The sequence below is a fragment of the Nicotiana sylvestris genome, chromosome 12 (assembly GCF_000393655.2).
Source record: "Nicotiana sylvestris chromosome 12, ASM39365v2, whole genome shotgun sequence".
Taxonomy (NCBI): Eukaryota; Viridiplantae; Streptophyta; class Magnoliopsida; order Solanales; family Solanaceae; genus Nicotiana; species Nicotiana sylvestris.
The window spans coordinates 102923443-102995531 of NC_091068.1; the positions used below are offsets into that span (position 1 = coordinate 102923443).

At 38.3% G+C, this 72089-nt stretch overlaps 5 protein-coding genes across 5 annotated transcripts; 3 read left to right on the plus strand and 2 right to left on the minus strand.

Moving 5' to 3' along the window:
- Positions 1 to 11306: 11306 nt before the first annotated feature.
- On the minus strand, positions 11307 to 13663 carry LOC138883475 (uncharacterized). Its single transcript, XM_070164164.1, has 2 exons — positions 13479 to 13663; positions 11307 to 11946 (listed from the first exon to the last, which is right to left on the minus strand). The coding sequence occupies exons 1-2, from the start codon at positions 13661 to 13663 to the stop codon at positions 11307 to 11309; spliced, it is 825 nt and encodes a 274-aa protein (XP_070020265.1).
- A 4325-nt stretch (positions 13664 to 17988) lies between these two features.
- On the plus strand, positions 17989 to 18435 carry LOC138883476 (uncharacterized). The gene is made up of 2 exons (XM_070164165.1): positions 17989 to 18260; positions 18354 to 18435. The coding sequence occupies exons 1-2, from the start codon at positions 17989 to 17991 to the stop codon at positions 18433 to 18435; spliced, it is 354 nt and encodes a 117-aa protein (XP_070020266.1).
- Positions 18436 to 34471: 16036 nt separating this feature from the next.
- LOC138883477 (uncharacterized) lies at positions 34472 to 35936 on the plus strand. The gene is made up of 4 exons (XM_070164166.1): positions 34472 to 34730; positions 35191 to 35264; positions 35344 to 35718; positions 35760 to 35936. The coding sequence occupies exons 1-4, from the start codon at positions 34472 to 34474 to the stop codon at positions 35934 to 35936; spliced, it is 885 nt and encodes a 294-aa protein (XP_070020267.1).
- A 9664-nt stretch (positions 35937 to 45600) lies between these two features.
- On the plus strand, positions 45601 to 45912 carry LOC138883478 (uncharacterized). The gene has a single exon (XM_070164167.1). It carries the CDS (start codon positions 45601 to 45603, stop codon positions 45910 to 45912), a length of 312 nt encoding a protein of 103 aa, XP_070020268.1.
- An 11889-nt stretch (positions 45913 to 57801) lies between these two features.
- On the minus strand, positions 57802 to 64666 carry LOC104239396 (serine/threonine-protein kinase Nek6-like). The gene is made up of 14 exons (XM_009794024.2): positions 64480 to 64666; positions 64289 to 64387; positions 63817 to 63883; positions 61399 to 61464; positions 61239 to 61285; positions 60597 to 60642; positions 60413 to 60493; positions 60294 to 60336; positions 60163 to 60212; positions 59765 to 59846; positions 59632 to 59681; positions 59422 to 59495; positions 59243 to 59294; positions 57802 to 59158 (listed from the first exon to the last, which is right to left on the minus strand). The coding sequence occupies exons 2-14, from the start codon at positions 64384 to 64386 to the stop codon at positions 58016 to 58018; spliced, it is 1899 nt and encodes a 632-aa protein (XP_009792326.1). The 5' UTR covers position 64387; positions 64480 to 64666; the 3' UTR covers positions 57802 to 58015.
- Between the last annotated feature and the right edge of the window lie 7423 nt (positions 64667 to 72089).

The window sequence follows — 72089 nt, forward strand, 5'->3', positions numbered from 1 at the left end:
ATTCTGCTAATATTTCTTCATATCCCTTTTCTTGTGAAAACTTCAATACGACATTCTTTCACTTTTAGATTTCCTTTGCTCCATCCAGTGGCTCTTCAAGTTGCTTAACGTTTTTGCTTTACTAGGGACGCGAGCCACACTAAGGTAATATTTATCCCTTCAAGGCTTATAGTGCAAGTCTTTGTAGTATTCATATCTGGCTGCACTACTTTAGAGTGCACCATCTAGGTGTCTCATAAAGAGATCTATTAGCATATTTGCAATATCCTACGGAAATTTCAACTGACGCAATCAATTCATCCATCATATCTTCTTATACTAATTTTGTTAACCCCTATAGGACATATCTAGAAAGGGTGTGACCAATTGTATATACCTCTGTTACTATTAAATATAACTCAAGAAGCTTATGTTCCTCTGCCTCAACTATAAACGTTGTTAACCTTCGTTAACTAGGTACCTCGTACCCTTTTTCACCTTGCTCCTTTTACTTGACGAAACTTGTACTTATCTTCTTAATCTCTCATTGTCCTTAACCATAAAGATGGATAGGCATTTTTGCCTTAAGGCTTCTTATCAGGAAGCTTACCCATTTCAGTACACCCATGATCTGCTAAAGACCTCATATTTACTTATCGTAGGCATCATACAAAATTCAATTCCTCTGAATCAATTCTTCCACAACTATCTCTCTTTCCAACCTTCTTTCGGGAAGTAGGCATCGTCTTATTACGAATAAAATAGAATTTCAGAACTTGGATTCTTATAAGTGAGCTCTACCACACAATCTAGAGTAAGAAGAAAGATTGACAATCCTAAATGCCCTGTAGCCTCCTGCTTATAAGTGTGGTGCACGATACACCCATAAACAAGACTCTACTAGACACGGTTTGTAGACTCCCTAGGACAGAACTGCTCTGATACCACTTTTGTCATGCCCCGAACTTGGGGGAGCGAGACCGACACCCAGTGCCTACCTATCCTTGCGTACCAACTTGCAACTAAGGGACTCTGAACATATGATGTCATACTTTTGGCCATGGGCTACATTGCAAGACGATAACGAATGCTGACTAATATGAATATAAAGCTTGGCCAACTTGGCCGTCATATTTATTATAACTGACAAACCAACCAAATATACATACAAGGCCTGAAAGACCAATATACTGCACTAACTGACAAGATATGTCTACAAGCCTCTACTAATGGATATATTGTGATCGGAATGGCAATCCAACCTACTCATGACATATATACGTATATATACAAGATATACATGAGGCTCTAGACCCGGAAACTCTGAAAGGCATGGAGCTTACCGATCAAGCTGAGCTCGGGCAACACTTATTGAAGAGGCCTACTCGTCTGTCTGTCTGACCTGCACGCATGAAATGCAGCGCCCCCAAAAAAGGGACGTCAGTACGAAATAATATACTGAGTATGTAAGGCAATATACTGAAAGCTGAAACTGAAATGATAATATAATAACTGCAAGTAGTTGGAAGTCAAAGAATCTGAAGACATGCTTACCTGCTGATACTGACTCAATTCTCTCAATATAATAAGTAAAATAATTGTCCGGCCTTATAGGGCTCGGTATACATATATATATACTCTGCCGTAGTAGGCTTGCTTATAAGCGCTCGGCCATACTAGGCTCTGTATCTCGACCAACTGGGCTCGCTAATAAGCGCTCGGCCACAGTAGGCTTGGTATATATATAACTGCTCTGCCGTAATAGGCTCGCTCATAAGCACTTGGCCATACTAGACTCTGTATCTCGACCAATTAGGCTCGCTTATAAGCGCTCAGCCACAGTAGACTCGGTATATAACTTACCATCTGATCAGAGGTTGCCCAATAGGGGCCTGCCCATCGATTATAGCTTGATGGTAATGAAAATACTTTTAATACTGTATATATGTAACTTCTCTACTCTCTTGACTGGAAGAAGAAAATACTCAACTGAATATGAATTCCCCATAAGGAGAATATTGTAATTTACAAAACTAGAAAAATATACGTAACTTGCGAGACTAGCAAAATATACATAAATTGCGGGATGTGAATTTTTCTCTATGGCTTGTTACCAAACTTGTGTAATGACGAGATCATACCAAAATGAAAGAAGAGCTTAGCCTTAACATACCTGAGTCGATTCACTTGACAATCTCTCATTTGTAAGAAATGAGTGTACTGGTAACATCAAGCGTGATGCAGCGTAACTTTGTTAACATAGACATTGTAAACGATTGGACATCAAACTCTAACCCTGTGATTACTATATCTTGTACTTCAAAAGCTTCATGAATCAAAAGATATAAGCTTAAAGAGGTATTTCACAGTCCAGCCATTGACACTTCTTTTTTTTTACTATGCAAATTCCCAAACATATGTCAACTCCTACTAATAACGCATCCATTTCCGAAAGTAATCTTATTAGGACACAAATTGTAGTGAGCGAGAAGAGCTCTTCTGAAACTAAAATTATACTTCAGTGTCATTCAATATTTCAATTGAAACTAAACAACAATTGTCAAACTTAAAACTAGTTATCATTAGAATGTTCAGGGAAGGGTATACTATTTATGAGACCCAAGATAATAAGCACAACCTTCACCTCTGAGAAAATGTAATTATCGTGCATATCAGATGAGCTTAAAGTGATGAGTTGGAAGAGTAATAAATGTATATTTCATGGTAACAAAGCTATAAGCATGAGGTTGTGGCATAGGTGTTACATGTTAGTCACACGTAAGTTTTTTTTTTTTGGAAGGAGGGCCTGCCACGTTAAAGTTTGATTAATCTTATCTGATAATTAACTAATTAGGTAATATTCCGCTACCCAGTAATTAACCATATACCCGCGTAATTAAAAATTATCTCAACTTACTTAAAATATTACTCTCTTTTAACATACCTTGTACACCTTAATAGCGTGGTCATGTAGTACCTTTTATGGCACTAGTCCATAAATATCGAGTATTAACGCTCGGCCTGTATTTTATCCCAAAATGCCAAACTTTGACAAAATTCGTTTTCTTCGATTTTACTTACCCTTTTACCTTCACGAATTTACTCATCAATTATGATCCTTATAATCCCCAAATAGTCTTTTTCTTGGACTAATGTCAATTACCTTATGACAAATTCAACGTACAAAACTACAGGGTGCAACACTATCGTAACTTATTACTGCGAAGCGTAACATCTCCGTAATGTAATACTGCAGGATGTAACATTATCGTAATATATTACTGCAGAGCGTAACATTGATGTAATATAATACTGGGGAGCGTAATATCGACATAATATTGTGGGGTGTAACACAAGCTTAATAATGGGGGACTACAATAGTATTCTGTCTATAGAGGATAGAGTGCAGGGGAATCCAGTTCAAGAAGTGGAGGTAAAAGACTTTAAATATTTCATGATTGATGCTGGACTAGATGAGCTCAGAACAATGGGAAGAAAGTACACCTGGACAAACAATCATGTTCATAGTAGAATTGATAGAATACAAGTCAATGCAAAGTGGATACAAAAATGGCCTACCCTGGAGGAGATCATTATGAATCCAGGATTTTCATACTATTGTCCTCTAAAAGCAACTATTGTTGATACTGTTATGGAGGGAAAGCGACCTTTCAAATTTGTCAACTATTTAGCAGCACATCATGGCTTTGATGATATAGTCAATCAATGCTAGAGAATGAGGCAAAGGGGATCTGCAATGCTGAGTGTGTGGAATAAGCTCAAAAAGTTGAAATGTGATCTAACGCAACTAAACAGTCAAGAGTATAGCAGTGTTGGTCACAAGATTCAAGCAGCAAGGAACAAACTTGAGAACATTCAAATAGGAATGACACTTCCAGGAAATGATAATGAAGGGATAGTACAAGAGAAGGAGGCTAAATTTGAATTAGAAAAATGGTTGAAAGTGGAGGAAAGTATTGTGAAACAGAAGTCAAGAATCAACTGGCTCAAGCTAGGGGATTCTAACACAGCATACTTTCATGCTTGTGTGAAAAACATGCAAGCAAGGAACCATATAGGCAGATTGATGGACAGTGCAGGGCAAATTCTACAAAGTAACTCTGAAGTAGAAGAAGAGATCCTAAGATTCTACAAAAAACTACTTGGTACAGCAACTCCATAATTACCGGTAGTTGATCCAGAAATTATGCAGAATGGATACACCCTGAACAGGCAACAACAACGACAGTTAATCAAGCTAATCACTAAAGAGAAAATGAAGAAAGCTTTACATGGCATTGATGATAGCAAGGCACCAGGATGTGATGGATATAATTCATATTTTTTCAAGAGGACATGGAACACAATTGGGAAGGATGTTACTATAACAGTAATGGAATTCTTTGAAACTACTGAAATGTGCAAAACCATCAATTGTACCACTATTACCCTGATACCTAAAGTAAAGAACCCAACCACTATCAAGGAGTTCAGGCCTATCTCTTGTTGCACAGTGTTATATAAGATAATATCAAAAATCTTAACAGCAAGACTATAGGAAGTTATGATAAATCTCATAGACAAGTGCCAAACAGCTTTTGTACCTGGTAGATTGATTACTGACAACATTATTATGAGTCATGAATTGGTCAAAGGGTATGGGAGGAAGAATATATCACCAAGATGTATGTTTAAAATTGATATGCAAAAAGTATATGACTCTGTGAAATGGGTATACATTGAGCAAGTGATGGAGCTATTGGGGTTCCCTGAGAAATTTGTAAAATGGATAATGATGTGCATTAGTATAGTGGCCTATTTAGTTATAATCAATGGGCAACCAGCAAAGCCTTTTAAGGCAAGAAAAGGGCTTAAGCATGGAGATCCTCTTTCTCCAATACTATTTATGATGGCAATGAAATATCTGAGAGGTTGCTGAAGCCATTGAAGGAGAACAAAGAATTCAAATTCCATCCAAAGTGTGCCAAAGTCAGTCTAGTGCACTTTGGATTTGCTGATGATATATTACTTTTTTGCAGAGGGGACATACATTCAGTAAGGGTGTTGCACCAACAATTCCAAGCTTTCACTACAGCTTCAGGGTTAATTGCAAATCCAAACAAAAGTTGCATTTACTTTGGAGGAGTGGATATCATGCCTCAAAAGCAAATTATGAATATGATGGGCTATAATAAGGGAGAATTACCCTTCAGATATTTAGGAGTACCCTTGAGCACAAAGAGGATATCAGCTATTCAATGTGAGCCATTAATTGATCGAATGCTGAGTAGGATATAATGCTGGACAACAAAATTCTTATCATATGCAGGCAATCAAAAGTGTGTTGGTTGCAATTCAAACATTCTGGGCTCAGATTTTCATTCTGCCTAAGAAGATCATTAAGTTCATAGAGATAATTTGCAGAATATTCTTATGGTTAGGAAATGCTGAACCTACCAAAAAGGCACTGATTGCATGGAAAACGCTATGCTCTCCAAAAGTAGCAGGTCTAAATTTTATCAATGTGGAGCTGTGGAATAAAGCAGTTATATGCAAACTTCTGTGAAGCATATGTAAAAAGAAGGAAAATCTTTGGGTTCAATGGGTTCATGCATACTACATAAAGGAGAATACTGTATGGAACACAGAACCAAGAAATGCATCGTGGGTCATCCAACAGATCCTCAAGGCAAGAAACTACTTTGAAGCTACTGGATATACAGGAGATGAGGTGAATAGGATGGACAAATTCTCTATAAGACACATATACAAAGCTATGCAAGGGGAGTTTCAAAAGGTCTCATGGAGGAAACTAGTCTGCAATAATCATGGATTACCAAAATGGATCTTTATTATGAGATTGGCAATACATAAGAGACTAGACACAAAAGCAATGCTAGCAAGATGGGGGATAAATATAGGCACCACACGCTCACTATGTCAAAAAGAGAATGAAACAGTATAACATATGTTCTTTGAATGTGAAATGGCAGTAACTATATGGTAGCAACTCTTAAAATGGCAAGGCATTCAAAGACTAAAGCTTGACTGGAAGGAAGAGTTGATGTGGATAGAAAGAAGAGCTAAAGGCAGAAGTGGAGGGGCAGCAATATGCAGAATGTCAATAGCAGCAACAATATACCATATTTGGCAGGAGAGGAACCATGCTATTTTCCTGCAGAAGAGAAGAAATGTTAAAGCCATGTTTAGATTAATCATTCAGGAAATACAGGTTAGAGCTAATATGTTTCCTAGTCTAGATAGAGTCATGAATAAGTTAAACTGGTATCCTAATATACTGTAATTGAGAAGAGGTGTAGATAAGGATGAGCAGAAAGGATAGGAAGATCCTAGCTGGGCCTTTATGTCCAGCAGGAGCAAAGGTAGAAGACATGCTCAGATTTGTTTAGACTTTAAATACTTATATTTGGTAAATAAAATCATTTAATTACCAAAAAAAATAATCTTTATCTCAAGTTGAACAAAGATACTGTCGAAATAATCCAGCCTAGTCTAATTTTAGGATTATTTCTTTTGTTTTGGAACTTCTCCATCTCACATTTGAATGCCTCTAAGTTGGCGTTTAGACATAAGAATTGTGAAATTCTAAAAAAGTGAAAAAAATTCAAGTGAAAATGATATTTAAAAATTAGAGTTGTATTTGGATATTGAAATAATACAATAAAAGTAGAAGAATAATATTGCAGAGAAAAGTAGGGAGAGAGAATTCTTATTGATTTTGGGATGATTTACAATAGGGTAAGACCCCTCTATTTATAGGAGAAAAATGACTTAGACACAAAGTAAAACTCTCTACAAGATAGACATCCACTCTAAATAGAATTCTATTCATAACACTCCCCCTTGAATGTCTACTCGATAAGTAATGTGCCTCATTAAAATCTTAACTAAAATAAAACCCAATGGGAAAAAAATTCTAGAAAAGGAAAAGGAGTACATATATCTAACAATACACCTTTTGATTGCCTCGTTAAAAACCTTGCAAGAAAAACTCACTAGGACAAAACCTTGTAAGGGAAAAAGAGTGCAACACCTATTAAACTCTCCCTGATGAGAGCATCATTTCACATCCTTGAGCCTTCGCATCCTAATCTTATGTACTAGCTTCTTGAAGGTTGATGTCGGTAGAGATTTTGTGAACAAATCAGCCATATTATCACTTGAACGAATATGTTGCACATTGATATCACCATCTCTTTGAAGATCATGTGTGAAAAATAACTTTGGTGAAATGTGTTTTGTTCTATCTCCTTTTATGAATCCTCCCATCAATTGGGTTATGCATGATGCATTATCTTCATACAAAATCGTGGATAGTTTGTCACACTTCAAACCATATTTGTCTCAAATAAGATGTATTATAGACCTCAACCACACACATTCTCGACTTGCTTCATGAATAGCAATTATCTCAGCATAATTAGATGAAGTAGCCACAATTGATTGCTTAGTCGATCGCCAAGATATGGCAGTGCCTCCATATGTAAACACATAACCTGTTTTAGATCGAGGCTTGTGTGGATCAGATAAATACCCATCATCGACATAACCAACAAGATCAGGACTGCAATTATTGCCATAAAATAAGCCCATATCGGTAGTTCCTTTTAGATACTGCAATATGTGTTTGATTCCATTCCAATGTCTCCTGTGGGAGCAGAGCTATATCTTGCTAAGACGTTGACTGAAAAGGTTATGTCAGGCCTTGTAGTATTAGCAAGATACATTAGTGCACCAATTGCACTAAGATATGGTACTTCAGGACCAAGTAACTCTTCATTCTCTTCTTGAGGTCGGAATGGATCCTTATTCACATCAAGTGATCGAACAACCATCGGAGTACTTAATGGATATGCTCCATCCATGTAAAACCGTTTCAATACCTTTTCTATGTAGGCAGATTGATGAACAAAAATTCCATTTGCCAAATGTTCAATTTGCAAACCAAGACATAATTTTGTCATTCCGAGATCTTTCATCTCGAATTTCTTCTTTAAATAATCAATTTCCTTTTGGAGTTCTATAGGAGTTCCAATAAGGTTTATGTCATCAACATATATAGCAAGTACAACAAATTTCGATGTTGTTTTCTTTATAAAAACACATGGGTAAATGGAATCATTTATATAGCTTTCCTTTAATAAATACTCACTAAGACGATTATAGCACATTCGTCCTGATTGATTTAGACCATACAAAGATCTTTGCAATTTGATTGAAAACATTTCTCGGGACTTTGAATTATGTGTGTTAGGCATTTTAAATCCCTCGGGAATTTTCATGTATGTCTCATTATCAAGTGAGCCATAATGGTAGGCGGTAACCACATCCATTAAATGCATGTCAAGCTTTTCATGGACAGCAAAACTAATGAGATAACGGAAAGTTACAGCATCCATAACTCGTGAATATGTCTCTTCATAATCGACACCAGGTCATTGTGAAAATCCTTGTGCAATAAGGTGTGCCTTATATCTTTGTACCTCATTTTTCTCATTCCTCTTGCGTACAAAGACTCATTTATAGCCAATAGGATTAACACCATTAGGTGTTTGGACTATAGGCCCAAAAGCTTCACGTTTTGCAAGTGAATTCAACTCTTATTGGATTGCTTCTTGTCATTTTGGCCAATCACACCTTTGTTGACATTCTCCAACATATTTAGGTTCAAGATCCTCACTATCTTGCATAATGCTACATGCAACATTATATGCACCACTATATCCAATCAATTCAAATTTGTCTCAATATCGATTAGATTTATTGATAGTTCCTTATTTTCTTGAGTCTCGGGCTCAGTGGATTCCTCATGAATCTCAAAATTTATTAAATCTTGGATTTCTTCATGAGATTCTTTCGTAGTGTCATTTGTTTTCTTTTTTCTAGGATATCGATCTTTGGAACCTAATGGTTTGCCACGTTTTAGGCGTGTTTTTGACTCATTAGCTATGACACTAGAAGATTGTCCAACAGGGACATCAATAAGGATTGGAACATTCTCTGCAGGGATATGTGATTTTGTTATCCTTTTCAAATCTGTAAATGCGTCTGGCATTTGATTTTCTATTCTCTGCAAATGGATAATCTTTTGCACCTCTTTTTTACAAATAGAGGCACGTGGATCAAGATGAGATAATGATGGATTTTTCAACAAAATTTTCCATTTGGTTTCACCAACTTCTCCCCCTAATTTTGGGAAAAGTGTCTCATCGAATCGACAGTCTGCAAATCGTGCAATAAACAAATCCCCCGTCAATGTTTCGAGGTAGCGAATAATGGAGGGATTCAAACCCAACATATATTCCTAACCTTCTTTGCGGACCCATTTTGGTGTGATATGGCGGTGCTACAGGCACATATACTGTACATCCAAAAATTCTTAAATGGGATATATTAGGTTCATGACCCAAAACTAATTGCAACGGGGAATATTTATGATAATTTGTCGGTCTGAGATGAACTAGCATTGCTGCATGCAAAATGGCGTGACCCCAAACAGAAATGGGTAACCTCATTTTCATGAGTAACGGTCTTGCTATAAATTGCACACGTTTAATTAAAGACTCTGCAAGGCCATTTTGAGTGTGAACATGAGCTACAAGATGTTTCACTTTTATCCCAATTGATAAGCAATAATCATTAAATGCTTGGGATGAAAACTCAGCAGCATTATCAAGTCTAATAGACTTAATTGGATTATCGAAGAATTGCGCCCGTAATCGAATTATTTGTGCCATTAATTTTGCAAACACGAGGTTGTGTGATAACAATAGGCACACATGAGACCATCTAGAAGATGCATCTATTAAGACCATGAAATATCTAAACGACCTACTAGGTGGGTGAATAGGTCCACAAATGTCCCCTTGTATACGTTCCAAAAACGCAGGGGACTCAATTCCAACCTTTATTGGTGATGGTCTAATAATTAACTTGCCTTGATAACAAGAAGTGCAAGAAAATTCATTGTTTAAAAGATTCTTTAAATTCTTTAATGAATGCCCATTTGAGTTTTCTATAATTCGTCTCATCATAATTGATCCAGGGTGTCCCAATCGATCATGCCAAAGTACAAAAGTATTGGAATCAGTAACTTTTTGGTTTACAGTAGAATATGCCTCAATTGCACTAATTCTTGTTCAATACAGGCCACGAGATAAAGATGGGAACTTCTCAATAACCCTCTTTTGGCCAGAGACATTCTTTGTAATGATGAGATATTCAAGATTATTCTCATCTATTGTTTCAATATGATATCCATTTCGACGGATATCTTTAAAACTCAACAAGTTCCTCTTGGACTTGGAGGAGAACATTGCATTTTCTATGATAAGTATTGTTCCCTTAGGCAGAATTATAGTAGCTCTTCCAGAGCCTTCAATTAATTTACTACTACCAGAAATTGTAGTAACATCTGTCTAAACATACTTAAATGAGAGAAATATTTCTTCTCTTTGAATATTGTATGCGTTGTACTTGAATCAATTAAACAAATATTTTTACAATTGAACTTTAATCCAAGTTTGTTTTGTGAGATATCCATATTTGCTTCCCATAATTTGACATACAAAAGAAATATACGAATAAATATTAGTATTTTCATAAATAAAGGAAAAGAGACAAAGTGAAGTCAATAACTCAATAATGACTTATAATGCAATTTTGAGCAAACTTTGTTTATGATACAAACAATTCCTGTTAATAGATTGTGGCTGAAAATTGCAAAATTTAATAATTTTCAAAAGAAGACGTGTATTTTCGTGGGTGTGTCACACTTCACCGGTGTCACTTTTCCCGTCCCGTTAATAATTCTCAATTCTTAACATTTCAATTTCTCTTCAAAACTTACAAAAGAACTAAAAGTCAGTAAGGCATAATCTTGGTTTGTTCTTTCTTTCACAGTAACCAATAAATTTCCTATTCTGGATTCTCATTCTTTGTAATTCTCTAGCTGATACTACTTCTTGCTATTATTAGTAAGCATAAAGAGGCCAAAAGAAAATAAAATGACAAAGTTTCACGAGATATCACTGGAATTATAATCACATATAACTAATTACCCACATGTGCAATGCAATTAGAGAAAGGTGACAACATGTTATGCACCAAAACATGAACTATTATTTTTGATTTCTTTAAAACAAATACTAGAACTATATTTAATCAAAACGAACTAACAGTATTTCATAAACCAAATAATACTAACTGATATTAATGACTACTACTCATGTAAAGAACTATAATTACATGATGTTCATTCACTAACTACAATGAATAGCCAAAATAAAAATAAAAAATTGAACTACTCAATCATCTTTAACCACGGATCCATCACCGATCAAGTGGTCTATTTTTTCATCAGGGCTCTCAAAGAAGTCTGCCACATCCAAGTGGGTGATATCAAAATCATTGTCAGAGACAAAATTGACTTGAGGGCCTTTATTCTTTAGAGATGCTTGATAAAGCTCAACCAAATGTTTTGGTACACGATAAATATTTGTCCAATGCTCTTTTCCATCGCAACGATAACATTCGATTTCTGAACCATTTGCCTTTGGCTTCTCATATTTCCCTTTCCACTTTTGGTGGTTATTTTTCTTTGGGGGGTGATTAACACCAGGAAAATTTCTTCCTTGTCTAAGGCCACGACCACAACCACGAATAGAGTCACGGCCTTTTCCATGCTTAGCATAATGGGAGTACACCTCATCCACTTCAGGCAATGGTGTAGACCCAGTGGGTCGATTTTCGTGATTTCTCATGAGCAAGTCATTGTTTCGCTCAACCACAAGGAGAAGAGAAATCAGCTCATAGTACTTCTTGAAACTTTTCTCTCTGTACTGTTGTTGCAGGACCATATTGGAGGCATGAAACGTTGTAAACGTTTTTTCAAGCATATCATAGTCAGTGATAGTATCTCCACAGAGTTTCAATTTAGAAGTAATTCTGAACATCGCAGAATTATATTCAAAAACAGACTTAAAGTCTTGGAGCCTCAGATGAGCCTAATCATATCGTGCTTGTGGAAGAGTGACCAACTTTAAGTTGTCATATCTTTCCTTTAAGCTATTCCACAAAACAAGTGGATCTTTGACGATGAGATATTTTATTTTCAGCCCTTCATCAATGTGATGGCGCAAGAAAATCAAGGTCTTATCAAAGTCTTGGGTGGATGCTTTAGTTTTGTCTTTAATGGCGTCTCCAAGACCCATTGCATCTAAATGGATTTCAGCATCTAACACTCATGTCATATAGTTCTTGCCCGAATTTCAAGGGCAACGAACTTTCTTTTCATAGTGTCAGTCATAGTTAAAAAGAGGAGAAAAGTTATACCTTAATATTCTCAAAGAGTTTCTTGAGACGGTAGAGTTTCGTGCTGATAACGTGAAATAAAACAATAAAAGTAGAAGTATAACATTGCAGAGAAAAGTAGGGAGAGAAAATTCTTATTGATTTTGGGATGATTTACAATGGGGTAAGATACCTCTATTTATAGGGGAAAAATGACTTAGCCACAAAGTAAAACTATCTACAAGATAGACATTCACTCTAAATAGAATTCTATTCATAACAGATATGAATATAATTTATAGTTATTTTTGAATTTTTGTGAGTAATTCGCAATGAATATTTTGAAAAATAGCATTTTGAAGTTTTTCAAATTTTTGAAAAATTCCTAAATTCAAATTCTAAGTGAAATTTGAAATTTATGTCGCCAAACATGATTCCGAAAAAAATGAAAATTTCCGAAAAAGTAAATAAGAAAAAATTATGGCCAAACGGTAAAAAGAGAAATCTGAATTTCCTTGTTCTTATTTCCTTAGAATATTCAATAAAAATACTTACTACTATAAGTTACAAAACCAATCAAGTAAAACTAAAATTACCATTAAGTGAAAAATTACAAACTAAAAAATTAGCCATAAAGAACAAAAGCTGCTTTCATGAGTCATGATCAATTTAATATTTTGACCATTCAAATGCAAATGTTTAAAATTCATTTTCCCAACGAATGAAGCTTTGACGAAATGAGCATTAGCTTTCTCTCTTGTTCTTGAGAAAGAAATTGTCAGCTCAAAATCCTAATATTTGCTTCTCCACTGATTCGATTAATTATAACTGTAATTTTTGGGCATAATCATACTCCATTTATTTAAGTAAACAATTACCACACCCTTCTAGAACAGTAATGTTACTGAATTAACACCAGAGACACATGAGGAAGAAATATGGACATTGCAACAATGAATCAAACTTTAATTATAAACTGTAATTTTATTATATATATATATATATATATATATATATATATATATATATATATATATATATACTGGAAAAAGAATAATATCAATACATATCGAAGCCGATAATAAATAAAGTTCCTAAATCACTAACAAATCAATCACTCTGTCTCTCTATATAATAAATCTCGCAAAATCGACGAACATAATCATAAATAGATCAACATTTAGTGCCTCAAGAGAGCAGCAATGGAGACAAGGAGAGAAGTAGCCACCAAAGCACCGGATTGCGGCAGAGAGAATGCCGCTCCGGCATCAGGTGACGGTGCTGGAGCCAACTCCTGAGCCGATGCCGCCGCAGAGAAAACAACAACAACGAATGCAACGAAGAAAGCCTTGAGAATGCTGCTTTGTGCCATTGCTGCTAGATTTGAAAGAAGAACTTGAAGGTAGAAAGAACTTAATTTGCTTCAGAAATGGAGAATGAGAAAGGTAGGGTTTTTTGTGATGGGAAATTGATGGTTAGGAGCTGTGAATTTATAGAAGTTTGTACGCGTGAAGGAGACAGCTGGCGACAGAGTTTTGATTGATGTAGGTAACCGAACAGGAGGGAGAGAGAGAGAGAGAGAGAGAGAGAGAGAGAGAGCGCGCGACATGTGAAAGAACGAAAGTTCGTAGTTGGTGCTGCGGCGGTAGAAAAAGCTGGACACGTTGCACGTAGCTACTGGAATGACCTGCTATGCTAAACGTTAGACTACTCCATGTGCCCGGTCTTAGTTTACTTTAACTTTTAAGAAAAAAAATAAAAAGAATTCTTTTAGAATTTTTCTTCTTCTTTTCATTTACGTAGCTGTTTTTTCTAGGTGATGTAGACTTGTGATTAGTGTGTCTTCGAACTTGACACCGCAAATGTGTTCTCACGAGATATAGTTTATTGGGAAAAGGGCCAAATATACCCCCTTATTCTTGAGTATTGTCTATATTTAATTTTTATTATATTATTCTATCAAATTTATCGTTACTATTATAATATCTGGCCAAATGTACCCTTATTATTAGTAAACATTTAAAAATTACCCCTTTATCGGTTAAGTAATTCAAAATCTCCCAAATTTCTTTTAATTAAATCATTTATTGTTCTTCTTGCCATTATTTGCAGGAATTACTATTAATGTGAATTCTAAAGTTACTAGACTATACAAATTATTCATAAATATTTTTAATTACAATGCACCAACTTCTCTTCTTGTAATAATGAGTTTGGAGTTGGTTTAAAATTTCATTTATTTTTCAACCATATACACACTGTAGAATTCAGTGGGTCTATTTATTGTGTATTATATGCAGCTGATCATCATGTACGTACATATATATTAAAATATATTTTATATCGTCTGGTTAGTATAGAGTTTGATCGACTAATTTAAGAGTGCACAATGTGCATGCATTGATTAAAGCAAAGTTGAATTCGACAATGTAAAGTCTCCGATAAACTTTAACTTCAATCACCAATACTTGCAAAGTCTCCATATATTTGGTGCAACGAATTCATTAAAATTGGGATGGTATAAATACTTTTAGAATTTCGACAAGCTACCTAATTTAGATTTTTTAATTTACTATACTTTGTTTATTAACGATTGTATTGTTTAATATTTTTTTCTCTTATTTTTTTTCCAATTCAGAAAGCAGATAAATGCCAATCATTTCAAAATAATGGACCAAGAAGAAGAATCAGTAACTTAACTAAAATGATTTGGAAGATTCTAGGTCACCTGACAGAATGAGGGGTAATTTTTTAAACTTTGATGATTGTAGAGATAAATTTGGCCCGATAGTATAACGGTAAGGGTAAATGTGTCTCGATAGTATAACGAAGATTAAATATAGACAGTATCTGAAAGTAGAGGGATATATTTGGCCCTTTTCCCTAGTTTATTTTCTCCATCCGCCCTATTAGAAGCTTCTATACCTTTTGATTCAATATAAAATTTAAAAGAAATACAAATTTTTAAATTTTATGATTTTAAATATATTAAAATGTTTACGTTGTAAATTTTTTATTGAGATTAAAGTAAAAAGTTCAAGTTAAATTATTTTTAAAGTTAAAAATATGTTATTCTTTTCCGAACGAATTACTAAGAAAACAATATGTTTTTTTGTAACTAGAGGTTAAAGGTATTCTTCTTGAGAATGCAACATTGTGAGGATAGAAAGATTGTTTCCAATCGATAGCTTGTCATTTGATAGAGGGGAAAATGCATGTAAATTTCTTCTTCTTTTTTTCATTTTTGATCTCTCTTTATTGGAGTTATTGCTCATTTGATGACTCAAACCCACGACCGTAAGATTTGTAGGTGAAAGGTGTTGACCATCTGAGCAACTTCCTCTTGTCAATTAACTTAAGCCCTTGTCTTTGAAGTAGTGATAGAAGCATGATTTTCATCAAAGAGATTCAAAATATAAAAAATGCGAAAATACTAAAGGAATTCAACATCTAATATATATATATATACTCGAGGAGGGAGAAGTCGTTTTAATTGGTGTATGGAACCTTTTCCCATATATATAAAATCCTCTGAAATATATGGAAAAAGGTTCCATACACCAATTAAAACGACTTCTCCCTCCTCGACGACGTATGTAGGAAGACATACAAATGAGTCGTACAATTAGATGATGCTAATTGTTGATGCTCGAAATGGTCAGCTGATCCTTACAATGTATTGGAGTCCGGAACCTAAATATTATTTTTTTGGACTCAAATTACCTTAATAAGTGTTTAAAAAAATACATTTCTATATATAGCTTGCAAAAACAAGACGCTACACATTAACGGTAACGTCTACCGTTAAGGTATAGCGTCTTTTATTCATACGCTATACATATAACGCCCAAAAAAACGATATACCCTGAATATGGACCCACTAATAAGTGAACTGACAACACAATAATTTAAATGTGTATAGCGTTTATTTAAAGAACGCTATACGATAAAAAATTTCCATATCCCGGGCTAGCCATTTCCTATATAAAGTGGTTAGGATTTTAGGAAAATTCGTTCACATAAAATTCTAACTCCCGTTTAATTTTTTCTTGTTGTTAAATTCTGAAGCATTTTTTCATAATGTCTGAAGAGCGTAGAATAAGAGTTTCATTATATTGGGGAGTGAGGTTGTGATGGAGAATAACTCTGTGAGGTATAGTTTATCTCCACAGGGTCATGTTAAATTACCACTTACATTAGAGTACGATAAATTGATATCGTTGTTATGCAAAAAAATGGGTGTGAGAAAACGTTCAATGTTACTTAAAATAACCGGAAGATATCCGTATTCCGTCACTCCGCAAGGGGCTGCTTTTTACTCGGAGTTAAACATCTACGATGATAAAACTTTGAGGGATTTTCTGAGGACTCCGGATGAATACCGGGAATATCTTGTAATAAATATGTTGGATATGTACGTCAAGGTCGAAGACATTCCAAACAATGAGGTTGCCGGACAGGTTCCGGATAACCCCCAGTCGTTGGGTGGCTATTTTGGAGGAGTTTTTTCCGGACAGGTTCCGGATGAAAGAGTTTTCCTTGATTTAAACTTATCCCCGCCTGCTTTACATAATTCATAAGATGAGTGGTAAGCTTCAATTTTCCTTTGTGTTACGATGTACATTTTTGTTGTATTGAATTTGTATTAACGCTCATATATTTAACAGGGGGTACAGGCCGGATATGAATTTTATAAATTTTGAACCCAAGCATAGTTTTGGTGTGTTAGATCATGGTGGTCCATCCGGGAGCCATCACCTAAATGAAAATGTCCATCATGGAATTTCATCACATTACGACTTATAAGTGAAGTGATACAACTATATGGAAAGTATTTATTAAATTCAGCATCTTATTATTTTGTTGATTGTGCAGTGAAAACGAGCAAGTTGAACCAAATATACTCACTCAATTGCCCGAAGACGACGTATTAAATCGGGATCTAGCAGATGCACAGAGTGAGGAAGAGAACAGTGATTACGACAACAATGCTGATGAATCTGGAGATGAGACACCCTTTCTTCGTGAGGATGGTGATGAGGAGGATGAGAAGGAAGGGCATGATTTGACGAGAGAGTATTCTCCACCCCTCTAGACGAAGAGTGTACGAGTCCCAAGTGTCGTTTCATTCAAAGGAGATTTTTTACCTTGATAACTTGCCAAGCATACCGGATGTGGAAGCTCTCACAAGGAATTTTGATGAAATTCGGACAGTAATGTGGGATGAGTCTAGACCAACGGTGCTAGCAAAGGGCATGCTTTTTCCTGATAAAGCACGCCTAAGTAGGGCTTGAAAAATGCACAAGGTAAAAGAGTGTCGTGAGATGACCGTATAGGAGTCAAGTATGGTTATATACAAGGTTGTTTGTTGCAGATGGTTTTGGCCATGTCATTGGATGTTGCGTGCGAGCAAGAAGAAGACAGGTCTGTGGAAAGTGGGTAAATACATTCTCACCCACACATGCAAAATGGACACATTCAACGGGAATCACTTCAACTTAGATATTGACTTGATTTCTATTGTTCTTATTCCACACATCGAAGCGTCCATAAGGTATAAAATCAAAGAGTGCATTACAGCAGTCCACCAGGAACATGGCTACCATTACTAAAAGAAAGGCATATCTCGGGTACAAACGAGCGTTTGAAATAGTCTATGGTAACTAGGATAAGTCATTTGCAGATCTGCCTAGGTACATGGATGCACTGCAGCAGTTTAACCCCGGGAAGGTTGTTGAATGGAAGCTTAAGCAGATTCCAGGTAAACCAGAATATACATTCAATTATGTGTTCAGGGCGTTTAAACCAGCAATTGATGGTTTTTCGCATTGTCGGCCCGTAATATTCATAGACGACACTCATGTCTATAGAAAGTACGATATCAAGTTGTTGATAGCTGTGGCAGTAGATGCTAATGGACAAATATTTTCTCTAGCTTTTGCTATTTGTGCCACTGAAAGCCAAGAGACGTGGACGCTATTTTTGAACCACTTGAAAGAGCACGTTGTCAAACAGCGTTCCGGTATTTGTCTAATATCTGATTGACACGGTGGTATATTAAGTTCTGTGGAGAACTTGCCTACATGGCAAGAACCTTATGCCTACCATCGTTACTGTGTTAGGTACCTTAAAGCCAATTTCTAGAAGGCATATCCCAATAAGGATCTACATGATTTGATGTGGATGACAGCAACAGACCACCAACAACATAAATTCCGGAGGCATATGGAATATATCAGGCAAAAAGACGAGGTAGCCTATCGTTGGTTAATGCGATATGACCCTGAAAAGTGGACTTTGCATGCGGATGGTGGCAGACGATGGGGAACTCTGACTACAAATGTGTCAGAGTCTTTCAACGGGTTATTAAAGTCGGCAAGAGGATTACCTGTCACAGCCATGGTGCGAATGTCGTTTAAGCAGATGGCGGAGAGGTTTGTTGAAAGGTCTACAGCTGCAACGTCATTGATGGAAAGGGGCGTTGAATTTATGTCAATGCCGATGCAGAGATTTGAGAAATACAGACGTCGAGCGCATTGGCATTCATTTTTGCAGTATGATAACGAAAGAAATGTTTTTGAAGTTCGCACCGCTATCCATCAAAATCGGGGTAATAATGTACATACTATAAATGAATTTACAAGGTTATGCTCTTGTGGGAAATGGTCCATCTACCACATGCCTTGCTCACATGCCATCAAGTGTTTTCAACATGTTGGTTTAGGTGTAACCAACTATGTTGATCAACAATATAGTGTTGCGAAGTACCTAAACACATATAGTGGGCAATTGCAGCCAGTGGGTGCTAAGCATTATTGGCCGCTTGAACTATTTAAAATGGTGTGTAACAAGTCCTATTTGCGTCGAATACAGGTGAAGAAGAGAACGCGTATACAGAACCAAATGGATGTTAGTGATACCGTTTATGCGTGCAGATGTGGTATATGCTCGCAAACAGGACACGACCGTCGAAAATGTCCTTTGGGTGGCAACAGTAATCAAGCTCGGGGTGGGTGTTCTTCTATTGTGACTAACTATCAATGAGTTTGTGTTGTAATATTTAGTTGTTTTGTTTATGTTGTAAGATTTATAAAATAAAATTATGTTTGTTAATTATGAGTTGAATTTCTCCATTTCAGTTTTTTAATGATAATAAAAAAAATTATATATTCGGAAGAACTTGAAACAACATTGAACTTTCATAAATCTGATTAATTTATGATTGTGTGTTGTCTTGTCGATCTGAAAAAGCTGCCCAACTGACACAAAGTTGTTTCGTACCCGTTAGAACATATAAAACGCAAAGTATAGCGCAGGTAAATACTACGTTATATCTATATATAGCGCGGTTAAATACTACGTTATGTGTGTGTGTTGTCTTGTCGATCTGACATAAAGCTATTTCGTACCCGTCGGATTCGTACCCGTCAGAACATTTAACATGCAAGGCATAGCTGGGTTAAATATTACGTTATATCTATATATAGTGCGGTTAATTACTACGTTATGTGTGTTGTCTTGCCTATAAATAACGAGCTCATTCTACATATTTTCTTCGCTCAAAAATAACTAATAGCAAATCTTCCTTGAAAAGCAATTTTTTTAACAGAAAAATGTCTCAGCCTATTTATGTCCCAAGGTGCAAGTGCGGAAAACAATGCCAGATGCAAAGTTGTTGGGACAATGGTGCAGCCGGACGCCGCTTCTGTGAATGTTTGAACAAGTTTTATAAGGTTTCCGGCGAACCTATTTGCGATTTTGAGGTATGGATTGATGAACCTTGTCATCAGGAATACTACAAAGGATTGTTGAACGATCTTAATGATTTGTGTTTAAAATAGTGGGAACGTGAAAAACAACTTAAAAAAGAGGTTGTGGAGTTGAAAGTGAAACTTAAAGAGGTAGAAGAAGAAAAAAATAAGTTGTTAGAACAATTTAAGTAGTTGGAACAGAGAATAATGGGCGGCAGTGACTAAATGTATGTGTTTAGTGTATCAATTTATCTTTATATGTGTTGTCGTGCATTTTTATTAGTTGTACTGAAGCATTTTTTTATGTTAAGTTGCTATGTTTGTGTTCGTGTTGTAGTATTAAGCTAATTAGTTGTAATGAACTTTATTTTCAGTCATTGTAATGGAATTTTACTTCTTTACGACTTGTGTTTGTGTTGTAGTACGAAACTAGCTAATTAACGGAGAAATAGTAATGCACATAATATATAAAAGTTGTTGTTAATGTATATACAAAAATATTATTTACATATAATACAAAAAAAAGAATAAAATCAATGTGTCCCACATCCAGTGTCCTTTAACGCAGCCGCTGGCCTGAGGCACATCGCATCCCGCCTGGGTACGCTATCGGGATCGTCATCATCAAGTCACCTCCTTATAGCCGGATGCGCCGCTGCATGATCATCAGTGGTGCTGACAGGATCAGAAGAAGGGGCCATCAGTCCAGTAGAACCTACATAAGAATAAAAAGCTTAGAATAACAAAGTATATAATAAGTCAAAACAATTTGAATTGTCGTACCACTATCTCGTCGGGCTCCTGAATGTAATCATCTGTCAAAGCCATGTCACCATCGCGTTCAGCCTTAAAAAGGAAATTAACAAAGTTATGGAAAATAAAGACAAATTCTAATTCAATACTATGAAAACCATACCTGCGAACGTGATGATGAACCATAACTCAGCTGACGCCCACTATGTAAATCTCGGGTCGGCCGCTTCTCAGCAACAGTAGACGGGTCTAGAAAGTGTGTATCCCAATCCACTCCAGAAAGGTGTGTGCCTCACCTGCGAAGTCCCTAGAGTGAGATCCATCCCAAGGCTGTATGACGGCATGTCCACCTCATGTAAGCCACCCGGCAGATCGACAGCAACATAATCAGTAGGGGCCTCAACGCCCCCTTGCTGGGGACCACCTCCTCTCCGCCCACCAGCACATCATCCGACACTCCCGCTTCGTCGGGCACCACCACCTCGTCGGGCACCTCCACCTCATCAGCCACCACCACCTCGTGCCATACCAGGGCCTCACTCATACTGCTCTAGCTCCACATAATCAGGCATGTGTGCCAAACACTGATCCTCCCGGGCTCGCTGCAGTGTCTGGGCAGCCAACTCTACAAATCGATGGTTATAATCATGCAAGGCGTCCGCAGGATCGCCGACATAATCCTGCATCTGCAGTCCCATCTGATAGACTGTGTGTAGTCCAATAGCCTGCACAATGTATAAAATATAAACTACGTATATTGCACTAAAATACAGTTATATAATGAATAATAATAGAAAACATACCAGGGCCTCGTGTCGCCCGGCGTATGGAACGTACCGACCGCCAGCCTGATGAATAGGGTTCCCAATAAAAATTCGGGTGACGTGCCGGTACCAGGACATATACCTCTGAAGATCAACCTCCTGGATATGTGTAGGTGGGGGCGGAATCATCTGATCTCGATGGTCCCAAATATGGATCTGCACCGCTAACCATGCCTTAAATGCGTCGTCCGCCCTGCAACGATCATCCCTCTGATAATGTGTAGGCTCCCATATAGGCCCCCTTGGTATATACTGCGAGCGGCCAAACTGCCGAAGTACCCGACGATGCAGTCTCGTCCTGTGGCCTAAAACCCTTGAGCTGATGCAACATGTACAAATAAGCATCACGCGACATAAATCTCATAGAAATAGGCAGTGAAACGGGCATGCCATCAACGGGCAGGCCATATAAAACCTCAACGTTCTGCAGCGTGATGGTAGCCTCGCCAATGGGCAGGTAAAAAGTGTGTGTCTCTGGTCGCCACCGCTCAATCAACGCCGTGATCAAAGCCTAGTCAACCTGTATCCGCCCGATCTCAACAATCCTATAGAATCCCGTGGCCTAGAGGCGATGGACTACACGAACGTGGAGAACTCTGTGCCTCAGAAAATCCCACAGGTCGTCCACTCTCCTAGCGTGGAGAGTCTGGGAAAGTAACTCTCCCTCCCATATATGGGCGGACCTATGATCGCCTTGAAGCACTAATAGCTCACGAGAGTAAGGGTCGGGATGTATAGGCGCGTCCATGTCGTCCACTGTAAATTAAGCAACATTAATTGTATGTTTATTATTTAATTGTACAAATTGTATATAACAATTGGGTTCCAGGCTCGATATTTGAGGCCCAGTAGTACCAACTTATCATGAATATTTATGTGTGTCAAATTCAATTTTTTGATAATTTTGTGTGTGTTTGTTTTATAATTTTGAGTATTTAATTGTACAAAGTATATATAACAATTGGGTTCCAGGCTCGATATTTGAGGTCCAGTAGCACCAAACTATCATGAATATTTATGTGTGTCAAATTCAATTTTTTGATAATTTTGTGTGTGTTTGTTTTATAATTTTGAGTATTTAATTGTACAAAGTATATATAACAATTGGGTTCCATGCTCGATATTTGAGGCCCAGTAGCACCAAACTATCATGAATATTTATGTGTGTCAAATTCAATTTTTTGATAATTTTGTGTGTGTTTGTTTTATAATTTTAAGTATTTAATTGTACAAAGTATATATAACAATTGGGTTCGAGGCTCGATATTTGAGGCCCAGTAGCACCAAACTATCATGAATATTTATGTGTGTCAAATTCAATTTTTTGATAATTTTGTGTGTGTTTGTTTTATAATTTTGAGTATTTAATTGTACAAAGTATATATAACAATTGGGTTCCATGCTCGATATTTGAGGCCCAGTAGTACCAAACTATCATGAATATTTATGTGTGTCAAATTCAATTTTTTGATAATTTTGTGTGTGTTTGTTTTATAATTTTAAGTATTTAATTGTACAAAGTATATATAACAATTGGGTTCGAGGCTCGATATTTGAGGCCCAGTAGCACCAAACTATCATGAATATTTATGTGTGTCAAATTCAATTTTTTGATAATTTTGTGTGTGTTTGTTTTATAATTTTGAGTATTTAATTGTGCAAAGTATATATAACAATTGGGTTCTAGGCTCGATATTTGAGGCCCAGTAGCACCAACTTATCATGAATATTTATGTGTGTCAAATTCAATTTTTTGATAATTTTGTGTGTGTTTGTTTTATAATTATGAGTATTTAATTGTACAAAGTATATATAACAATCTACCATTATAAGAAATACTTAAACTACAAGGATTCTACGCTAAAATACTATACAGTTTACTACGCTAAAAGTTTCTACATTTTACTACGCTAATAAATAAACTAAATATAAACAACAAATACATTTTAATCACATAACATTAACAAAAATACATATAACATACTAGTTTCGCAAATAAAACACAAAACGACATGGAAGCACTAATATCTAAATTCGGATATTAACATAAAAAAATTAAATCTCAATTTTACATTTTTTTAGAACACTAATATCTAAGTTCGGATAAATATAACATACTAGTTTCGCAAATAAAACACAAAACGACATGAAAACACATTCAATAGCCAGTGATATACATTATTATACAAGTTTGGACATAAAATAAATCAAAATACCTCGATGTAGTGGGTGTTTTGTGTGAAAATTTGAAGACGAAGGAGTTAAACCACAACAATATAATGCTCTACTATGATATGAGACCTGCGTTCTTAACCTTTTGTGTGATGGGAGGGGCCCACATATTTTTTTTAATAATGGGGGGGGGGGACCAGAATGGGGTTTTAAAAAAAATGGGGGAAAGGGTGGTTGGGGAAGAAGACGAAGGGCAGTATTTAAATTGGGGTATAACGTATGAAAAGAAAACACTATATATAGCGTACAATAACAAGACGCTATATGTGGCAGTCAAATCGTCAGACCATATAGCGTATGAATAAAAGACGATATACCTTAACGGAAGACGTTACCGTTAATGTATAGCGTCTTGTTTTTGTACGCTATATATAGAAATGTATTTTTTTTAAAACACCTATTAAGATAATTTGAGTCCAAAAAAATAATATTTAGGTTCCGGACTCCAATGTATTGTCCCACCTGCACCCATAGTTTGGAAGATTTCTTGAAAGGGCACGCGTGATTTTCCCTTTTTTGGCTCCTTTCTCATTATTTAGTAATCATTTTCGATCTTGACTATTTCGAATTCGTAAGTGTTTTATTAAAAAAGTGTTAAACCCTTTGGTTAAATTAATTAATAGAGAGATAGTAGGTAAATCTTAGTCAAACATAATTAACTCTAGATCCAAACATATTGAATGCAAAAATCGAAGAAAAATAAGTTCGTATAATATTTCTTAAGATTATTATCATACATCAAATGTAAATGATAAGCTTACATCTATGATATATTTTCACCATAATCGTAAAAGCATAGAAGGAGAAAAGAGAAAGTTGTTGATGACGAAGAGATCTCCTCTTGTTGATTCCATAATGATGGCTATAAATATTGTCATCAGATCTGGGTTCAGATCCCCCCTTTAATGATCTCCTGATCCTCTATATATATATTAACAATTTTCCCTTTTATCCAATGGTTTTTGACCGGTGTGCTTTCTCATGACTGTTTTTTTCATTACTTGCCCAAACATTATACTTGTTCTGCGATGTAAGCTTTCTGATGGCTTGATCTCGGCAGTGACCACAATAAGCTTTCTGATGGCTTGATCTCGGCAGTGACCACAATACTAGTTGCCATTACGCCTCATGGGCACGACCATGGCTGGTCCAACCTCTTTCCGTCCCCTTTAATGATAACCATCTGGTGATCAGATTTTGATCCATACAGTTAGTCCATCCGCCCGTTGGGGTCGCCTTTTGGCAAGCTCAATGGGCGGACCCTGTGGATTCAAGAGTTAGGAGAAATCTGGTCATTATGCAAGGAAGAGGTCCTTATGGAGAGGTAACGATGTGATGTTTTAAGGACTTTATCGGACCGCTACGTCAGTTCGAAGATAGATCGTTACGTCGATTTAGGGTACCATGAATGCCCGTTATGCATCATTATGATGCACGTTTCCCAGGCACTGTATCGTTTCCTGTGCCCTTTCAGCTTTTTGATTGGCGCCTCTCAGGTTTCCCGCTCAGGGCATTTGTGTTCCTATAAATAGGGGGAACCTACCATTCAATTATTAAGATTTTTGATTTACTTGAGGAATTTTGCAAACTTCCACCTTCTTCAGCATTTCACACTCCTGCTTTTGTCAGAATTTGACGTGACTGACCTCTCTATTCCTTCGTCACTCTTGTTTATTCCGATAAAGCTAGACAAATGGCTGGTACTTCTTCCCGGATGACAATTTGTCGAAGCTCTGGTGCCGGAAAATGACGTATCCTTTCTTGGAGAGGGAATGGAGGTGACGGAAGATGAAGGATTTCCTACAGTGGCTGAGATACTACCGTCCGGGGAAATTATGGACTGACTTTAACAGCCCTACCAGAGACGAAGCGGAACATATCCCTTCTACCATGGATGAAGCGGCGATTACGACGCTCAAGGCTAAGTGGGAAATTCCAAATCATATGGAAATGGTACCGGCGGCGGGGACAGACATTGTACATTTGCACCGCCCGGGGTACTGCGCATTTACGCGTATCCTTTTGTTGTCGGATATACGCTTCCTCTCCCCTCTCTAGTGATAGACTTCTGCCACTTCTATGAAGTGTGCTCGGCTCAGCTCTCACCGTACGCATACAAGCTTTTCCTCATGCTCATCAACTATGCAAAGCTCGCCGGTCGAGGGATTACTTTGGGGCATATGCTTCATATCTTTGCCCCTCAATTTCTTTGGGGCACATTGATCCACAATAGCCATCAAGGAACTAAGAGTTTGGTGGTGAAGATGGACGATAAGGCTAATCGTCGCTTCTAGGAAAGCTATTTTTATGTGCGGACAGAGTACCTTGTGGCGGACTCGGCAGGGTTCCCTGAGTCCTTTGTTTATTTTGCGATTCCTCTCAAGACGGTCGTCGATCGTTCTTCTCTAGGTGATATTGCTAAGGACTTGTTTTTGTTTTTGCAGCCGAGATACTACCACCCTCACTAGTTGACCACATCCGCGAGTGGGTGAACGCAATTCTTCCCATACAATAGGTATTCATGAGGGGGCGTCCTTCTACGAGAAATATGGGCATAAGCCTCTCACTGGTGAGGCGGCCCGCTATAGTTTTTTATTTTTATTTGCCTTACGGTTTGATCTTGTCATTATATGATCGTCTTTCTTTGTTGACAAGGAGAGCTCGAAGGATGAGGGCTCCTCCGCTCGCATTCTGTCAGTCGGCGCCCCTTGCCCGGCCTGCATCGAGATCCACTATCCAATCTGCACCTGCGGCCAGAGCCGTGTGCACGGGGGCTATTCTTCAACCTGAGAATCTGGTTTCTACCGCCCGTTTAATGGACAGGTCTTCCTGTACTAGTAGTGGAGAGGCCCCATCGAAGAGACGACGGGTGGCGTTGGAAGTGGTTCCTTAAGCCAAAACATCTTCAAGGGGCAACATTTCCTTGGCAGTGCCCGAAATTAACAGTGCTGCTAACCCGGCCGCAGAGGCTACGCCTGTTGTTAGCAGCCAACAGACTGACGTGGTGGAGAGATGGAGTCCCGAGGCTGTCGTTGTTGTCTTGGGCGGCCCTTCATCATCCCGACTGAACCGTACTTCTTCTTCGGCCGAAAAGAGAGGGAAATGCATCGATCACGAGTCTGAATCCGACCTTGATCCTGACGATGTTAGGATGTTCGAGGAGGGCTTTACCTGAACTTTGGTAAAAGCGGGAGGTCCTTCCCAAAGACTCGAAATTCCGTCGGACCTCAATCTTCTACGGGACATGGTGGATTTTGTGCCGTAGTTCGACCTTTTATGCTCTGCCGCAGAAAGTGGAGCTCTTCAGGACGTCAATGATACTGAATTGTCATGTGGTGTGGTGTGATCGGCCTAAGGGAAAGTTTCTTTTCCTTGTTTGTTCCTCCCCCTTTTTTGTGGCTTTGGCCTTTATCGACTCTTTTCTCTGCTTTCAGTCTTACATGATAGAGATCGAGAGTGCTTGCAGGGCCGAAACTTAGGCCAAGATTTTTTTGATGATGCTCGAAAAGTATCGGTGGTATCGCAACAAATGTCGTGAGATGCATGAGCGGCTCAGGGTGGGTACTAGCACCCAATCCCTTTGGGAGGAGTTGGAGAAAGGGATCAGGAGCTGATGTAGTCCATTCACAGATGTAGTGAGCTCGAGGAGTTGCTCCGTCCCAAGGACGAAGAGCTTGAGTTGGGAAAGGGGGTCGCTGTGGAGTGCGAGCATCTTCAGGCGAAGGTGCTATCACCGCAAGCTGAACTCGATCAGAATGCTGCCAGAGTTGAAGCTTTGAGTGCAGAATGGATGGGGAAGTTAGCCAAGCTGGAGAGAAAAGTGGCCGAGCTAGAAAATCACGAGAATGTTCAGGCGTCAGCTTTGGAGAGAGCATCGCACTGGAGGACACTATCCACATCCTCAAATCTAAGCACGAGTCTGAGAGGGCAACAACCACACTGAGAGAGGCGAGGCTCGAAGAGCGCATACGCGAAATTGACTGGGAAGCTTCAAACTTGGGAGACCAGGTTGCGACCCTCGAGGCCGAGAAGGCGCAATTGCTGGCTCAAGTTGAATATGCTTCCGCCATTGTTCCTCGTCACTTGCATGAGATGTAGGTCCTTGCCGAGGCCCAACGAGACATATACAAGGGTTTATGGGAGGCAGGCAGTGTTTTCGAGGCTGATTTTGAAGAAGCTCGGGCGAAGGCACGCGAGGCTCGTGTCAATTACGGCTACGACTCTGCACACCGGAGGTTGGCAAGGACGCTAATGTTGAGGAGGTGTTCCCTGAAGACAATGATGGGGAGAACGGCGGTGATGACACCGAGAGAAAAGTTGTTGCAACTTTAGTACTCTTTTTTTTGTTCATCTTTGCCTTTTTTGGGCCTGTTTTTCCTTTTGTAAGGTGCGGTTGTTCTGCATGTATATTCAAATAATTGTGTATCTTTTGACTCTCTCTTTCTTTTCCTCATTCGTTACATATCTTTTCGTTTTGGTGTAGACCTTTGGATTCTCCTTTTTTTCGACGAGTCCCTAACCTTTTCGATTGGGATTCTGACCCTGCCTGGATCAAGTAGGATCTCATTGTATGACTCCGAATGAAGTCACTTTGGATCTTCAGATCCAGGAGAGGTTGACATCTGATTTGCCAACTTAGGTGGAATCATCCTTGGTTTAAACGAGGTTGAATTTAGACTCGTCATTTTGGACGAAGTCACTTTCTACTTGAATATTCGAGTGGGATTGAATTTAGACTTAGCGACGTAGGCAAAGTCAACTTTTTCATACGTATTCGAGCGGGTTCTAACTTGGAATCGCCATCTCGGGCGAAGTCAGTTTCTGACTTGTGTTCGAACGAGGTCGAACTTGGAGTTGCCATCTTGGGCGAAGTCAGTTTCTAACTTATGCTCGAAGGAGGTTGAACTTGGAGTTACCGTCTTGGCGGAAGTCAATTTCTGACTTGTGTTCGAACGAGGTCAAACTTAGAGTTGCCGTCTTGGGCGAAGTCAGTTTCTGACTTGTGTTCGAATGAGGTCGAACTTGGAGTTGCCGTCTTGGGGGAAGTCAGTTTCTGACTTGTGTTCGAACGAGGTCGAACTTGGAGTTGTCGTCTTGGATGAAGTTAGTTTCTTACTTGTGTTCGAACGAGGTCTAACTCTTTATTTTATTTGATAGTAGCCGGCGGTTGTAAAGGTGTTATTCTGAGCGATGTTAAATTGTATCCTGCTTGATTTGATGATTGCCCCGTAAAGGTGTTAATTCGAGTGAGATCGAATTGCGACCTATTTTCTTTGATGATGGTTGGTGGCCGCAAAGGTGTTAATTCGAGCGAGATCGAATTGTGACCTATTGTAAGTTCGAGTGAGATCGAATTGTGACCTATTGCAAGTTTGAGCGAGATCGAATTGTGACCTATTGTAAGTTTGAGCATGGTCGAACCCTTCTTTTGGCGATGGTCGATGGCCGTAAGGGTGTTATTTCGAGCAAGGTCAAAATGGTAACCCATTGTAAGTTCGAGCCAGGTCGAACCCTTCTTTTGGCAATGGTCGTTGGCCATAGGGGTGTTATTTCGAGCAAGGTCAAAAAGGTAACCCATTGTAAGTTCGAGCTAGGCCAAACCCTTCTTTCTTGACGAAGGCCGATGGTCGTAGGGCTGTTATTTCGAGCAAGGTCGAAATGGTAATCCATTGTAAGTTCGAGCTAGGTCGAACCCTTTTTTCTTGGTGAAGGCCGATAGCCGTAAGGGTGTGATTTCGAGCAAGGTCAAAATGGTAACCCTTTGTGTTTCCGTTGGGGGACACTATCTGTCGTTGCATTTTATATGTTTGTGTCGAGGCAAGCCCTGGTTTGCTTAATTTCACTTTCATTTGGAGGGTACTGTGCATTCCTGGGTGAGTCCCAGTTATCTCAATTTTTCTTTCATTGGAGAATACTATGCGTTTCCTGGGTGAGTCCCAGTCCGCTCAATTTTGCTTTCATTATAGAATACTGTGTGTTTCCTGGGTGAGTCCCAGTCCGCTCAATTTTGCTTTCACTGAAGAATGTTGTGCGTTTCCTGTGTGAGTCCGAGTCCTCTCAATTTTGTTTTCATTGTAGATTATTTTTTTTATAGTTGTTCTGTACCGAGCCATTTATGTTATTTTTGATATGCTACGGCTTAGAGGGTTTTGCTCGGTCATTACTTGCGAGGCGGTATGCTACGGAACCATCCCCAAGGGTGTTTTGGAGGCATTGGTCCCTCGCCTGTGTACCCATGCGAGTGCTCGCGTTCCTATTTTAAACCAACAAAAGAATGAAGATAAACAAAAATGAAATTGTTTGTTACCTCGACCTAACACCCGGTGAAAGAAGGAGCGGTGTTGTAGGGTTACTCGCTCCGCCTAGTGCTCAAATGGTGGTTTTAGATTTGGCGGTCGTGTTCGGCTTCGTCGTTAACAACATCAAGGCTTCTCACGGGTTGAGCCCACCTCACTTGCTGAAGTGTTGAAATCGAATCCCGGTCCGATCTTGTCCGATTTGCACAAACAAGGGAAACATGTCACACTTCATTAATAGATCATTCGGTGTGTAGGGGGATGTGAAAATAGGGCATGATGTCCCCGCTCTTTCAAAAGATCACACAGCAGGTTGTCGCCCCTTCACAAGGGGTGGGAATACGAGTCAATATATAAGGTAGGTACGTCAAATGGGGTTGTGGTCATGCCAAACAACCGTGATCCTATTTTAAACGTGCATATGTCGTGCCAAACCCATCATTACAGGTGAGACGTGGGTTTTGCGTAGACATTGGCTATAACTTCTATTTTATGTAGCAACCTGACCTAGATTGGTACGGTCATCTCGAAGGCTAACCTACCGCTCTTTCGAGTTGGTGTTTGTGCCGAGATGGTGAGGTCGTGACAGCCTGGTAGTGATATTTTGCTGGTTCGAGATCTAAAGGTAACTAAAAAAATTTGGCTAAGAAATCGCCACAGACGGCGCCAAATTGTTTTATCAAAAAAGTATTAAACCCTTTGGTTAAACTAATTAATAGAGAGATAGAAGGCAAATCTTAGCCAAACATAATTAACTCTAGATCCAAACATATTGATTGCAAAAGTCAAAGAAAAATAAGTTCGTATATTATTTCTTAAGATCATTATCATACCTCAAATATAAATGATAAGCTTACATCTATGACAGATTTGCACCATAATCGTAAAAGCATAGAAAGAGAAGAGAGAAAGATGTTGATGACGAAGAGATCTTCCCGTGTTGATTCCATAATGATGGCTATAAATGTTGTCGCCAGATCCGGGTTTAGATCCCCCCCCCCATAATGATCTCCTACACCTCTATATATATTAACAATTTTTCCTTTTATCCAATGGTCTTTGATTGGTGTACTTTCTCATGACTGTGTCATTCATTACTTGCCCACACATTACACTTGTTCTGCGATGTAAGCTTTCTGACGGCTTGATCTCGGCAATGACCGTGATACTCGTCGCCATTACGCCTCGTAGGCACGACTATAGCTGGGTCGACCTCTTTCCGTCCCCTTTAATGATAAACATCTGGTGGTCAAATTTGGACTCATACAGTAAGTATAGGACTCATTTACAAGAAAAGCTATTTGTATCAAGATTTTTCTTTAAGAAGGTGGATTTTGATTGTAATATATTTATGTTAAACTGTAAATTTCTTTGCATTTCGTAATGCTCAACTCAGTAACCTGTGGTTAAGGGTGGGATTTATCTATCCCACTCTAATCCTTAATGGTATGATTTTTCGTATTTGATTAATATGAGATAAAGGTCGCACTCACCAACAATGAATAACGAGAAGCTAGGACTTTTCACGTTTTGTTAAATTGGTAAAGTTCAAATATATCAGATTATTAGTCGAATACTTCTTGATGCTTACTCTCATTTTGCAAAAGGTGAAGACACAATATTTTTACTCTCAAAGAGAGAAAGGTACTCTGGGATTATGCATCTTTTTAGATTTTTAACTAGAACAATACATACTAAAAGTTTTAAATCGTAATACCACACATTTTCTGAAGAATGATTGATTTGCATTATCAAATTATTTGGTCAAGGATTTAATGAACAAACAGAGTGATTAACCATTACTATTGGAAAAAAGATCCTTATATAACTGTGCTATATAATTAATTGAATAATTCAACACAAAAACACTACATTATATTGTCAATTAGCAACCCGTATATGTTGGGATATATTTATAAATTATTTTTTGGAGTAATGATTGACAGACATGCTATTATTTTGAAATTTGGATACTTTATTTGCATAAATCGTGCTTGATGGTTTTAAATTTACAATTTATTAGACTAATGATTGCACATGTTATTATCAGTCATCCTCGCTAATTTTTATCTTTCTCCCAAATCTCATTATATATTTTACAATTTTAATCAATTAAAGTAATGACTTGGCCGACCTGTTGTTTTTATTCAAGTTGCCTGTTTTATTTGTGTTACTATATTACTCAACGGTGTTCACAGTAATGTTTTTCAACCCCATGTTGTCTTTACGGAGTACTTGACCAATACGGGTATAATTGTTTTTACCTCGAAAATACGAGTAACAATTAAATTTGATTTGTGGTTTTAAAGATATGTGATTTAGTTCAATACCAATTAATAATCAAGAAACGTGAAGTAGAAGTGAAAGAAATAAGTGAATCAAACCAATGTTACTCAGCAGTAATGTCCTCGAGCTTTGTGACCTCGAGATGGATTAAGAGCAATAAAGTAAGAATAATAAATGTAAAGGACAATTCTAATGAACAGTAAGAGAGAAAAGTAGGATAGTATATTCTTGCCAATGATGAGATGATGTTACAAATGATTGGGGTCCCCTTTATATAATAAGGGAACCCTAAATAAGGTATATTTCTATTTACAGTAAGGAATATTCTTGATACAACTGTCTAATCGTCTAGTACGGAATCGTACAAGCATCTTCCGGGATTTGTGCCATGATCTTGGGGACGTGCCAGGAATCTAGCACATTCTGTTACAAGTCCATAACGGTACTATCTTAAGGTCAAGCATACTCGGCTTCGGCGTCCATTGTGACGGGGACATTGCATTCTACCTTCAAGCTCGGATCGATCCATCAGGCTCGAACTCGACCTTGCCCAAACTCGGGCTCAGGACGGTGACCGTATACAGATAGTCCCCACGTTTCTTAGAATAGGTCGATAAGAAACGATTTGATTCAATGCCTCGATGCCTCGGTCCCAATGCTAGTCTCATGATGTCAGCGTCTGAAGTGACTGAAAGGTCGCTTTTGTGCAGTTCCCAAAGTCATTAATTGGAAGCGGCTGATGGTCTGCTATTTGGCTTCCCCAATACACTTGAGTAACCTTTATAAATAGGCCAACTTCACCATTTCACAAACTTTACTTCTCTAAACGTTTTCAAAATTTCATTAGCTCCTTCGACTTCTCTGAGTTCATCATACTCTTTAGTTTGCCTTTACTTCATTATCAAACCTTTCCCTTTGAATTTCTATACCATAATGGCTAAAACATCTAAATCTGTCCCTCAAAAATAAAAAGCCTCTTCATCATCGTGACCGGCCAAAAGTAAAACGGTGGTGCCACCTCGTATCGAGTAATGTATCCCCCCGCCGTGTGAAATAACATCCGATTTCAATATTGAAAAACCCGTATCGACACTAGGCCGATGTGAGCCCATGTCTCGATACATCTGTTTGATAACCAAGGACGAGCTTGAGCAGGTAAAGAAGGATTGCAACTGGGATAACAAAGATGTGGTGATTCCTCCCAGAAGAGGACATTACTACCCATTAATCGGGGGGGTACTTAAGCATGTATACCTACCTATTCACATTGGGTTCTGTAGATCCAGCTCTGGGTCCCATAAATCCACTTATCCTTGATTTTTGCCAATGATACCAAGTGACGCTCGGCCAGGTCTACCCTTCATTCTGGCGAATTATCAATTTGATCAGATACTTCTTGAGTTAAGTCGAGGGGATGCCTTTTACCCTCGACCATCTGATTAGGTTGTATAGTCCTCGTTTTTATTGAGGTGGCCTGATAAAGCTGCAATGCTGATCCTTGAAATCTCTCTTCTCTAGTATCGATGAGGACAAAGACCGAGGATAGATGAGCCGGTTTGTCCAAATCAGGACCTCCAACCTGATTCCTGCTGAGAGGATGTCGTTCCCCAAGGAATGGAACATGAAACGTAAGTACATGCTTATCGATGATTATTTTATACCCTGCTTCCCTTTTTCTTTCCTAATTTTATCTTTTTCTCGATCTAACCCCTTTCCGATGGTGTAGTTGTTACTTGGTTTCCCGGTGCGGTCCCAGACCTCGAAGATTGGGTCTACAAATTGGCCTCTACTTCTTCATATGTGGAGTGCTGCTGGCATGACCTGGCCAAGGGTCGATGGGAGGCGAAAAACCACAGTGAGATTTCTTGTTTGTTTACTTATGTTTCTCAGTGAAAGACTTACTTCGTCTTTATGCAGGCCTCGGAGATGCTGTTGCTATGCGGTCGCCCCCACCTGGTGAAGAAGAGGCCCCAAAGCCTTCTAAAGAAAAGAAAAGAAAGAGGGGTCGCCTCAAAATCCCCTAAAGCCCAGAAAAAGCATGGCTCGAAAACCTAAGGCCAATACAGTGGCCATATCTCTAGAAATGGCCCAATGCCTTCGAGACCAGGAAGAAGAAGATGACGACTTCCTGTTGGTAGCTCGTAAAAGAGAAAGCATCGGTGCTTCGAAGTCTGCCAAACTAGTGGTGGCAGATGCAGTTCATTCTAGAACCAAAGATATCTCCGAGGGGAGTTCAAGCAAAGTCCCCGAGCCATCAGGCAGCAAAAGAGCACCTCGTCTCGGAATTCAATTGGAAGGTGAGACCTAGGGGCCCGGTCCCGAGCCCCTTCAAATAGAAGAGAACGCCTCGAGTGGATCACTTGGGGTAATCAATGTGGATGATTCGCCGCCTGGCCCTGAGTTCTCCAAGGGGCAATTGTGAGAAGCTCAGAACATGAGAACTCTCGATGTGGGGATGAGCCACGAAGGGCATGATATCTTTCAAGAATGACTTACAGATCAAGGATGGCCCCGACCCAGATGCTTCTTTTATTTTCGATAAGGCCCGTCGGCTCTTCAAACAAGTAAGTTTATGTCCTTTAAGATTACGCTTGCGCTTTATCCTTATTGTTTTGAGTTTGACCTATCCCTTTTTTGAAGGTCGTTGTGCTCCATAAAGAAGCATTCTCCAAGTCTCGAGCTGAGCTTTCTCGATATGAGGCCGAGCTTAAGAAAATCTCAAAAGAGAGAGATAGTCTTAAAACCCTCTATGTCAAGAAGAAGAGGAGATACGCGATCTTCGAGCCGAACTGGCAAAGGCCCTTCAAGAACAAATCGAGCTTACTGAAAAGGTAATATACCCTCTGATGTTTTGTTATGGATTTTCCCGATTAGTCTACTAACACTTTTACTTTGCAGTTTCAATAAAAGGGCGAGCTGGTGGAGCAGCTCCGAGAGGAGCTCAAGATGAAGGAGGCCGAGACCCTAAAGTGGAGGCAAGGCATGGACAGTCTTGCCTCTGAGAAAGATACTCTTCGGGAACAACTAGCTTCACTCAAACGCCAGCTTCAAAGTATGAAGGAGGATAGCCTGGCTCGAGGCTGCAAAGTTGAGGAGCTTAAAGCTAAATCCACTGCTGAGCTGGCCAAGGCCAAATCTGACGCTGAGGCAATTATATCTTCGTACCGAGCCAACGCTGAAGTAGCTAATGCTCGGGCAAAGGAGATCTTTGCTATGGCCGAAGTTAAGTTATCATGTGCAGTTGACCACGCCAGGAGACAGTCCCGGAAGGAAACCCTCGAGGAGGTGCATGCTCGCGGCTTTTATCTATTATACGATATTGAAAGGGCGAAGACTTTGGAAGAAGAGGCTGCCATTTTGCTTTCTATGAGGATGACTCAGCCAGTGGATCTGAGAGCGGAGGATACGAAGATGAAGTCCCCGAGGAGGAGGCTTCTGAAGATGCGACTCCCGAAGATGTTGCTCCCGAAGATGCAGCTACCGAAGATATGGCTCCCAAGTAGCTTTAGGTTTTTGTTTTTTGTGTTTTTTTGTGCAAGCACCCCTTGTGTAAATATCTTTTGTAATCATCTCTTGGAAATGCAAAAGGATATCTTTGTCTCATTTTTGACTTGTGTTGAATTTCATTTTCTCCTTATTTGTGGAAAACTCAATTGCATAACTCAAATGATCAGTTCGAGTACTGGTTTGGACCCAGAACATAATAAACCCTTAGCTTTTTAATTGATCAATATAATACCCCTTAAGGCTTTTGTTAATCCTCGAGCTAAGCTTAAATTGATTTGATGCGAGCTCGGGACATCGGGATTTTTGAGTCCGAATTGAGTGAGAGCAAGGTCTCGAACTCTATATATTTTGGCCCTTAGGCTCTTTTATATCGGCCCTTAGGCTCTTTAAGTTGGGCCAATTCGGCCTCTAGACTGGCTATATAATTTTTCCCTCTTTTCGGCTAAAAGACTTAGTGAAAATTTAATTATGCCTTAGCATGTGTTTTTTGTACCCATTGGGTTTTTCGAAGGTTAGACGAATCAGAACCTTATTAATAATTTATTTGTGTAAACATAATTGAATACCTCTTGAGTTTTATTTTTCGAAGGCTGATGTTATCGAAGCCTTTAAATTATTCGAGGACTGAATTTATGGAAGTCCTTTATATTTTACTTTTGCCGAGGGTAGCCTGATTTAACCAGTTTTTTCATAGTGTTTGAAGGCCTTTAATTTATGGCGGAAGTTGGACATATCCGAGACGTATTATTTTGGTCGTAGCCTTTTTATACGACAGTAGTCTTTAGTATGGTCATAGCCTTCGGGTATGTTACTTGGACTTGGTTCCTGATAACCTTTCGAACTTGTTCGAAATGTTAGTCCCCGAGTATATTGGCCTTGGCCTTTATTCCGAGGGGATGCCTCTTTGAGGTCTTGTGAGCCCGAGTTCTCAATGACTTGGATGTGTTGACTGTCGATGGCAGTCCCCGAGTATCTCGGGGTTGCATTCGTATTTTGGCTCTTGAGCCGTTTCCCATAGGATTATAAGTGTAGAGCTCGTATAATAGTAGACTTCTTTGAGACACAAAGTGTTTTTGATATAAATAGAATGCTTCTTCAAATAATTGGTACATGTTTTGATGTTGGGGCTCGACTATTCTATATGGACATGGTTTATCTGACCCTTTGGCTCATTACAAAGTTTTCCTATTGAGGCCCTCTTAAGCGTGAAGTATTTACCTCGAAAATATGACCTCCGAGGGTGATGCCCCCTAGTATTCGAGGTTGATTGAAAAGAAACCTTGGATACTATTGAGTTCTCCTTAGGTAGCATATGGTTGTTGCCTTGTTAAAGACCTTGCCGGTAAAACCCATTTGGGACAGAATCTGATCTAAGGGAAAAAGAGTGCAACGCATGCTTTAAAACCTAAGACCTTCATGTAAAAAGGTGCCTTCGATGGCTTCGATCGAATACTTGCAATGAGTTAGTTTCAAATTCAAGAAAGATACATTCATACCTTAGCAATAGTATCGTTTGAGTAACGATATGTTCCAATTGTTCAGCAGTTGTTCACCTTCCATCGTGCTAAGTTTGTAAGATCCTTTGCTGACAACTCCGAGGACTTGGTATGGTCCTTCCAAATTCGGGCCTAGTTTCCCTTTATTCGGGTCTCGAGTGTTGAGCGTAACTTTCCGCAGAACTAAGTCCCTGATTCCAAAGTGTCGAAGGTTGGTCCTTCTATTGTAGTATCTTTTGATCCTTTGCTTTTGTGCGGCCATCCGAACAAGTGTTGCTTCTCGTTTTTCATCTAGTAGCTCGAGGCTTGTATTCATGGCCTCGTGATTTGACTCCTCTGATGCATGTCGAAACCTGGCGCTGGGTTCTCCGACTTCGACAGGGATAGGGGCCTCGGAGCCATATACTAGAGAGAACGGAGTGGACCCTGTGCTGGACTTTGATGTTGTTAGATATGCCCAAAGGACCTCGGGTAGGACCTCTCTCCATTTCCCTTTTACATTGTCCAATCTCTTCTTCAAATATTGAATGATAGTTTTATTTGTTGACTCGGCCTGTCCATTTCTAGTTGGGTGATACGGTGTCGATAAAATCCTCTTTATTTTATGTGCTTCGAGGAACTCCGTCACCTTACTGCCGATGAATTATTTTCCATTTTCACATACAATCTCGGCAGGTATCCCAAATCGGCATATGATGTGGTCCCAGGTGAATTCAATAACTTCTTTTTCTTGGATCTTCTCGAAGCCTTGTGCTTCCATCCACTTAGAAAAATAATCAGTCATAAATAAAATAAACTTAGCTTTAACTGGGGCCATTGGTAGGGGTCCGACTATGCCCATTCCCCATTTTATGAAAGGCCACGAGGATATGACCGAATGGAGTTGTTCTCCGGGCTGATGGATCATCGGTGCAAATCGTTGGCACTTATCACATTTTTTGACAAATTTCTTAGTATCTTTTTCCATATTGTCCCAGTAATATCTTGCTCTGATAATTTTGCAAATCAAAGACTCGGCGCCAGAGTGATTCCCACGAGTGCCTTCATGGATTTCTTATATAACGTAATTGGTGTCCCCATTCCCCAAACATACCGCCAATGGGCCATCGAATGTTCTCCGGTACAATGTTCCATCTTTATCTAATGCAGACCTAATAGCCTTGGTTCGTAGGGCCCTCGATTCTTTGTGGTCTGATGGGAGTTTTCCACTCTTCAAATAGTCGATATACTTATTCCTCCAGTCCCACGTCAAACTTGTTGAATTTATCTCGGCATGACACTTTTCAACCATAGACCTCGATAACTGGACGACAGTCCCCGGGACGATGTCATCTTCTTTGACCGAGGATCCCAAATTAGCAAGTGCATCGGCCTCGCTATTTTGTTCCCAAGGCACATATCCAGCGTCCACTCCTTGAAGCGGTGTAAAGTTACCTGTAGTTTGTCCAAGTACCGTTGCATTCTATCCTCTCGAACTTCAAAACTTTTGTTTACTTGGTTTACCACCAAAAGAGATCGCACTTGACTTCGATGGATTCTGTTCCTAAGCTTTTATCTAGCTAGAGACCTGCAATCATGGCCTCATACTCGGCCTCATTGTTAGTCAATCTAGAAGTTTTGATAGATTGTCTAATGGTATCACCCGTGGGTGGATTCAAGACAATGCTAAGCCCGGACCCCTTCACATTTGAGGCACCATCTGTGAAAAGGGTCCATACCCCTGATGATGTACTTGAACTTAGCAGGAGTTCTTTCTCCACTTCGGGTGCGAGGGTCGGTGTAAAATCGGCCACGAAGTCAGCTAGGCTTTGAGACTTGATGGCCATGCAGGGCTGATATTCGATATCGTACCCGCTAAGTTCGACGGCCCACTTGGCCAATCGGCCCGATAGCTCGGGCTTATGCAAAATATTTCGAAGGGGGTAAGTGATTAATATACATATAGGATGGCATTGAAATATGGTTTTAGCTTTCTAGATGAACTTAACAATGCAAGTGCTAATTTTTCTAAGTGAAGGTACCTAGTTTCAGCATCTCCTAGAGTTCGGTTTACGTAATAAATAGGGAATTGCATACCTTAATCTTCTCGAACTAGTACCCCACTTACCGATATCTCGGACACTGCCAAGTATAGGTAAAGTTTTTCATCTACCTTCGGGGTGTGAAGAAAAGGCGGGCTCGATAATTGTTGCTTCAGTTCTTCCAAGGCTTGCTGACATTCCGAGGTCCATGCGAAATCCTTTTTCTTTTTGAGCAAGGAAAAGAACCGGTGACTTTGATCTGACGACCTTGAAATGAATCGACTCAAAGTAGCTATTCGCCCTATTAGCCTTTGCACGACCTTTACGCTATCCATGATTGTGATATCCTCGATAGCCTTAATATTATTGGGTTAATTTCGATACCTTGATTCGATACCATGAAGTCGAGGAACTTACCCGAGCCAACTCCGAAGGCATATTTCTCCAGGTTAAGCTTTATGTTGTATTGCCTCAAAATTTTGAATGTTTCCTGCAAGTGAACTAAATGGTCCTCTGTGCGCAGGGACTTAACCAACATATCATCAATATAAACTTCCATTGTTTTGCCTATTTGTTCTTCGAACATCTATTTGACTAGGCGTTGGCATGTAGCACCCGCATTTTTTTAGCCCGACGGGAATTACGTTGTAACAATAAGTTCCAAATTTAGTAATAAACGAAGTCTTTTCATGGTCCTCCGGGTTCATCTGAATTTGATTGTACCCGAAATAGGCATCGAGAAAAGTTAGGGTCTCATGGCCAGCCGTGGCACGATCATACGATCGATGGTTGGCAATGGGAAAGAATCTTTTGGACATGCTTTGTTCAAGTCCTTATAATCTACGCACATTCTAAGTTTGTTTCCTTTTTTAGGAACTATAACTACGTTGGCTAACCACTCAAGGTACTTTACCTCCCAAGTATATCCTATTTTAAGAAGTTTAGTTACCTCGTCTTTTATGAAAGCATGCTTTACCTCGAACTGAGGCCTCTTTTTTTGCTTCACCGATTTGAATCTGGGGTTGGTGCTTAGTCGATATATGGTGATTTCCGGTAGAATACCTGTCATATCTAAATGGGACCAAACAAAGAAATCCATATTATCAATAAGAAATTGAATGAGTTTTTTCCTGAGTTCGGGGGTCAATCCCGTTCCCAAGTATACCTTTCTCTCGGGCAAGTATTTGATAAGTATGACCTGATCCAGTTCCTCGATAGTTGACTTGGTTGCATCGGACTCTTTGGGAGCGACGAAGGTTCGAGGGGGTAAGGAAATCCCGTTTTTCGCCTTCGATTACCTGTTGCTCCGACTCCGTCGAGGCTGGGGGCTGTGATTGCTATTTAGTCTCCTGATTACCTTTGGTGCTCGATTTTTCCGATATCAAAGGCTCTGGTATCGGTACCACTTCCTTGATTGCAAACATCTCTTTTGCAGCATGTTACTCTCCGTGTACTATTTTCACTCCCTCATCTGTCAGGAATTTCCTCATCTGGTGAAGAGTTGAAGGCACTACCCTCATATTGTGTATCCATGGTCTCCCGAGGAGTGAATTATACCTCATGTCGCCTTCAATAACATGGAATTTAGTATCTTGTATGGTCCCGGCTACATTTACTGGCAAGATAATCTCTCCCTTTGTTGTTTCGCTTACCATGTTGAAACCATTTAGGACCCGGGATGCAGGTACAATCTGATCTTGCATGCCGAGTTGTTCCACGACCCTCGATCTAATTATGTTCGCTGAGCTACCTGGATCCACTAAAACACGTTTAAGTTGAATTTTATTTAAAAGGATAGAGATTACCTGGGCGTCGTTGTGAGACTGAGATATGCTTTCTGCTTCCTCGTCATAGAATGATAAGACGTCCTCGGGAACATCGCTCCTAGTCCATTTTTCTCTTGTGATCAACACCTTGGTGCATTGAACACAGGTCTTTGTGGGATATTGGCACCGCCAACGATTATGTGGATAACATGTTGTGGTTATTCCTACTCATTTTTTTCTTGCATCTCTCTCCCTGAAGTGGTTTTTAGCTCGATCACTGAGGAATTCTCTCGTTGAACAACCGAGCCACTTCTTCCCTTAGCTGCCTGCAAAATTCTGTTCTATGACCATGTGTGCCATGATACTTGCACACCAAGTTAGAGTTTCTTTGAGAAGGATCGGTTTGTATAGGCCTGAGCCACTTGGTGTCTTTGATTCTCCCAATAGCTGACACAATACCTGATGCATCTATGCTAAAGTTATACTCTGATAGTCGAGGTGCCTCTGTGGGGTTGGTATGTTTATCGAACCCGCTCTTACTCACGAGTCCCCGAGAACTTTGACCTCAATCATTCTCTGATCGTTCTGAGGCGCGTTACAGCTCGGGCCATTGTTCCTCCGATCGACATATGGCTGATACCATTCTTTGTTGAATCTCGATTCCCGGTTTGTGTCCCTTGGGGGCTTGGATGCAAATCTGTTAGGATGAACTGAACCCGAGGGGGCTCCCAATTGGTCATCCTCGACCCCGATTTTTGATTGGTAACGATTGTGCACATCTGACCATGTCACAGCTGGATATTTGACCAAGTTATATTTTAACTGTCGAGATGCAATCAAACTTCGCTCGTTCAAGCCTTGCATAAAGTCCTGTACTGCCCATTCATCGGAGACCAGTGGATTCCATTCTTTCCATCTGAAACCTGGACATGAACTCCCTTAACATCTCGTCGTTCCTTTGTTTTATTTTGAAGACGTCCGATTTTCTCGTGGCCACCTTTATGGCCCCGGCGTGTGCTTTCACGAAGGCATCTGCTAATATAGCGAATGTGTCAATAGAGTTAGGAGCTATGTTGTGATACCAAATCATAACTCCTTTTGATAACATTTCTCCAAACTTTTTCAACAAGACCGATTCGATCTCATCGCCATTCAAATCATTTCCTTTAATCCCGTAAGTGTATGAAGTAATATGCTTGTTGGGGTTGGTTGTTCCGTTATATTTGGGTATATCAGGTATGCGAAATTTCTTAGGAATGGGCATCGGAGCTGCACTCTGAGGGAATGTTTTTATATGAACTTTTTGGCATCTAAACCTTTCAAGACTAGAGGTGCCCCCGGTATTTGGTCAACATGGGAGTTATAAGTTTTCACCTTTTTGTCATTGTCTTCAATTTTCTTTTCCCCGGACTCGATCTTCTTGGTGAGATCTTCGAGCATTCTCATAATCGTGGGGTCAGTCCCCGAGCCACTTTCATCTGGCCTTTCTAGCACTGGTTTAGTATGCCGAGTGTTTACTGGTTCTGCTGATTCTTGAGTTTTATTTTGACTCTGAAGTTGAGCGATGTCGACTTGCTGAGCTTGTAGCATCTCGAATACTACTTGGAGGTTGAGTCCCCCATCTCCCATTCCTTGTATTCTTTGGCCCCCAAATCGGGCTTCCCGGCATATATTTCCTTTGGGGTCCGCGCCTAGATCTGCATTCAAAGCAATGTGCGAACTCACATCAACTGGTTCCACATTTGGCACTTTCCCTGGGTTTATCGGTGGTACACCTACCATGTATTGTTGTTTTCTCCAAGACCTTTGTTGTCATGAACATGTGCATTTTGTGAGCTAGACATGTTTCAACCTGAGAATCAAAAATTCTTGACAAGAAAAAGTATAAAGACAACGTGTGTAATGAGAATCAGTAAAGAAATAATCACTATTATCTTTAGCCCCACAATGGGCACCAAACGTCTTACCTCGAAAATACGAGTAACAATTAAATTTGATTTGTGGTTTTAAAGACATGTGATTTAGTTCAATACTAATTAATAATCAAGAAATGTGAAGTAGAAGTGAAAGAAATAAGTGAATCAAATCAATGTTACTCAGCAGTAGTGACCTCGAGCTTAGTGACCTCGAGATGGATTAAGAGCAATAAAGTAAGAATAATAAATGTAAAGGACAATTCTAATGAATAGTAAGAGAAAAAAGTAGGATAGTATATTCTTGCCAATGATGAGATGATATTACAAATAATTGGGGTCCCCTTTATAAAATAGGGGAACCTTAAATAAGGTATATTTCTATTTACAGTAAGGAATATTCTTGATACAATTGTCTAACTGCCTAGTACGGAATCGTACAATCATATTTCGGAATTTGCGCCATGATCTTGGGGATGTGGCAGGAATCTAGCCCATTCTGTTACAAGTCCATAACGGTACTATCTCGGGGCCGAGCATACTCGCCTTCGGCGTCCATTGTACCTTGAACATTGCATTCTACCTTCGAGCTCGGGTCTGATCCATTAGGCTCGAACTCGACCTTGCCCAAACTCGGGCTCAAGACGGACCCCCGAGCCTATAAATCGGAGGCATTTGATTTTGACTGTATACAAATTGCTCAAACCTTTTCTCTTTTACTCATTCAAGTTTTAATCTATCTTATTTAACTTATTGATTAAATTAATCGTTATTAAACTTTGCACTCTCTGTTTTTCCTTCCTAAGCCCATTTTTTGGGCCTACCTATCCCCGCAAAGCACTTAAAAAGGTAAAAATTGCACGGGGCGCCCTATTTGGTCGCCCCCATTTAACCTATACCCATTTTTTTTAAAAACTTTTAACTTGTACCCACGTTTTAAATAACTTCAGCCTCCTTTCTCCTCCTCCTTCTCCTCCTTCGTTTTCTTCTTCTTCTTCTTCTTCTTCTTCTCTCTTCTGCTACTGTTGGTGCTGCTATGGAACATCAGTTCATGGGATGATTGCCATAAACATGGGCTATAAAATTGAAAAGTAGGGAGCTCAGTTGTTCTTATGTGAAATTTTCCTTATTTTATCTGCTTTGGATTGGATTGTGCATAGATATATTTGTTAGATGATAACAGTGAAACTGTATATCCAAGAAGAAGTGGGCTAACATCTGTACTACTAGTAACTATGAGCTTTGTTCTCTATTCTTCCTTTCACTATTCGAATAAAAGAGAGATATGCGTGTTCTAACACTATGTCTTCATCAAGAGGATTGCTATTGTGCTGTATAAGCATGAGATGAGTTGAAGATATAAGAGAAGAACAAATTCTTGGAAACACAAATGATTAGCTTCAATTCCTATCAGATATCAATTTATTAATTAATATCAATCTGTGTGTCACTAGTGGTGACGGTGACAGTCCAACATTTGTCTCTTTTTCTCGGTTCCGTTGTGTGTTTGTGTGTTTTTTAGGTTGCACTTTGTTGGACGTCGGGGTTCGTGTGTTTTACAGGTTCCGTCATTGTTTTCCGACGAGTCGGGCCAGTAGCAGATCTAGTGTACGAGCAAACCTGCAGATCGGTTCCGTTGGGAGGTGTACGAGCAAACGCAACAGAGCAGGCAGGCTGGTTGGTAGTTCCAAGGGCTGGACGTCGGGTCCTACAACACCGGGAGTATAGCAAGTCGAAAGTTCAGAGGCGCCGGCGACCCCACCCACAGTAGGGAAGTTATCGGAGCTATTGGAGACAAGTTAGGTGCACGCGCACAAGCAAAGGAGAGCAGCCTAGGCGAGTGTCAACAACGGGGCGGGGGGAAGCTGAACGTGAGCGTGCAACAACATCGAGTACATCAAAACAAGCACAGGTTCTGTTCTCGGGAGTTGGTACCTCCCGTTTTATTTTTTCTCTCTTGGTGTTAGTTAAATTGATGTTATTTTAGTTTGCACTAGTTTAATCATACAACTAGCTACTTATGTCCTTCTAGTTTGGTCCGTTGTTCATGGTGTGCTAACAAGTCTTCTTTAGCTTGTCGTGAGTGTAGCGGCTGTAGTCTGGGATGATAGAGTAAGGGCATGTCCTCGGGTGAGGCAAAGGGTGTGGGGTCGTGCAGGGTCCAGGTGGTGGGACGGGTGGCAGGAGAGGTAGGGGCAAGGGAGCCTATAGGTTGAGAATCAGGTCATGGAATGTAGGTTCACTAACAAGTAAGTCTATAGAGTTGGCTAAGATCCTCCAGAAAAGGAAGATTAATATAGCGTGTGTTCAGGAGACTAGGTGGGTTAGATCCAGGGCAAAGGACGCGGATGGGTATAAGTTGTGGTACTCTGGAGTACAAAGGGTTAAGAATGGAGTGGGTATCTTGGTAGATAGGCATCTTAAAGAGTCTGTGGTAGAGGTTAGGCGGGTGAATGATAGATTAATGACTATTAAGTTGGTGGTTAGTGAGTGTACTTTAAATGTCACTAGCGCGTACGCGCCGCAAGCAGGGTTGGATGAGGAGATTAAAAGGCATTTTTGGGAAGGGTTGGATGAGATTGTGCGTAATATTTCGCCCGTCGAGAGGTTATTCATAGGCGGAGATTTCAGTGGTCATATTGGGTCGGCTGCAGGTGGATATATTGAGGTGCATGGCGGCTTCGGTTTCGGGGAAAGGAACGGAGGGGGCACTTCTCTGTTGGACTTCGCCAAGGCATTTGAGCTGGTGATTGCGAACTCAAGTTTTCCGAAGTAGGAGGAGAATTTAGTTACTTTCCAAAGCTCGGTGGCGAAGACCCAGATTGACTATTTCCTCCTCAGGAAAGGGGATAGAAGGTTGTGCGAGGATTGCAAGGTTATCCCAGGTGAGACCCTCGCAACACAACATAGGCTTTTGGTGATGGATGTTGGTATTATAATAAGGAGGAAGAAAAGGTTAGTACGAGGTCGCCCGAGGATCAGGTAGGGCGCCTTAACAAAGGATAAAGCCTGGGAGTTGGAAGGAAGGTTATCGGCTATGGGAGCTTGGAGGAGTTATGAGGACGCAAACTCTATGTGGTCAACGACGACGGACTGTATAAGAAAGGCGGCGAGAGAGGTGTTAGGGGTATCTTCGGGTTGCTCCGGTGGTCACAAAGGAGACTGGTGGTGGAATGAAGTTGTCCAAGGAAAAGTGGAAGCGAAGAAGGTAGCATACATGCAGTTAGTAGGTAACACTAGCGGGGAGGAAAGGAGGATGAACAGAGAGAGGTATAAGGTAGCTAGGAAGGAGGCGAAGCTGGTAGTCATGGAGGCAAAGACAATGGCTTTTGCTCGCCTGTATAAGGAACCGGTGGACAAAGGCGGGGAGAAAAAGTTATTCCGACTAGCTAAGGCAAGGGAGAGTAGGGCTAGGGATCTAGACCAAGTGAGGTGCATCAAACACGAGGACGGCAGAGTTTTGATGGGGGATGACCAGATTAAGAGGAGGTGGCAGACCTACTTTTATAAACTTCTAAATAAAGAAAGGGATCAGGATATTGTGCTCGGTGAAGTGGGAAATGCCGACAATCTCCATGACTTTAGTTATAGGCACATTAAGGTCGAGGAAGTAATGGAGGCAATGCGTAAGATGAGTAGGGGCAGAGCAACCGGACCAGACGAAATTCTGGTTGAACTTTGGAGGTGTGTGGGTAGAGCAGGCTTGGAATGGTTAACTGGGTTATTTAATGTTATATTCAAGACAAATAGGATGCCAGATGAGTGGAGGTGGAGTACAATGGTCCCGTTATACAAGAACAAATGTGATATCCAGAGTTGTAATAATTATAGGGGTATCAAATTACTGAGTCATACCACGAAAGTTTGGGGAAAAGTGGTAGAAATGAGAGTGCGAAGGATTGTGTCTATTTCAGACAACCAGTTCGGGTTCATGCCGGGGCATTCTACCACAAAAGCTATCCACCTTATTAGGAGGACGGTGGAACAGTACAAGGATAGGAAGAAAGATCTCCACATGGTATTTATTGATCTGGAGAAAGCGTACGATAAGGTTCCTAGGGAGGCTCTATAAAGCTGCTTGGAGGCGAAAGGGGTGCTGATTGCCTACATTAGGGTGATCAAAGACATGTATGATGGAGCTAAGACTAGGGTTAGGACAGTAGGAGGCAATTCCGAGCATTTTTCGGTTATTATGGAGTTGCATCAAGGTTCTGCGCTCAGCCCGTTCCTATTTGCCCTGGTGATGGATGCACTGACTCATCATATTCAAGAGGAGGTGCCATGGTGTATGCTATTTGCTGATGACATAGTTCTGATTGATGAGACGCAAGGCGGCGTCAATGAGAGGCTAGAGGTTTGGAGACAGGCCCTTGAGTCTAAGGGTTTCAAGTTGAGCAGGACTAAGACGGAATACCTACAATGCAAGTTCAGCGTCGAGCAGACGAAAGTGGGGATGGATGTGAGGCTCGACTCCCAAGTCATTCCCAAGAGGAGTAGTTTCAAGTACCTTGGGTCGGTTATTCAGGGAATTGTGGAGATCGACGAGGATCTTATACACCGTATAGGGTGGGGTGGATGAAGTGGAGGTTAGCGTCGGGAGTCCTATATGACAAAAGAGTGCCACCAATACTAAAAGGTAAGTTTCATAAAGCAGTGGTTAGGCCTGCCATGTTGTACGGGACCGATTGTTGGCCGATTAAGAACTCACATATCCAAAAGATGAAAGTAGCAGAGATGAGGATGTTGAGGTGGATGTGCGGGCATACTAAGATGGATAAGATTAGGAATAAAGCTATTCGGGAGAAGGTGGGCATAGCCCCGTGGAGGACAAGATGAGGGAAGTAAGACTCAGATGGTTCGGACACATTCAGAGGAGGAGCACTGATGCTCCGGTGAGGAGATGTGAGCGACTAACTGTGGTGGGCACGAGGAGAGGTATAGGATGACCCAAGAAGTATTGGGGAGAGGTGATCATGCAAGACATGGCACGACTTAGGATTACTGAGGACATGACCCTTAACAGAGAATTGAGGAGGTCGAGCATTAAAGTTGTAGGTTAGGAGGTAGTTGTGAATATTTCTTCGAAGCATCAGAGTTAGACTTGCCAGTTAGGTTTTAGTTTTAGAATGTTAGTAGTTTCTACTGATGCCGGTTTTTACCTACTGGTTATGGTGTACTTTCCATCTATTTCGTATTTTTATATATATATGTTGTTATTTTATTATGATTCTATTGATAATACTAATATATTGTCTCTTGTCGTCTTCTTGAGCTGAGGGTCTCCTGAAAACAGTCTCTCTACCCCTCAGGGTAGAGGTAAGGTCTGCGTACATACTACCCTCCCCAGACCCACTAGTGGGATTACACTGGGTCGTTATTGTTGTTGTAAGGCAAAACAAAAACTTCAGCTCTAGAGCTGAAGTTCTCCAGTTACAAAACAAAAACTTCAGCTCTAGAGCTGAAGTTCGCCAGTTACAAAACCAAAAACTTCAGGCCCGTCTACTAGAATGCTGAAATTTTGCGTGATTGCCTTTGCTACTTCAGCCCCGTATGCTGAAGTTATGCGAAAAAGCGGGTACGCTTGCAATTTATTTTGCAAAGCAGACATAAGTTAAAACGTGACAAAAAAAAAACGAATATAGATGCAAATGCCCCTTAAAAAAATACTAGTAACAAACTTTATTTTACTAGTTTGTAGTCCTACTGTATTACTTACAAATGTATAAAAGAAGAAGCCAATCGACTTATTTGTACTATATTAAATAACATCAACAACAACACAAACAGATAGGCCAGTACTCAATATTAGACAAACGTATAGTACAAACTCAACATCATCAGCAACAAATATCTTCAAAGAAAGTGATTCAATGAAATAAAACAACCACCATAGATAATAATACTGAAAATCAAACCAATGCCTCAGAAATTGGCAACCCGAATCCGTCTCCGGTGTCCATAGGTGGTGTTGGCGCCATAGCAGCGTCTTGTGCTATGGTGGCCGACGAGAAAAATAGCATAATTACCATGTCCATGGCAAGCAGAAACTTGATAACTGAGTTACCATATTGTGCCATTTTTTTTTTTGTAACAAGTTTGGCTTATAGTTTCGAACAGCAAAAGAACTGGAATTGGCTAGCAGCTGCTGGAGAATTGTTGTTTGAATAGGCACAATTTATACTTCTCTGTTTGGCTAAAAACTAAATTTTTATTTCATTTTTATTTTCTTTTTTGGGTGAAATTTAAGGTACTCCTAGTCTTTCTAGTCATGGTTAGTGGGAACCACAAATGTGAATCTCAGGTGGGCAATAGCCCTCCCATCTTACTGTGGGTCTCCACTGAAACCTTACATTTATTTTTCATTTTTGGCACCTTTTTTTTTATATATATTTTTCATCCGGTATTCGGCACCTACTTTTATGGCTCAACTAATTTTGATTCACGCTGTAAAATCTTACTTGGAGGGGGAAAGGAGTGGGTAAAGTATGTAAGATTATTAAATCGCAGTCATAGTAGAGATTAAGACACAATTATGCAATCAATCTAAAGTTAAAGTTTAAGGAAGCATACCGTTTAACTCCATGGATACAGCAGCGACAGCAAACGGCAATTAAGTCTGAGACCAACTTCCACGATCCACTAGCTACGCGTTCTCACAGCCCAGAGAACTTAACTGATGGGACGTCTACCGTTACCACGTATTCCAGAGGCAGAATACGCTAGGGTTTTCTAATAGCTAGGGAAAGAGGGGTTGGCCTCTATTCATAAAGAGTGTCTACCCATCACAAGCCAATAGTTATTAGGCATCACTTATCCACACACATAATATTTAATATTAGACCTTTTATTTATCCACCACTTGGTCCACGTCACTATCCTTTCAGGCTATAACCAATTTATGTAAGTCCAAATTCCAACACTCTCCCACTTGGACGCCAACATTAATTGAGGACAAGAAAATAATTTTAAATATTTGAGTTTTTAAGAAAATCATTTTGAAAAAGGATTTTAGACTCTACGATGGCCACACTACTCACATAGTCAAGGATAGAATGACTCATATAATAATCCATTGAGTCTCAACAGAAAAGACTAACAATGAATCGTAGTAGGCATCGCACCATTTTAAGGTATGAATTCTATCTACGACCACATATGCTAGAATTTCCATCAACATGGATCAAACATGTGTGTAAGCATTTTATCTTTCTAATCAAGGTGAATAGATTCACACCTCTTAGAAAGAAATAATCCTCCAAGTGATATTATAACCATATCACCTCAGGAGCTTCCAAGTGATACAAAATCATATCACTTCAGGAGGATTCCCTTGTGCCTTACCCGGGATAATCAAAGCAACAAACCGCAAGACTCAAAGATATCATGAGTTTATGCAATGTTCAATGGAAAATAAAAATAAATAAATTATCATGTTAGTCATAAGCATAACAGATATCAAATAACACAAGCTTGCATAAAAATAGAATTTATTAAAAGCAATATCCCAGTCAGCAATTACAAAGTAACTCCCACTGACTAAAGCACATCAAAAGACTCTAAAATACCCATATTTTTAGCATGTTCATTAAACACTACATGCCTAAGACCTTTAGACAAAGGATCAACCAACATAGATTCTGTGCTAATATGCTCAATACATATATCACCTTCTTTTACCATGTCTCTAACTTTAAGAAACTTAAGGCTAACATGCTTAGAGCCTCTTGTTCTCTTGTTATTCTTGAAGAAGAACACAGTTGCACTATTGTCACAGAAAATAGTCACCAGTTTAGATATAAAATCTACAACTTGCAATTTAGTAAGAAAATTCTTCATCCAGACAACATGTGAAGCAGTCTCAAAACAAGCAATAAACTCAGCTTCCATTGTAGATGTAGCAGTGATACTTTGCTTCTCACTTCTCCAAGAAATAGCACCTCCACCCAATATAAAAATATACCCAAAAATTGATTTCATAGTGTCTTGACAACCTGCAAAATCAGAATCTAAATATACTAGAAGATCCAGATCATCAATCTTTTTGTATACAAGCATGAAGTCTTTGGTGCGTTGTAGATATCTCAACACTTTGTTTGCAACCACCCAATATGCCCACCCAGGATTAGAAGAAAATCTTCCCAACATGTTAACAGCAAATGCAATATCAGGTCTTGTACAAACATGTATGTACATTAAACAACCAACAACACTTGCATATGGCACATCTTTCATAGTTCTCATTTCAACTTCATTTTTCTGACATTGATCCTTGCTAAGTTTGTCTCCTTTTATAACAGGTGCAACTCCAGGTCTACAGTCTTGCATATTGAAAGTTTTAAGAACACTCTCAATGTAGGAACGCTGTGATAAACCCAATAAACCACGTGACCTATCTCTTTTAATTTCTATCCCAAGAACAAAAGAGGCTTCACCAAGATCTTTTATATCAAAAGACCTAGACAAAAATTGTTTGGTCTCATTCATGAAGCCCAAATCATTTGTGGCAAGCAAAATGTCATCAACATAGAGAACCATAATAATAAAATTGCCATTAACTATTTTGGGATAAACACATTCATCAAGCTTATTTTCCACAAATCCAATTTTGTAATAATTTCATCAAATTTCAAGTACCACTGCCTGGAGGCTTGTTTAAGCCCATATATGAATTTGTTAAGCTTGTACACTAGATGTTCTTTACCAGCTTCTTTAAACCCTTCAGGTTGAACCATGTAAACTTCTTCAAGTAGACTCCCATTCAGGAAAGCAGTTTTAACATCCATCTGGTGCAATTCTAAATCAAAATGAGCCACAAGAGTCATCATAATTCTAAATGCATCTTTGGATGAAACAGGAGAAAATATTTCTTTATAATCAATACCTTCTTTCTTGGTGTAACCCTTAGCAACCAACCTTGCTTTATAACGGTCTATATTTCTCTTAGAGTCTTTTTTGGTTTTAAACAGCCATTTGCAACCAATAGGCCTAAAACCTACAAGCAATTCAACTAACTCCCACACTCCATTGTGTTCCATGGAGCGCATTTCATCTTCCATTGCCTCACGCCATTTATCAACAAATGAGAGAAAATAGCTTGAGCATATGATAAAGGATCAGTCAGCTCTCCAGTATCACTAAGATTTTCAGTCACATATACGATAAAATCATCAGAGATGGCAGACCTTCTTTCTCTTTGTGACCTGCGGAGTGGTTCATTGTGTGCATTTTGCTCAGGAACTATGGGGTCTTCGTCGTTGTTCCCTTGATTCTCCCCCTCATGAATAGGTTGGTTTACCACCTTTTCATGTATAGCAGGTACAGGGACAATGACTTCCTTCTCTTTCAATACAATTTCCTTACCACATGAACAATCACAATCACAAACATCATGCTCAAGAAATTTTGCATTAATAGACTCAACGATTCTAGTGCCACTCCCCGGACATAAAAACCTAAAACCTTTAGAGTGATCAGGATAGCCTATAAAGAAACAACTGGTAGATTTAGGATCAGTTTTCTTTTATGTGGGTAAATAAATACGAACTTCAGCGGGACATCCCTAAATATGAAAATGGTTCAAGCTAGGTTTTCGGGTTGCCCATAGTTCAAAGGGAGTTTTCAAGACAGATTTTGTAGGAACTCTATTCAGGATATAGCTAGTTGTTTTTAAGGCTTCACCCCAAAGAGACTCAGGTAGGCTAGTCCTTGACATCATACTTCTCACCATTTCCATGAGTGTACGATTTCGTCTTTCAGCCACACCATTCTGCTCAGGAGTACCTGGCATGGTATATTGTGTTACTATCCCACATTCTTGCAAAAATAAAGCAAAAGGCCTCATACATTGACCAGACTCATCATATTTTCCATAGTACTCACCACCACGGTCAGACCTCACTATCTTAATGGATTTCCCAAGCTGTTTTTCAACTTTAGTCTTGTAAATTTTAAACTTATCAAGTGCTTCAGATTTTTCTTTTAAAAGATATATATAACAGCACCTTGAAAAGTCATCAAAAAAAGTAATAAAATATTTATGATTGGTCAAAATAGGTACATAAGGTCCACTAATATCAGTATGAATTATTTCTAAGAGTTCAGAGCTCCTAGTGGAACCCTTTCTCTTAACCTTGGTCATTTTACCCTTAACACAATCCACACAAGTTTCAAAATCTTTTGGATCAAGAACAGATAAAATATTTTCCTTTATCCATCATTCAATTCTTTCTTTAGAAATATGACCAAGACGCCTATGCCATAATAGGTAAGACGTTTTACTCATAACAGGCCTTTTGTGGGCAAAATTTTCAACATGCATTGCAGAAAAGTTTCATTCAATATATTCAAGCGATATAGACCATCACTTAAAAAGGCATCAGCAACAGCATGTGAATCATAGGAAATTTTAATAATACCATTTCTTTATTAAAATGAATAACCAGCTTTGTCCAAAAGGGAAACCGAAACTAATTTTCGTCTCATAGACGGTACAAAAATAGTATTTTCTAAACGAATACTAGAATTATTTTTTAAAAGGTAAAATAGATGTCCTTATAAACTCTACTTTTGCTTTGAGTCCATTGCCCACAACAATACTGGCTTCATCCTCTTTTGGCTTCCGTCTGCTTACTAGATCCTGATTTCCTTTTTAGAGGACAACCAGATTTCTTATGACCTACTTGTTTGCAATCCCAGCACTTGATTTTTTTCTTAATTACAGCTTGATGACCAAGAGGATTATGAGACTGACCTTGGTTAACACCAGGCTTATTAGTATGACCACTATTACCACCTGGACGATGAGACTGACCATATTTTTTTTTGTGAAATTTGGATCCACCTTTTCTTTTATAAGAGGGATAATCAGCTAATCTAGACGAACTAACAAAATTCACTATACCCTCAACTTTCTCCTTATGAATCCTCTCTTCCTCTACCACATAAACAATAATAAGCTCATCAACACTACATTTATCCTTTTGTGCATTATATGTTGTCTTAAGCTCGTTAAAATGTTGAGGAAGGGACATTAGAGATTGATGAACAAGAAAATCATCGGTAATGGTTACACCTAAATTATTCGGTTTGGTAGCAATGTTAACCAATATATAAATCAAAAGAGTCAAAGACATCCATTAAACCACTCCAGATGCAACTGTCTCCCCTTTTAAAGATCAAGGAGTCCAAGGCATTCACTGCATCCTTACTTTTAGGCAAGAGATACAAAACCTACTCCCCTTTATCCAAGAGTACAAGGCATACATTGTGTCCTTCCTTTAGATAAGAGACGCAAAACCTTTCCCTTATAACAAATTATCCTTATTTATACACATGATAATTCAAGATGTTATGTTGCTCTTTTAGGTGGAAAACACAATACCTATTCTCATATTAATTTAGCGTCACTAGTATCAAAAGGTAAACCTCCAACACTAACGCACACTAGTAAAGGACAATTTAGACATGGTGAATTGAGAATATTTCAATGACTAAATAAACAGATCACTTTGGTGGAAACTATCTATTAATCATAATTCTCAATTCACGTATAATATTATTTTACATGTGTAAAGTTTTAAGAATTTCTAATGACCCCAACTAAATAGACCACTTTGATGGAAGCTATTTATTAATCATAAATTCTTATTTAAAATGTGATAAAAATAATCCCCATACCTTATAATATATTTTATTTATTAACTCCATCCTCTGACTAAGTATCAAGAAAAGTTTCTAACAAACAATTTTATTATTAAAGTTTACGGTATGCTAACAGTCAGACACACCTAGTTATAATAATCAAACACAAATCAAGTTGATCAAGTAATAAAATTAAGGAATCAGATAAAGACGTTCTTCATAAGTCACAAAAGGTGTTTAGATTAGTTCTGACTAAGCACTCAACATTCCATGTTTGCCTTAATTGACAACAACACAAATTTTTGGACAAATATAATTACTTCTAGAATTGTGGGCCAAAGAATTAAAAGAATAAAATATTAATTTAGTTAAAGACAATATACACTAGGTTAAAACAATATTTCCACATAAACATATAGCTGATGTGCCTCCGTCATCTTTAAATTAAAATTGATGTTCAAAATTATCACCACCGACATCAAGCTATAACCTTCCATGTATAATAAATCCGGTTCCATTACAATGGGTTAAAACCTATTTTGTAGAAACAAGAATTACGGACTATAGCCGCCAAAGATGAATTCATCCAAAAACTGACTGTGTAACAACTTTTTCTAATGTTGTAACATTGTCCGAAATTCAACAACAATATAAATATTTCGAAACCCAAGATTAATTCATTGATTTTAATCTCTAACTATGGTGGCTCTGATACCAACTGTAAGATTATTAAATCGCAGCTATAGTAGAGATTAAGACACAATTATGCAATCAATCTAGAGTTAGAGTTTAAGGAAGCATACCATTTAACTCCATGGATACAGCAGCGACAACAAACAACGATTAAGCCTGAGATCAACTTCCACGATCCACTAGCTACGCTCTCTCACAACCCGGAGAACTTGACTGATAGGACGTCTACCGTTACCACGTATTCCAGAGGCAGAATACGCTAGGGTTTTCTAATAGCTAGGGAAAGGGGGGTTGGCCTCTATTTATAAAGAGTGTCTACCCATCACAGGCCAATAGTTATTGGGCCTCACTTATCCATACACATAATATTTAATATTAAGCCTTTTATTTATTCATCACTTGGTCCACGTCACTATCTTTTCAGGCTATAACCAATTAACGTAAGTCCAAATTCCAACAAAGTATTCCTTACCAAAGGTAATTCAATCCCCAAAGCTCAAACATGAAATTTCTATAAAGATAAAGTATTACTTATCATGTTACGATTCCACCACAATCTTTGAGGGTGATATCTAGCTTCTAATAGCTATTGGGTCCAACAAAAGTTATGCCTTCTTTTTCTACATTTATTTGTATTTAAATGTCCACAAATAGTTTAATAAAAAAAGTTATGCTTTCGATGTAATTTAAACTCTGCTAGAAGATTTACCTTTATTCTTAGTGCAATTTAAGTTGCTCTAGAATCACTTATCTTATTTTCAAATTACTAGTTTCGCTTACTGTGAATAATATGTGTAATTACCTTTTGAATGACCTTAGAGTATAATAAATTTTGTACATTATTGGTGTATAGAGGTTTAACTTTTTATTTTTGTCGTTAACATTAACATTAAAGATCGTGAGGAGCTAGATGCAATGACATGGATACAACGATGACCGTCTGATTGGGAACTCGGTAAGAAGTAAGTTTCTTGTGGTCATCGTCACAATAACAAAATTGACATTTGAATTTCTTACAGTGATCAGTTTGTCTTTGTAATTATTGCGAGAGAATAGAGTAGCATATGTCTTGAAATAATTGATACTATTTATATTGTAACTGGTTCAAATATTTTAGAAGTGTTTTTAGTAATAGAATACTTTGATTTTTTGTACTTTTATTTATCTTAGTTCCAAATATATAAATTTTATTTCAAGAACTAGAAAAAATTGTTTAAATTCTCCCTTAAATCTAAATTTGTTAACATTTGTACTGTGAACGCCCCGAGAACTATTAAACTTTCGCAATGGTAGGTACTCTAATACTTGAAATACAATGACATGAATAGAGTAATGCGATAAAATTCTACTAAAGCTTGGGCTGATGAAAGGGGGAAGTTCAGAAGAGATGGGTAAAACTAGCATATATTGATAATTTTTATTTTTTAAAATGTTGATTAAGCCTTAGTTTTACTATTTACACTAAAATCTTTTATCCTTCATTTGAATATGAACTTTAAACCTACCAGCTGAAGGTGAATATGTTTCACTAGCGGAGCCTACTCTCGCCTATTAAATCTAATCCCAAATATAAGGGACGATTTTTGTAAGCCTTAGTTTTGCTATTTACACTAAAATATTTTGTCCCACCTCTATTTGACCCTGAATTCTAAACCTACCAGATGAAATATGTTTCACTAACAAAGCTTACTCTTCTCGCCTATTAAATCTAATTCCAAATATACGGAACGTTTTTTGTTATTAAAGAAAAAGAAGAGATAACTAAGAGAGATTTTATCCATGTGATCTTCAATACCAATTATATTACTCGACATTATTATCAACCTTACGTTCATGATATCCCAATTTATTTGCTGAAGAAAATTTCTGGAAAGAGCTTTTGAGTAAATTATTATACATTTTTGACTATCAACACTATCCTCTTGAGCTTGTCAATAGTTTGCAGAGGTCCGTATTTAGAGAGATCGAATATGGCGCTAAAAATTCAATGTCAAAATCAAGGTCCCTATTTACAGAGATCGAATTTGGGGCCATCAACTTTTTCCTCGCGTCTTTTGCTCCCACGACAACATTTTTAGAAAGAACAATAACAATTATACCTCAATCCCAAACAATTCGGCTCAACTAATATAATTTTTTTTAAAAAAAAAAATCATTTTCTAAGCCCGTCTCCGTCCAATATTATAAAGAAATTGTTATAACAAATAAGACGACTACAAACACAAGCACATCTTAGAAGCTGAAGAAATCTATGAGCTTTCTCTGTTCCACATGCAATAAGGTCGGTGCGTACTTTTAGAGCTCCTATGAACCCTTTAGTTCATTAACAGTGTAAAACCAAACAGTACCAGAGCGTGGTAAATATCAAATAATAATTTTGTCCAACAACACTTGCTGATTTACAACTATCCAAGTATGTTTCCTTAAGTCCAATCATTTACTAGGGGATCAAACACTAAAGAAACACATTCTGTGTACACCATGGAAAGAACACAAATCACTTTCAAACAGTGATATTACCGTTAAGGGAAAGCTTCTGTGCAACATCACGATCCCTTGGCCAACTTTTGCGCAGTCATGAGGCTTTTTGTCAACCAGATTGCTGTCTCTCTAGATGACATTCCGTCATCCCCAAATGGTTTCAGCACACCTGCAAGCTCATCGATCTTTTCCTGCTTAAGTAGTCGTGCACAAACCTCCAAAAGAGACTCTAGAGCTTCAGCTCTTTGTTGAGTGGAATTCCCCCAATCATCTTTGCGCTCGTTACTAGCTAATGCGGCTAGTGACTTGAGCTGTGAAACCTTATCATCCAGTGCTTGAAGAGCATCTTTTTTAGCCTGTTTCGTGTCATTAACCATCGTCGCTTTCTTTTCTAGCTCATCTTTATGTACAAGTGAACCATTGCTTTCAGTTGACATGCAGTCAATAGAAACTTCTCTACTCTCACTACCATTTTCAGTATCAGTGGCATAGCACCTTGGTTCTGCCACGGAATCTGGTTTTGCCGGCTGCGAATTTGATGAAGTGCTTTCTTCATCAAAGCACCGTGTTTTAATGCTGCAGCTTTCACTAGACAATGTCATTCCGCGAGGCTTTCCGGAGATACCTTCCACTACATTTGTCTCAGCTTCCTCATTGTCTGCTGGACTGCTCAACACCTCAAGCTCTTTTGTTTCGCAACTCTCCCTATCACACTTTTCAAATTGTTTAACATGCTCAGGAGAAGCATGCTCTAGTTCCTCGGACCATGTTTTTGCCCTTGAACTGGAAAAGTTTGGTGTATTCGTACTTCCCATTTGCAAGAGTCTCTCAGTTTGATCATCTCCATAGCAAACAGCTGCCTCACTCGTCTCCCCCCTTTTAGAATCCTCACTATCTTGAGAGATCCTAACTGAGTAGCTTGTTGGATCAACTCTCTTAGTCTCAAGTTTGGCTTTGAACGTACTATAATTGTCTGATAAGTTCCACGGCATTATGTTATCACTTTCATCAAAGTAAAGGACAGGTCTCTTCTCTTTTAGCCTCAACTGTCTGTCTCTGCTATATTTAGGACTGCTAGATTTTCCAGGTGATGGTCTTGCTCTCTCTTTTGTGCTGCTTGGGGACTTCACTGGAAGAAACGCGGATGAAGGGTTGTGACACAAGAGGAGGTATGGTTGCAAATGTTGATGCCTTAACAACTCGGCAGCCTATAAGTTTGAGGTAAAAAAGATATCAGGATGAATGATGAATCTCTATTTAATAACATTTGAACACCTGCCGCTTGCACTCACCGTAGTTCTGTGTTCTGAATTTTTCCTTAGCATGCTCTTTATTATCTGTTTCCTGCAAGCATTAAATCTGTTTTTTCAATTGACTGATTTGTTTTATTTGTGGCTTGATGAGAAGTTGCAATGCTAGTAGGAAATAAGAAACACTTGTTAAGGTTGGTACAGAAACAGAAGATACTTACATGGTGGAGGAGTATATAATCGGAAGTGGTGACAAAGAACCCCGGTTTATTTTGTTGATAAGTCCAGTCTTGTCCTGTTGAGTCCATATCTCGTCAGAACATCATATAGAAAATATCATGATAAAGAATGTCTTTTTTTCTTTTTCGGTAATAAGGATAATTTTTTAAGGTACTGTGTACAAAGTTCAGATAGCAGAAAGATCAACTTACAGGAGCTCTAAATGGTGGTTGATGTGTGGCAATCTCAAACATGCAGCATCCTAGAATCACGTTAAAATGTTATTCATGTTTTAGGGACATGATGCGAAGAGCAAGAAATACATTACTTCGTCAACTTTCTTACCAAGCGACCATATATCAGATTTGTAGCCATAGGGTATACCATCAAGGAGCTCAGGGCACATGTTGCTTGAAGTGCCAGCAGCCTGTTTTCAGCCAAGGAAATTGCATCAAATATTTGTGGAAATTAAGGATTAGATGTACAACTCAGCATGTTTTTCTCAAATGTACTAAGCTTGGTGTGTTGGAGTGAGTGCTTTATAATATGTTTACCACAGTATTTTATCCTTACAAGATGATTTCTGTAACTGAAAAAAAAAGCAACTAATTGGTTTTCTCAGTGGTCGAGGGAGAAGGAATTTCTCTCTTGCTAAATAGATTTTACATTGAATCATGTGTAGGTGATAATAGTTGGTTGCCCGTAAGTAAGAAGGTGCATTTTTCCACTACAGAAACTCATACCGAGGAAGCAAAGCCTTCTGCATCTGTAAATTTTGCTAATCCAAAACCACCTGTGAAAATGAAGAGAATTTGATTATGGATAACAAAGGAGAAAACACAACCCAATCAAGCACTTGGTCTGGCATTCTTACCTAACCGGATGTCATTGTCCTTTGTGATGAATATGTTACACAGCTGAATGCAAAGTAGTTCATGTTAAAACATGTCATAGTAAAAAAGCTATATTTCACTGATTACAGCATGTCTTTACCTTAAGATCTCTATGATGAATGCGGTTGGAATGCAGATGCTCCAAAGCTAATAATAGCTGAGTCAGCCATTTGCAGAGTTTCTACAGAGGAATGGAAAACACAACAAAACAAACACATGCTATGTTTTAAGCTACCAGGAAGGCACAGAAAAGCTTCATAGGTATTGAAATTGCATCTAACTACCTCTTCAGGAAAAAGTGCTCCTCTGGACTTCCTTATGATCTCTGTCCTGAAAACCGAAAAAAATTGCCCCCATCCTTAGATTACACCAAAAAAGAAACTCTATAATCATCCTATTCCTTGTTTTCAACTTCATTACTCCTTGTGCCCTATTTTAATGGCACCATTACTATTTGGAGAGTCAATCCATTAATTCTTTGAAAGCAAATTTGTCAGCATTTTAAAAATATATTTACTTTAAAATATGATAATATAAGTACATTTATGTAATTCCTAAAAATGTACTATTTATTTTAAAATATTTAATTCGCACAATAATTAGATGTGCTGCTTCCTCGTACTTTGATCCCTCCAATCTTCTTGGTGTGGAGGGAGTGTTTGTGAAGTCTGTCTTTCATTCTCCAGATACCTGAAAATGCTTACAGCAGAGGCTGGAAGCAGCCACAAATGCTTGGGAAAAGGTCACCTCTACAAACACAGGTTAACCATATTGTACAAGAAAAATATAAACCGTGTCTGTGACGAAAAATTTTACGTAAGTATTTGGTTGGATGCTTTTATTCTTTATTCTTATCTTGCACTATAAAATGGAGAGGATGGGGTACGCATATAAAAAAGTTAGCAAAACCAGGGATAACCACTCACATGTCTTCATCTTCACAATAATTGGTAACGGTGCATATACAGCTCCCCTGAAAAAGTCAAGCTTTTCTTGAGCGCAGCTTAAGTAGAAATAATTGCTCCTAAGAAAGGATACTTGTTGCACTTTCAAATCCTATAACCACAAAACTGGTTAATATGATACCTTGTCCATCCAAGCATCTTTGTACTCCAAAATATATGGATGGCTTAATTTAGCTATCGCATTCATCTGCAACAGAAAAATAACTGTCTATCATCAGATAGAAGAATATTCCCAAGCATATCATGCCACCAAGTTAAACTTTTGATATAATAAATTATAAGACGAGCTGAAGATTTTGTATGTAAATGTGCTTGGACTCAAAAATCAAAAATAAGACTGAAGTAAGTAAGAGTGTCGATAGTCCATACTGCCTATTCGTCAAAGTGAATATTTGGTTAAGATATGTATACTGCATTGCGTCCACATTATCCACTTCGAGATTAGGGCTATTCATGTAGGGAAAATCTTAGGTGCAAAGTGCTTTAAAGGTCGGAGCTCATATCATATGAAGTTTGAAATGCGGTTAACATGGTAAAATATATATAGAGCTTTTAGCCATCTGCCATGAGCTCTAAGATATGCGAGATTTTACAATTAAAATATAAGAAGTTATGAACAACCCACTAAAATCTCACAAGTGAGGTCTAGGGAGGGTGTACGCAGCCCTACCCCTACCTTAGAGATGCTGCTTTCGATAGACCAGCGGCTCAGGAAAAACAAATTCACAGCATAGTCGAAAAGAAATACAATAATGGGTAAACCACAAAAAGGATAAAGAAACATGAAGAAGTACCAACAACAAGATAACAAGAAAATTGAAGCAACAAAACAACTAGTAGTAATACAAATCTATGTTTAAGGAAGTACAACAGTGCTATACATACTACGTTTAAGAAAAGGATAAAACTCCTGACTACCTACTAACTTTCTAACCTAGTTCTCGACCTCTACATCTTCCTATCCAGGGTCATGTGCTCCGTAAGCTGCAGATGTTTCATGTCCTGCCTTATCACCTCTCCCCAATACTTCTTTGGTCTACCTCTCCCACTCTTCAGACCCACCATGGGTAACCTCTAGCACCGTCACACTGGGGCATCTGGACATCTCGTTAACCATCTTAGTCTCGGTTCTTGTAACTTGTCCACCACGGGAGCCACTCTGACCTTGTCCCGAATATCTTCATTACTAATTCTATCTCTCTTAGTATGCCCAAACATACATCTCAACATCCTCATTTTTGGTACTTTCAACTTCTCGACATGAAAGCTCTTGATTGACCAACACTCTACCTCATACAACATAGCTGGTCTAACAACCACACCATAGATTTTACCTTTTAAGTCTAGGTGGTACATTCTTATCACACAAGACACTGGATGTGAGCCTCTATTTCATCCACCCTCCCCTCCCATCCCTCCTCCCCTACCCCCGACTTTATTCCGAATATCTTCATTCCTAATCCTATCTCTCTTAGTATGCCCAAACATCCATCTCTGCATCCTCATATTTGCTATTTTCAACTTCTGGACATGAGAGCTCTTGACGGCCAACACTCTGCCACTTTGCCCCATATAACATAGTCGACCTAACAACCATTCTATAGATTTTACCTTTAAGTCTAGGTGGTACATTCTTATCATACAAGATACTGGATGCGAGCCTCTATAAGTCGGGTGCAAATTGGCCCTCATGCGGAGAACATGTCAATAAATGGTGTTTCACATCTACTTTACCATTTATAGGTTTCCAATAATAGAAGTCATACGATGCTCCACTCCTCAACATATTCAGGAAAATCACTCCTTACCAAGTCCAGCATGCTAAACATTCATGATTTTATCCCATGAATTAACTATTAAGCAAAACTCCTCGAAGAAAGAAAGTTTCGCATGGGAGACCACACCTTCAAATGTACAACAACAGTAGTTCAGGAAAATGTTAATAGCAAAGGACGCATGATGTGGTATGAGAATGACGATTCAGGATACTTAGACAAGAAGACCAATTCAAATAGAAACTGACATGCAAATTCAACTGCTAGTGTTTGCATAACATCATCTCATGTTAGAAGCAACTGGGGTAGAAAACAAATTAGCTTGAGGAATCACATAAAGGATGGCTGGAGAGGACATTAGTGGGGCTGATTGTAAGAAATGTGAATAGAAATATCCAACCATTGAATTTCGGTACCAATAGGCCCTTAAGAAAATGGCAAAAGAGAGGCATAATAAGATGTACATCAATAACAAGCAGTATGTCAAATTCCTTATGACGGATCACCTCATACAATGTAGCTCGCTAATGAAACTATAAGGAAATCTATTCAATTAGATAACCTAAGACTATATTGCTGATGTGAACCACTGGATTATGTCATAGATATAGCACCCCCTTGCATTTCATCGTCGACTAAAGTTTGTGACCAACCAACTTAAAGTTCAGCAACTTCGAAGAATATGACACAACTATTATTGGTTCCCAATTAATCATAATACTATTTTTTCAGACAAGAAAATTCAGAGAAGCACTTGAAATGACCTCCAGATTTACAGCACGCTTGGACTTTTCTGTCTGTTTTGCTAATGGTATTTTCTTCAGAACATACCTACAAGGAAAAGGAAAATCAGAACTCCATAAGATTGGATTTACATTACTTCTCTTTACATCAAAGTAAAGAGAAGATTATCAGCATAGAACAAGTTTTCCTCTATTTTCTTTTCTTAAATAAGAATACACTTCATCAAGACAGGACAAAGCTATGCATTACAGCATTACGCTGAAATCGCACTCCTTAATGTGAAATTCAAGAGAGCAAACCAACATCAAACTAGCTTCTACAAGTTTCAATAAATTCTCAAAATTGCTAATACAGAATAATTTAGTCAGATTTCTCAAACTAAAGCTGAAACAGCTGGAAAACTATAATATATAACTGGAAGTTAACCAAAAAATCCTCTTTCAGACAAAAACAAGTAATATAAGGGGAAAAAATTTAGTACTATTTGCTTACTTCTTCTTATCAGTTCGATGGAGAACAAGAAATGCAGTTCCAAAAGCTCTTCTTTCCAACTGTTGTATCACTTCATAATCATCAATCCGAGTCTCCATTCTGCCATCAAACACACAGACATTACACTGTTCAGTAATAATAACAGTTAAAGATTCAATCTTTATGTTAATTGAACTGGTTCTTGAACTCACCCAACTCAAAACTTAGGCAAATCTTTATTTAACTCCAGCAAAAACAAAGATTTTGGAAGTTGGGTGTTCGAATTGGGACAAAGCAAAGGTATAGTGTTAGTATGATGTCAAGTGCTGCAACTGGAACTACTTGCTGTAATTGTCTGTGTGTGAGAGAGAGGGGGCCCCAAGAAGGAGGATCTGAAGTAGGGGCTAAGATTTAGGAAGGCAACATTAATTAATGCCGCATTGGATTCCAAATACCAATATATATACTCGTTCCATCTCACAATAAGTACAGTTTACTTTTAGCACCGGGTAAGAAAATGCTAAATCTTATACAAAAATACGATTAAATTATTCTTATTAAATATTGGTCATATAATTATAGTAAGGAGTGAGAAAACTTGTTAGGAATATGCACATAAGGGTAAAAGAGTAAAAATAAATTAAATTTTTTCTTAATTACCTAAATGCACACTTATTTTGAATCAAAATGAAAAAGTAAACTGGTCACTTGTTCTGAAAAGGAAGGAAGGAGTAGTATTTGTTTATTTAATGGGAAGTTAATGCGCACGGAAAACAGGTCTAAATGAAGCAAAAACCCGAAGGAAACTCCTCTCCATTTATCATCCTTTCCAATTCCCAATTTCCTATATAGATTTTTGATATTTGTCCTATTTAAATATTAAAGGCTCAAATTTATTTACTCCAATAATAAATTAACCGTAGTTTAATAGATAATTATAACAACTATTTTAGGGGGGGAAAGGTACTCTCTAGTCTCTACCTTTAGAAAGAAATTTTATCTTCTGAGTTCCAAATTTTAAATAAAGTATTTAAGTGCTTCTGTTTTATATTTCGAAATTATTTTCTTTTCAATAAAGTATTCTTAATTTTAACACCAATATTTTATATCAATAAATTTTCAGTGGTAGTTTTAGGCAATGAGATGCTTGGACACACGTTGCAGTAAATATTTTAGTTGAGGTAGAAAAATGCAACCCAAAAATTTTTCTTCGTAGACGTTAAGAAAATATTCTTTCAATTGTTTGGTTTGTGATTTTATTGTGAAGTATTCCATGATCTCATCAATTTAAATATAACATTCGAAATATACATGCAAGCTTTTTTAATGGTTGCCAAAATTTTATGAGATGAAGATTTTTTAACAACGTTAGAGAATGATGATTCTTTAATTTTCGAGGTTAATGGCAAATCTATCTATTTAATCATGGTTAATACTATTGTTAGAAGTAAATAAATTTGGGTCTTTAATATTTATATAGGACAAATGTCATAGATTTATATAGGAATTTGGAGAAATAGAGAGCATGAAAAATGGAGAGGAGTATCATCCCAAAAATTCTATTCCAATACTTACATTAATTTTTTTTAACTAACTTTTATTAGGCTGAATCAGCAACCAACAACAAGTTTACAATAAAACAACTAATGCACTCCCAATAGAAAAAAAAAATCTTTAAACTCTCTTGCCAAACAATAAGCAATTAAATTTCCTTGCCTCTTAACCCAAATCAGAGAAATATTAAGATTTCTCCTTAACAGAAAATGACACTCCAAATTCTGTAAAATCTTCACTTGAGAAGTTATAAAAAAGTACAATTTGTTGAGCATCACATTAATCAACTATACTCGGGCCATTAATGTTGAATCAACCAGACGAGAGCAAAACGTAAACTCATAATTTCAATATGGCTAGCATGTTCCTCTTTTTCGTAGCTGCAACATTAAGCAGAACTAATTATTAAGCAAGTGTTTTTTTTTTCTTTGCTTTCTCTGTTATTAATTGGTCATCATGCTTCTGGGACTTATTTCAGTGAAGGTTAGGATTGTGCATAATTTGATAAATATCGAATTATTGTACCAAATTAAAATTTTTGATATTTTGTACTTAATTAGTATTTTGGTATTTGGTATAATATTTGGTTTAAGGTTTAGAAAAAAATTGGTATTAGGTGTGTATTTGGTATTTAAAAAAATAATACAGAAATGTTGATACCGTACCGAAATATATATTAAATTATACAATATAAATATTATTGATTATAGCTTACTAAATTACACAATATTTTTTTTGGCATTCATGTTGAGGCTGACAGTAAAACGCATGTACTTCTTAAGGAAAATAGAGGAACAAAGCAGATTGTAGATTCTTTAAGCAGTTTAATATAACATTTCTACGGTTTTTAGGTGTTTCTTACTCATGTATAGTGAATTAGATCCTTGTTGTATTTTTGAAGGTCATCAATTAACTCTAACTAACTAATAGGGCATTTTCAATTATCAAAATTTATTACTTTATGTACCTTTTTTTCTCTCTCTATTGGTTGATACCTACTGATTTTGGACAAAGATCTTGTCAATACTTAGGTGAACTTAGAACGTTTTTATTTTTATATTTTTGAATACTTTAATTAAAAAAATATTATAGCTTATGGCTTTATGTACTAGTTAAAACTTCCTGAAACACATTAACTCTCCATCAACAACTCCACAATGATTACCATAACTATTGAGCAAGCTCATCTCTAAATCCCCCCAAAACCACCTGACACTACCAATTCCTGCCATAAGAAAGAAGAATATGCATTGGATATCTCAAAGGACACATCAATTCAACCCCCTCCTCCCCCCTCCCCAATCTTTCAAGGATACACTCTTGAAACAAGACAATGCAATTATTATTACCACAACCCCCTCTCCACCTCTTACCCTACGTATGGATATAGATATTCAAGATTGTGATAAGCACTCCCCACCCATAAATGACAGCAATAAAACCCCCATTACTATCCCTATATCTTTGGAAGACAGACATAGAATATACCACCCTGGAGAATCTCTCTAATCATAAAGTTTCAAGGAAAAAGAATTCTTCATCAATTACTGAAACAAAAAATTCATGAGCAATGGAAATAAACGAAAATTTTCCTCTAATAGACCTTGGTAATGACTACTTCACTGTTAAATTACAAAAAGAAAAAAGTATGAACCAAATTCTTGAAAATGGATCCTACTTCATCTTTGGAAATTTCCTATCAGTACAAAGGTGGTAACTAAACTTTGTTGCGTGGAGGTTGTACAAAGTTTCACAGCAGTATGGATAAGACTCCTCGGCTCCCTACTAAATTTTACGATGGTTTAATACTTCAATTAGAGGAGCCATAGGAAGATTATTAAAAGTGGATGCATGCACATCATCTTCTTTACAGGAGAGATATGCCAGATTATGTATAGAACTTTCAATGGAGGAACCAGTTGTAAAGTTTATTTATATTGGAACACACAAACAATAAATTCATTACGAGGCAGATCAACACCTATGCAAACAATGTGGTAGATTAGGTCATGCAACAAAAATTTGTCCATACAAAATTGATAGTGATGTTCAACCATCTACCAGTTATATGGATCCTCCTAATGATAACAACCAAAGCATGACACCAGCTCAAGAGGATGGCTGGCATACAGTGCCATTCACAAGAAACAAAAAATAATTTATAATGCTGGCACCAGCAAGACAACAGTCAGTAGTAAGAGCCCAAGTCTAGGTATAGATGTCAAATTGTTTAACGCGGTCACAAGTAAGTACATTGATACTAACAAATTAAAATACATTCCAAATGACTCTAATAATGGGAAAATTAATTGTTCCCCTACTAATCTTGCTCATTTAAATTCTACTATGTACTACAGTGTTGAAAATCACATTGAAACCCAAAACCGCTTCTCTAATATCCACTTAGATAGCTAGCAAATGATTTTTGGAAAACCTACTTATAACAATATTCACAATACCACTAATCAAGAATGCATGAATTGCCCACAAAAAACAAATTCAGTTCATGCACCCCTAATCCCACTAGAAGACAAAATTATAACACAAACGTCCAAAAAGCTATTAACACCAATACTAGTACCAACAATTCCATTAGACCTAATAATGACCCTAAAACTCCTATTAATACATACAACCAATCAATTAACAACATAAAATTGCATGCTATGGCATACCCGGCCACTCAAGATGAAACCTCCTTACATATGTCACCGGACATGTGCCACGTGCCAAAAAAATCTCATGCAAAATCCCCTATTAAGCCATGCACGCTAACCCTCTCAGAAAGTATGCAAATAGGTGCAATCATACCTCTTTCTCCGACCCCTAGTATGTTAAAACACTACCCACATCCCTCCCAAAATGCCAAGAATCCCTGTTAATCCTCGAAGAGGGTTCAGATTAATCCAAATTTTGAAAACCCATCGACCTCTAACGATGGACAACCTACCACCATTTCTTCCACAGCAACCAAATCTTCCAGTAATCTATGCCCAGCCTCCGTTACCTCAGGACCACCATCCAACCTCGTGGATATAGTTGGGTCTGATAAAGGGAGCCTTTTCCCTCCAACTCACTATCAATAGTCAAGAGACCATAATCCTAATCCAAAATCCTCAATTCCTAGCCCAGCTAATATCCGAGGGGCTACATCTAGCAATGAGCAATTATATGAATCACATTTGGGTCAACAATATAATGCAACCTCTAGTTCCAGGGATGAATAACAACTTAGTCCAAGCAATGCGAGCCCAATGGAATCTCCTTCCCACATACCACTAGAATCCATACTTACATCAAAATATGGGGTTGAATCTTCCTTTTTTTCCCTAGGAGATAACTGCAATCAATGTAATACTGATGCCCTGGGAACCAGACCCCATGAAAGCCCACGATCCAGTAAACCTAGGAAACATGGGCCATCAGGAACCTCAGGCTCCGATCCCTCAGGAGATGGGAAATCCAATGGAGGAAGGAGAGGAAGAATCATCAATCTAATAGGGGAATCAACGGTCGAATCGTCAAACCTAGATGAAGTCAAATTTCTATTCGTGGAGATGCGGGAGAAGAGACATATTCTAGCTTGCCCAAATTCACTCTTCAAGTGCACAATGGACATTCGTCCAGCCCAAGACCCAATAGTGGGCAAACTAGCAATGATCCTAGTACCTAGTCTAAGGAGGAACCCAGTCTTTCTCCTAGGAAGTCAAGTGTCCGGTCTCAACCAGCCTCAGACCCAATCAATGAATCAAGCTAAGAACTTTATAATCTGGAATATTAGGGGAAGTAACAATGAGAATTTTAGGAGAAATTTTCATGACATGATTGGTACCCACCATCCTTGCATGGTTACTTTACTAGAGACTAGAATGACTAGCCATGCCAATCTAATAAACGACTTTGGTTTCACGGATATGATCGAGGTCCCAGCGGAGGGACAATATGGTGGTATGGATGTGATATGGGATACGAGTAAGGTGAATGTCAACAACTTTGTGAGGAGGAATAATGAGATTTGTGAGCACGTGATTTTTGCCTCACACAAATTACTCCAAAAGAATTCTCAAAATTAGGTCTTTTCTTTAATTATTTGTTATTTTAAGGAATTATTGCGTGATTTTTCTGATTGTTCGCATATATTTGTCGGCATATTTAATTTTATTAATGCATTAAAAATACAAAAATATAGCATTGGCATTTAAGATTTGATTTTACATTTTTTTGGAATTAATTAATAATTAGATGTTTTACAAAAATGAAAATTCAAAAAAATATAACATATTTTTGTAATTTTGGTCAAATTGTGTGATTTTCTTTTAATTTGGCATTTAATTATTTGTGATAATTATTAGTGAGAATTAATTAGTATTTTTAAGTTAATTTGGTGTTTTATAATTAATTAGGATTTTAGTTTTAATTGTTGAAAAGAAAAAGGGAAAGAAAATTGAAAAGGAAAAGAGAATAAGAAGAGGAAAATCTGGTTGGGCCAATTTAGCCAGGCCCAAAACCAAAACTCAGCCAAACCCAAAGAGAATAAGAAGAGGAAAATCTGGTTGGGCCAATTTAGCCAGACCCAAAACCAAAACTCAGACAAACCCATTGAGAATAAGAAGAGGAAAATCTAGTTGGACCAATTTACTAATTGAGAAGCTTCTAATAATGGTAGAGTAGTATTTGCATTATCAATTAACTAAAAGCACTAATTGAGTGGACAATTAAGTGGATCATTAAAGAAATGAAAAGTTGAATTGGTAGTGGAAAATGCACTAATTAAATGCCCATTTAAGGGAACTGAAAATCAGATTAGAGAAGAAAAAAGAAGAGGGGGCGGAGAGAGCGGTATACACTCGATATACACTATGGATACACTGGATATACAGGGGCATAGAGCTAAGAAAACTTGGAAGAGATTCTGAGAGAGGGAGAACATTAAAAGAGGGTAGAAGGCTAGGAAATTCGGAGAGGAGAAGAAAAAAAAGGGGGCGGAGAGAGCGGTATACACTCGATATACACTCTGGATAGACTGGATATACAGGGGAAGAGAGCTAAGAAAACATTCTGAAAATACTGGAAAAAACTGGAATTTACTGTTTCATTGATTTCTATTTTTGGTTTCAATTTCAAATTGGCTGAAACCATCTTCCATATATTGTTTCATTGAACTATCTGGGGTTAATAGCTGGATTAAAACTAGGACTGTTTTGTTGCTGCTGGTGATTGCTGTTGTTTTTACTTCTAATCTCACCCCCTTTTGACTTTCATTTCCAGGTATTCCTTCATACCCTTTGCTAACAAATGAAGTACCACAAGTTGGAACCAGATTGAATTTGTATACAGATTTAGATGTTCGAATTGGAATTTGAATAAGAGTCTTGTTTGAATGTTAAATTCTATTAGCTTCTACTGTTTATACTTTTGTTTTCTTGTTATGATTCATGTGTTAAGTTGTCCAACTGTGCTCAAGGTATAGATTGTATATAACAATAGCTCATGCTGAAATTTTGGCTATGTATGTATAGATTGCCTGGTCTTAACTGTAACCAATTGATGTTTCCATATAGTTTATGCCTTAATTTAAAAGGGGATTATTGTTGATTGATATATATAAAGTTCTTATTCATGCCCCGATTCATTTTTCTCCCCTCCTCAACGGTTAAAAAGATTATGAGAGATCACTGGTAGGTATGGCTTCAGGGATTCGATCCTGAAGTCCTTGCTTGCAGCCGGCGTTGCCAAAATATTCAGGCCCTTCCGCTAATAAAATGGTTTAATAAAGCCTTGTTGTTTGGAAGGGACTTCTCAAGTACTTTAGTGTTAAATAATTAGGGTCTTAAAAAATGGAAATTTGAGGCAAGCCATAGTTAGACACTTAGTAACAAATGACTCTTGTGTTAATTTCATAATGTAGAGGTAAAATAATAAATATTCCTAGAGAAACCTTTAGGGCCGTTTAAAATATTATCGTGATTGTGGACATGTTTAGTTCTTGAACAATACTAATTAATTAGGGCTTTTTCTTTTATTATTAGAGACAAACTAAGTAGAAAATTGTAGTTTGCTTTAGGTTGGCCTTTAAATAATAAATGAGGCGAGCCCTGCTAAACAAAAATGCATAAATTGCGGGGACCTCTTAAATGTCGATAATAAAATACTTAGAATTCCAGATGGGCCGTTTAGCGAATTTCACAGCCCTCCCCAAAGATAATAACGCATTGGTCACTTTAGGTGCGCTTTTAATAATTTACTTTCTTAAACTCGGGTGTGCATT

What these genes read in the sequence shown, in the direction of transcription:
- LOC138883475 (XM_070164164.1), bottom strand. Translation starts at nt 13,663, where the DNA reads ATGGCACAAAGCAGCATTCTCAAGGCTTTCTTCGTTGCATTCGTTGTT. An exon ending in TCCATTGCTGCTCTCTTGAG is followed by an intron (nt 11,947 to 13,478) that starts GCACTAAATGTT and finishes TGCGATGTTCAG; the next exon opens with AATTACTTCTAAATTGAAAC.
- LOC138883476 (XM_070164165.1), top strand. Translation starts at nt 17,989, where the DNA reads ATGGATGCACTGCAGCAGTTTAACCCCGGGAAGGTTGTTGAATGGAAG. An exon ending in GCCACTGAAAGCCAAGAGAC is followed by an intron (nt 18,261 to 18,353) that starts GTGGACGCTATT and finishes TGGTATATTAAG; the next exon opens with TTCTGTGGAGAACTTGCCTA.
- LOC138883477 (XM_070164166.1), top strand. Translation starts at nt 34,472, where the DNA reads ATGGCTCGAAAACCTAAGGCCAATACAGTGGCCATATCTCTAGAAATG. An exon ending in TCTCGGAATTCAATTGGAAG is followed by an intron (nt 34,731 to 35,190) that starts GTGAGACCTAGG and finishes CTCTATGTCAAG; the next exon opens with AAGAAGAGGAGATACGCGAT. An exon ending in GGAAGGAAACCCTCGAGGAG is followed by an intron (nt 35,719 to 35,759) that starts GTGCATGCTCGC and finishes CGATATTGAAAG; the next exon opens with GGCGAAGACTTTGGAAGAAG.
- LOC138883478 (XM_070164167.1), top strand. Translation starts at nt 45,601, where the DNA reads ATGACTATTAAGTTGGTGGTTAGTGAGTGTACTTTAAATGTCACTAGC.
- LOC104239396 (XM_009794024.2), bottom strand. Translation starts at nt 64,386, where the DNA reads ATGGAGACTCGGATTGATGATTATGAAGTGATACAACAGTTGGAAAGA. An exon ending in AAGATGCTTGGATGGACAAG is followed by an intron (nt 61,286 to 61,398) that starts GTATCATATTAA and finishes TGACTTTTTCAG; the next exon opens with GGGAGCTGTATATGCACCGT. An exon ending in TTCATCATAGAGATCTTAAG is followed by an intron (nt 60,337 to 60,412) that starts GTAAAGACATGC and finishes CTTTGCATTCAG; the next exon opens with CTGTGTAACATATTCATCAC.